Raw genomic sequence first — 72,089 nt, 5'->3', positions numbered from 1 at the left:
CTGGGAGAGGGTGGCACTGGATGATGCTGAAGGTCTCTGCCAACCTTGGTGATTCAGTGACTCTGGGACTGCCCTGACCCAGGGGCACACCTGGCACGTGGCCTTGTGGGACCTCATGAGGTTCCGGTGGTGCCACTTGTCCAGCTTGTCCAGGTGCCTCTGGATGGCCCCGTCCTTCCGTGGTGTCCCCTGCCCCGCTCAGCTGCCTGTCCCCTGCCCCCGTGCTGAGGGTGCACTGGTGCCACTTCGTGTCCCTGCCCAAGGCCCTGAGGAGCCGCGGGGCCAAGGCAGAGCCCTGAGGGACACCCCTCGTGCCCGGCCCGCCCCGGGCCATGGAGACACTGCCCACAGCTCCCTGGCACGGCCACGGGGCCAATTCCTGCTGCCCCAGCCAGCCCAGCCTGCAAAGCCCGGGCTGTGCCCTGTGGAGAGCGGGGGTCGTGTGGGACCGTGGCCAAAGACCCCCCTGGGCACAGCAGGGGCTGCAAGGCCACAAGTGCCGGGGCTGCCCCGGGCCGGGTCCAGGCGGTCCCGCTGTCCATGGGGGGCCGGGGGTGGCCCTTTGTGACACGGGGGCACCTTCCAGGGCCCTTTGTGAGGTGGGACATGGGTGTGCCCAGAGACCTTTGTGACATCCCAGACCCCGCCCTGCCCCAGGGGTATATAAGGGGTGCAGAGCTCAGCCCATCTCAGCTGCTCCCCAGCAGCGACTGCCTGGCCCTCCCTCTCCCTCCCTCACTCGCCCTCTCCCTCTCCCACTCTTTGCAGCCCAGGGCGACGCCAATGGACAGGAACAGGCCAATGGACAGGAACAGGACCATGGCCATGGATGAGGAGAAGCCCGCCCAGGCCTCCTCTGCCTCCTCCGCCCCCCGCGGATGGACCTCAGGCTTCCACAGGATGGGGAAAGAACCCCCAGGATCCTGGGCTTCCCAGCTGGATGGATCCTGGGCTTCCCAGCTGGATCCTGGGCTTCCCAGCTGGATGGACCCTGGGCTTCCCAGCTGGATGGATCCTGGGCTTCCCAGCTGGATGGACCCTGGGCTTCCCAGTTGGATGGATCCTGGGCTTCCCAGCTGGATCCTGGGCTTCCCAGCTGGATGGATCCTGGGCTTCCCAGCTGGATGGACCCTGGGCTTCCCAGCTGGATGGATCCTGGGCTTCCCAGCTGGATGGATCCTGGGCTTCCCAGCTGGATGGACCCTTGGCTTCCCAGCTGGATGGATCCTGGGCTTCCCAGCTGGATGGACCCTGGGCTTCCCAGCTGGATGGATCCTGGGCTTCCCAGCTGGATCCTGGGCTTCCCAGCTGGATCCTGGGCTTCCCAGCTGGATGGACCCTGGGCTTCCCAGCTGGATGGATCCTGGGCTTCCCAGCTGGATGGATCCTGGGCTTCCCAGCTGGATGGACCCTGGGCTTCCCAGCTGGATGGATCCTGGGCTTCCCAGCTGGATCCTGGCCAGACCAACCCAGCTGGATGGACGCTGGGACCAGGATTAACATCCCAGCATGAGGGTAGGGATTGAGGCTGGGACAAGGATTAACCATCCTTTCCTGTGCATAGATGCTGGGACAAGGATCAACCATCCCATCCTGTGGATCGACGCTGGGACCAGGATTAACATCCATCAGCTGGATCAACACCTCCTTCTGGTATCCTTTTTTCTACCTCCTTCCTTCCCTCATTTCTTCCTTCCTTTCCTTCTTCCTTTCCTTCTTTCTTTCCTTCTTTCTTTCCTTCTTTCTTTTCTTTTCTTTTTTCTTCTTTCTTTTTTCTTTTTTCTTTTTTCTTTTTTCTTTTTTCCTTTTTCTTTTTTCTTTTTTCTTTTTTTTTTTCTTTTTTCTTTTTTCATTTTCTTTTTTCTTTTTTTCTTTTTTTTTTCTTTTTTCTTTTTTTTTCTGTTTTCTTTTTTCTTTTTTCTGTTTTCTTTTTTCTGTTTTCTGTTTTCTTTTTTCTTTTTTCTTTTTTCTTTTTTCTTTTTTCTTTTTTCTGTTTTCTTTTTTCTTTTTTCTTTTTTCTTTTTTCTGTTTTCTTTTTTCCTTTCTCTCTTTCTCACTTTCTCTCTTTATTTTTTTCGCTTTTTTTTCTTTCCCCCTTTTCTGTCTTTCTCTAGTTCTTTCTTTTGAGAAATTTAATTCAATGTTATTTGTTCAATATACTAGATAAATGTAATATATAATAATACAGAATATATAACAATGAAGCATAAATATATGCAATATATTTAATAATATTATTCACAATATCTATTAATAAAAGTTTATACATGTTTAACAAACAATTCCCATGGTTTGTGGACTCTCTGACTCTCGTCGCTCCTTCCCACCACAAGCATTCACCACTCTCAGCTGCTCCCTTTCCCTTATGACTGGGTCAGCACAACCTGGTCACAAAAGATGCTGAGTTTTCCAATCCTGCTCCTCTGTTCTGGGTCCATCTCAGGAGCAAGGCGGGTGTTGGCAGCAGAAATAATCAGGGAATCACAGAATATCCTGAGTTGGGAGGGACACCCAAAGATCACCCAGTCCAAGCCCTGGCCCTGCTCAGGACACTCCAACAATCCCCCCTGTCCCTCAGAGCATTGTCCAAACCCTCCTGGAGCTCTGGCAGCCTTGGGGCCGTGCCCACTGCCCTGGGGAGCCTGGGCAGTGCCCACCACCCTCTGGGGGAAGAACCTTGTCCTGAGATCCACCCTGAGCCTGCCCTGTCCCAGCTCCAGCCCTTCCCTGGCTCCTGTCCCTGCTCACACCGAGTCGAGATCGAGGCCTGAGGGAACAGAGACTCCTCTCCAGATTTCCTGACCCCATCTCCCTCTTGGCCAGCACTTCTCAGGAATGGGACAGCACCCAGGGAAACTTCAAAACACAAAAAGGATCTGAGTAGGAAATTTGGATCCTTGTTATATCAATTTAATATTTTCTAGTCCTTCTCTTCTCTTCTGTTCTTATTTTCTGCCCTTGGATGAGACCATCCTGACTGAACTAAAAACCGCCCTGAATGGATTCTTGGATAAGGGAGAGGTCTTTAAACTGGAGACCAAGATCTGGATTTTTGGGATGTAAAGAAATTTCATCAAGTTCCTGTTAAGGGAGATCTCTGATCTTGTTAAAAAAATAAAGATTTCCTTGAATGTAGTTGCTATGTTACATAGTTTTGTACTTTCTTTTAGGTATGCTAAAGCTTTAATTCCTGAAGTCTTCCCTTTGGAATACAATGACCACAAAGTTATCTTAAAAAGGCTGTTGGAAGAGATTTTATTTTTTTTTCCAACTAGTCTAAAAGTCTGTATCTTAGGCTGACTAATTTTTGCTAATAGACCTTGGAATAAGTGGAGTCACCATCTCTGGGAGTGCTCCAGAGGTGTCTGGACGTGGCCCTTGGGGACATGGATTAGGGGTGATTGTGGTGGTGCTGGGAGAGGGTGGCACTGGATGATGCTGAAGGTCTCTGCCAACCTTGGTGATTCAGTGACTCTGGGACTGCCCTGACCCAGGGGCACACCTGGCACGTGGTCTTGTGGGACCTCATGAGGTTCCGGTGGTGCCACTTGTCCAGCTTGTCCAGGAGCCTCTGGATGGCCCCGTCCTTGCGTGGTGTCCCCTGCCCCGCTCAGCTGCCTGTCCCCTGCCCCCGTGCTGAGGGTGCACTGGTGCCACTTCGTGTCCCTGCCCAAGGCCCTGAGGAGCCTCGGGGCCAAGGCAGAGCCCTGAGGGACACCCCTCGTGCCTGGCCTGCCCCGGGCCATGGAGACACTGCCCACAAAGTCAAAGGTTGCTTGGCCAAAGGTAGTTCACTTTGCTGTTATTGTGTGGTTGTTGTTTTGTTCTGTTTTGCTCTCTGTTTTTAGTAAGCTGCTATTCCATTTTGACACCCCCCTCAAAAGTGTCAGCATTCCAAATTTGCATAGTTTTTTGGGAGGGAGGAGTTTTTCTTCCATTGGAGGTCCCGCCTCCCTGCCATACATTTATTTTAATGAAGACATGGATCTGTCAAAGCAAAACTTAGAAGCCTAAAAGTTACTGAATATCACAGAATGGTTTGGGTTGGAAGGGACCTTAAAAATCAGCAAATTCCAACTCCCTGCCATGGGCAGGGACACCTTCCACTAGCCCAGGTTGCTCCAAGCCCTGCCCAATTTGGCCTTGGACACTTCCAGGGATCCAGGGGCAGCCACAGTTTCTCTGGGCAACCTGGGACAGGGCCTCCCCACCCTCACAGGGAACAATTTATTGCAAGTGTCAAATATCCAATCTAACCCTGCTCTCTGTCAGTCTGAAGCCATTCCCCCTTGTCCTGTCACTAAAAGCCCTTGTAAAAGTTTTCTCTCCCCCTCCTGAGTATCAGGCCTGCTGCCACCTGCTGCATCATTTTCCCCAAATAAGGTCATTGCTTGAGAGCAAATCCTAAGGTAGTATCACAAAAAGTTTTACACCTTATCCCCAAAGAGTCTTCAGTTTTTCATGTCATTTATATAAATGTGCTTTCAGCCACCACGAGAACTGCAAGTCCAAAGGGCAAAAATTTCCATCCTGTTCCAGAAGATTTTAGTTTACTTAAGCACCTGCCAGCTTTATCCTGGCAGGCTGGGCTGGGATTGCTCTGGCATTTTACTCTAGCTTGGTGTTTGATGATCAATTTATTCCATAAGCCTTTTTTTTTCAGGCAATAAATACTGGCTGTATGTGGCAAAGCATCTGGAGCCATTTCTTAGTCCTTCACACGAGGGAAGCGGAGCAGTCAGCACAACCATGGTCTGGTTTTGAAGCTGGGATTTATTTATGTCAGCTGGTCAAGATACATCCTTTCACGTGACTGTAAAAGTAATTTTCATAGTCACAGTGCATGACTTTTAGATGTAGTAATGGTCCATCTAATAAGGCAAACTGCACCTCCAAAAAGGAGAAAAGGCCTTGCAGTTTCTGCAGTGAGCATGTGGATGGGTTTGCATGGCTGAGGAGAACAGCCACGAGATTTAGTACAGCTCCAGCTGAAAACATCTCCAGTTCCTTGGCATGGTAGTGAACCAGAGGGAAGAACTGCAAGGCAGCCTGCAGAGCAGTTCATCAGTATAGGTCTAGAAGATCCTGTGATAAAAACAATTCAGAAATCAGTTTTGTTGCTTAGAAATATGGGAATACAGCAAACACTATGACCATAAAAAATACAGCGTGGTGTTCTCTGTGCTTGCTCTCATCAGTAATTAGACAATGACAAAAGGTTTTCCAAGGCTTTACACACCTTAAAAATAAATACCTTGATAACAAATGCATTTCAAGCATTACCAGCAATGTCTCAGCTTCTTTCTCAGCTGAGGAAGTTCAAAGTCTCGTTGAAAAGGGTGGAGCTCGGTTTGGTCCAGTCAATGATGACTCGAGTTAAAACAATATCAAAATTTTTCTCAAGTTTTTCTCGTGGTATACAATTATTTTAAAGGGGAACAGGTTTGCATAACTGTTTTCAAGATGGAAGTGGATGGTCAGCAGTGTTTGTAAATATAAATGTTATGCCACCATTAGACTGTCTTGCTTGGACCATGTATTACGACTAAAGTTAAATTTTGGAGAGAGCACTGTGTCTGCCGATAGAAAAGGGAGTTACTGCATGTTTTTTTAGCTCATACACTGCAGAAACAGCAGCCATACTTTCTCTAAGACATCAGTTTAACTTAAAAGAATATAGGACAGGAGGTTTCTGTCACATTTTCCTCTCTGCCAGCAGATCGTTCGTGTCAGCCTTGAAAAAGGGGAAATTTTGAGGCACAAAGTACTCAGCTCTGCACAAAAGAGCATGAAGAAACTGAAAATATTCTGCAGATAAAACAAATTACTTTTTAATATTAACTTATATTTGCTAAGTTGTAACTCTTAAGCCTTTGCTGAAAATGCAGATGGGTAAATGTGGCTTTTTTAATGATAAAAACTATGATGATCTTAAAATTAGGATAATCTTATCTTGTATGTGCTGAAGTTTGACATAAAGTATTAGATGAAGGTCAAATTACAATGAAGAGGAGCTGACAGGTTCCTTGTTCATTAGAGTAAAACTTCCCTAAAAAAATACACAAAATTATTTAATTTAATGCCGGACATTTGTTCTCCAGTAGCTGAATTCACAATCTGATTTCTGGGAGGAAAATTTTTTATTCCCTGTTCAAACTACATTTCTGAAGGAACGAAAAAGGTCACTTTGAAAACTGTAGACGTTTGCAAAAAGGGGGAAACTCCTGATTGATTTATGTTTGTTTGTGCCATGTGTGATGGGAGCTGAAATATTAAGTGAAGGGTGTGGGGAGGGCGTCAGGAATCCTGCATTAGAGAAGGTCAGGTTCTATTTTCAAATGTCTTAATTTTTCAGAACCCTGGCTTTCTCTCAGACTTAATAGTTATGGCATTTGCTGTGTAAATTCCTAACTCAAATATATCAGCGGAAAGATGACCTTGCCAGATTGCAGAAATATGCTAAATATTAAATCCCTCAAGGCTCAGGCTTCGCTCACACATGCAGAGAAGTTTCAAGAAACGATTATGAAATACAAATATGCATCACAGTTACACTGAGCTTACATAATATCTTAAATGGGAAAATAAAGTTTTAAGAACTGAGTTTTAGATGTCACCACCAGAGGAGAAGGCGGGAAAAAGATAATCCCGGGATGCTGAGGGAAACATACTTCTCTGGTCCCTTGTTTTCACCCAAGAAAGGTGAAACCTCTCTTGCTAAAGATCTGTGCCACTCATTTCCCCTCAGCCAGAAGCCAAGGAAAACTGATCAGCCACCAGTTCCCCCTGCTCTTCCTCTTCAGGATTCCAATTAGAGACAACGGCTGCTTGGTGAATACACTTCCCATCAGCTTCCCCTGCACCTTGAACTGAGCTTCATTTGTAAAGCAGAAATAACCCAGTCAGGAGGGTTCTCCAAAGAGTCATTTCTTTCAAGGGTCGAAATGCAGATTTGTTTCACGCATCAGAATACCAAATCTGAATGCTTTTACCTTCCAGAATTGCTAAAATGCACGTGTTGGTACCCACATGGGCAATTTATGTTGCTGAACATGACAGCTGGGTGCACTGGCCAGAAACTCACCTCAAATCTGAATATCTCAGAGATAACATGGTCTTTAATTGATTGTTTATCAGCAGAAAAGAGCTGAAAATAATCTGTGCTCTGACTGACAGTTTAGTTAATGAACTTAACTAGATAATCCTGCAAGGTCTGAAGTTAAATACCATAGCTAAGAAAAGGCATTACTCCTGTTTTTCTCCTCACTCTGACTTTACTAAGTGTACAGTACCAAGGGCTACAACCCAGTGCTCAGAAAAAAGTCCCAACTACTTCAATTATTTCTTTGATGAAGAACAAGGACAGTCAGCTTCCATCAACTTGTCAACAAAGTTTTAAAAGGTGGCTTCTCATTCTTTCTAGGAGAAGCAGTGCTTTCTGCACGACTCTAGAAACTGCTCCAATAAATAAAAAAAAAAAAATAAAAACCCCCACAAACAATAGAAAAAAAAAGAAAAAGAACTTTTGACCCCAGACACTGAGACTTGCTTCTTATTTTAGCAATGCAGCTGTTACCAAGGCAGGCAGCAGAGGTGCAGTACACTTTTCTGAAACTTCAGCTGAATGCAGAGCCTCTCATGTTGCTCTCAGTGGGAGAATAATACAGTTATTCTGCTGAACAAGGTATTTAGGAAGAAATTTCTCTTGAATCAATCCATTTGGTTGACTGAATGTAGGTGAGAAACACATTTCTCTGAAATATTCAGTCCTGGTTAACCAGAGAAGTGTCAGGCTGTAGCAACCAGCTCTTTACCATCTTTCTTTTCAGGTTAGAGAAAGAGAAAGATTCTGTGAAAGTTATCAATTTCCCAATTATGATTTCCGACTTAGTTTTTGACTGTGGAACGAAAATCCCTAAATTGCTATGAAGACATAAATATCCTGGGTTATATAACGCAGCCTCATACCCTCATTAAAAGTGATGCCTTCAGTATCAGTTACTAATTCCTCATTTTTTCCAAGTTTGGTGAAAACTGGTTTGCCAGCAGTGCACCTCCAACCCCCGAGCCTCTGCCGTTGAGGGATTTATTGGATGCATTTCCAAGCCTCCATTAACTGTGACTTTCCAGTCTATTAACTATTTACATCTGGTATCACACAAGCATTTCTAACGTAAGCACTGCTGTGGTGAATGCAGATGCTCTATATAAATAATGAAGGAGTAATGGATTGGATCAACTCCATCTGGAAACGGGATAAACTCCTCTCTGTCCCAGGCAGGAGCTCTTTCCTTAGGACCAAACCAAGGTGAGAGAAGGAGGCTGGACACTTTCAAGGCTGTGTTGGAAGGGCAGGAATTACAGTCACCACTGCTCTGAGCTTTCTAGACACGAAGCAGGTTTGAGATTAATTCCAGAGTCTGCAGTGAGGAAAACACCTGTTCCATAATATTAGTTCTTTCTCAAAACTCTCTTTACAGGCAATTCCTGCCCAGCAGATAATAGATGCAGATATATAACAAGACAGAATTTGTTTGGCTTCATATCTGATGCAACAGACATATCAAAAAACAGTCAGATGCCACTGCAGCTGTATTTGCAAATGGATGGCTAATAACCGGGAGCTGGTGCAAATTAAGTCAGATTTATTTTGCCTTAGGTGAGAGCTTGTTAATAACAGTGAAATGCACTATGAAGAGAGACGCTGCTAAACCTCCCTGATTGGCAGAAGCCTCATCCATCACGGAATTGCTGCAGCTGAATGTGGCACATTCACAGAGTCTGCGAAAGATTTGCAAAAGCACCCAGGGGATTAAAGTGCATGAGTGCCAGTGACTTTAAATGGTACTTGCTTTTGCAAATTTTATCCCCTGAGACTCCAGTAAACTTAATAACCCACAAAAATACAGTCTGAAGTGTGATCCAGCTTTACATAAGCTTGGCAAGTCTCGCTTTTGTTTTAATTTGACTGATGTTCTAAGGACAAAACAGCAACGACTGCTTTTGGTTTTTGGAAATTATCAGACTGGAAAGTAGCCTTTATAATGATCGTTAGGCTCACTAGTCCAAGAGGTCTTGCCAGCCAACAGATCAGATGTTTTCCAGTGGAAATCAACAGGTTTATGTCAGAGAAGAGACAGGCAAAGGGAATTAACTGGCCTTCACTAATCATCTCACCTAAAGAATACCACTGCTGACAGAGCACAGGAAAACAGAGTCACAGGAGGGAACAGCACAGCCTGAAGCACACAAACAAAAGTAACCTTTTAAAGCTGATTTGCATCAGAGCCTTCGGACTATCGTCTAAAAATAATAATGTTGACTCCAGCAACCCAATCAAGCCTCATGTAGTGTATCAACAGCAAAGCTGTTCGTCCGGGAGTGTTTCAGCAAGAAGCAGCAGGGAAATTGAGAGTGAAATTTGGTTGCTAGGACAAAGAAGAAGCAACCCAAGTGCGTGCCTGTTCATGCCACAGTAACTGAGGCATGCCCTGAAAGACTGGCAGCAGCTGAGAAACCAGTTTTCTGTGGGCTTGTGTCTCCCTTGGCCGTTTGGTTTTATATTCCCGAGATGCAAAACATTTCTCAGTGTTGTTTTGCAGGTCCCTGATCCATCACCTGCACATTGTCAGCTGTTTCCAAGGTAGAGAGAAAGGAGGACACTGCAGAAGCTGGGCAGCCATGTGGATTTCAGTGGGCACTGGAGGGTGCCTTCCAGGTTTTCTGATGAATTATCCTTTGGAATGAGGCAGCTGCTTACACACACAGAGAGGTGGTGACCTGTTTTATTATCACACAGGTCTGGCTGGGTGGGAACACAACACACCTCACCAAGGGATGCCCACCTGTGCCCGCAGGCACAGAATCATGGAATCACAGGAACGTTTAGGTTGGAAAAGATCTCTGATATTATCAAGTCCCCCCTGTGCCCGATGCCCACCTTGTCCCCCAGCCCAGAGCACTGAGTGCCACGGCCAGTCCTTCCTTGGACACCTCCAGGGGTGGGGACTCCATCACCTCCCTGGGCAGCCCCTTCCAATGCCTGACCACCCTTTCCAGGGAGAAATTCCTCCTGGTGTCCAACCTGGACCTCTCCTGGCTCTGCCTGAACCACACTGCCCCCCCGGCAAGATCAGGCTCTGGGGAGGCTGAGCTTCAGCAGAGTCTCAGACAGACACAGAGTGATAAATTCTGAGGTGATAACTTCCAGTACCTGCAGAGGGGAAGCAGATCCAAGAGTTTTATCTCACCTTTCTGAAGCACATCACGAGTTGTGCTGCAGTCCTGCAGCCCTGCAGCCCAGCCCCCTGCTCCTCACTGCGGGGCTGCTTGTGCAGGGAGGTGGCACGTGATGAAAATCAAATTCAAGGGCAGAAACAAAGTGTGAGATGTGCTGGTGCACCCAGCGTGTTCTCCAGCTCCTGCTTCCCTGGGAAGCAGCTGCACATCTCTGGCATGTGCCTGAGCCAGAGCTCTGACTGTGCATTGGCACTCAAGGAATGCTGTGCAGATGAAAAAGGGATATTTATCATTTTGTGTTTGTTTCCTCAAAGGAGAATTATCTGCTTCTGTGCAGGCAAAAAAATGTCACAAAGAGAATTCCCCATTCTGACTGGATACTTTCAGGATTTCCTTTATTCTTTTTACTCTTACTTTTTCTTTGTTGCCAGTCCTTGAAGCTTTGGCAGCTCTAAACTATAAATACTATTGAAAATTAGCACTATTGACTACAAAGCTTGCAGGATTACAATTTCAATGTGCAGCACAGAATCAAGATAATGGACTTTTCATTCAGATGACAGGCACTAACTCATGTACATGTGTGAGAACAGAGCAAAAGTAGGTAGCTCCCTGATGCCAAGAAAACTTTTATTAATGGAAAGTGCTCCTATGAAAGGACCACTTACTTCTTCTGCATGAAAGTATGAAGAATATGATGCATAATGCATGCTTTCCCCTTGTGTGCATCCACATAGAAGAAATGAGAAAGAGCAGAAATAGAGGAGCTAATCATCCATCTTTTTGCTATGCAGCAGATGCCAATAAACTGGAGTTTGTGTTCCATTCCACCAAAATCCCAATGTCCCAAGCAATAACCCATCTTTCATTAAACTCAGGTCTAATGTCCATTGAGATGTGAGCTAATGCTGAGTGGAAAATGACTTCTCTGTTTACCTACTTCCAAATTGTATTTCATTCATTTTCGTTTACCAGATAAAAACAATTGATTGCCCCGACTTATTCTTTGTGAAGAAAATCCTCTATGATCAAGGGAATATTGATGGCACAAGAATTCTAGTGGAATAAAATTGCTCTCCCTGCGAACAATGATTTTAATTTCTCCAAATATGATTCACTTCTTAAAGCCCTGGATGCAAGAGGTGTTTCTGGTGTTCTCCAGAGTCTGTAGGTACCATATGTCAGGGGAAAGTCTAGAGGGCAAACTGCAGGATGACTGATCAAATCCTGAGACTTTTATTTTTAACTCTAAGACAGAATTTACACTGCACAGCTGTGATCCTCACACTCCTGCCAACTGCCTTGCATAACTTGAGCACATTGCAATGCCTCAGTGCTCTCAGTGTTGCCCAGGTATCCCTAAAGACAACACTGGGCTGTTGGGTTTTACATAACTGAGCGGGAAATCTCTGAGTAATTCATTCTATCAGCAAGAGAGTGAGTGGGAAATGAAACGCTCCAGCTCTTCAACATCAGGTAATCACCTCCCCTCCCTGCCACTGCTCCCCCTCCACCCACCCTTTCTTCCATGATTCTCTACCCACGCCTTATGACTCTTCCTTAATGCAGTTATTACATATGTCCCCTTCACCTCTTCCATAAGCCTTCCTTTTCCACTCCAGAAATCACCCTGTCTCACCCCTGCTCCCAAACTTTGCTGTCATCTCCCTCTTTGTCCTCTTCCCCAGCTGCTGGGGCCTGACAAGTGGTACCTGATGCTGGGACTGCTCTGGGCTTCAGGGGAATGTGTTGACTCCACAGCCCTGTGGCTGATCAGCTCAAAGCTCTGATGCTGATGCTTATTTTTGGCCTTCCTGGTGTTTTGGCAATGAGAGCTGGCTATTCAGATCAGCCAGACAGGTGTGTGTCCTCACCACCTCAAGGCTGTGCAGGACCAGGCTGAGTTTTGTCTAAATAACTGATAATTAGAGATTTAATGCAGTCTTACAAAAGGCACCTCTATGTAATATTAAAGTGGGGACCAGACACTGTGCTGAGGTAGAGAAAGTGGGACAGCACCAGTCCTGGGCATGAACAGGGCAAGAAATGCTCCCTGCTGCTGAGAAGAGATGATTTGCTGCCACCACAACTGAGTGTGGTCCCACCAGGAGAAAGGTGACAGGTATTCCTGTGAGACACGAGGAAATGTGTCACCTGTGTGTCTGATCTGAACTATTTCAATGTGCTTGGGAGACATCATAGAATCACAGAATGGTTTGGGTTGGAAGGGACCTTAAAAATCATCCAGTGCCACCCCCTGCCATGGGCAGGGACACCTTCCACTAGCCCAGGTTGCTCAGAGCCCCCTCCAACTTGGCCTTGGACACTTCCAGGGATCCAGGAGCAGCCATAGCTTCTCTGGGCAACCTAGGCCAGGGCCTCACCATCCCCAGAGTAAAGATTTTTTTCTAATATCTAATCTAACCCTACTCTCACTTTGAGGCCATTCCCCCTTGTCCTGTCACTGCCTGCTCTTGTGGTGCCAGTCTTCTGCACACCTGTCAATTTTCCCCTTGCTGTAATTATTATTATTGTTGTTATTAATCACTGCCATCCCCTTGTGTTTAATTTTTTTAATAATTCACTATGTTAAATGCAGACTTGGCTCCCAAGAAAAAAAATTACAATGCTGCAAGAAACATAGTGATATAATTTTGCCAAAAATCTGCAAACTAAGCACAGAAATTCACTGTACTTTTTGCACTTGATGAGGCCAACAGATCATCCACTGATGCACCCTCCCTCTGTCACATTAGTCCTGAAGACATCAGCAGGAATATTTATGGTGGAAACTACTACTGAATGTGAGTAATAGTATCAGTTTGGCCTTTTTGAAAGACCATTAAATCACAACACACTGAGAAGGGGTGAGAGTCCTCAGGCTTTATTTCAAGAGCTAATTTTAGCTATGAATATGAAGACTTCTTATCAAATAATTAGTCATCACAAGTAAAGGCAAGTTAACTTTTGAGAATAAAATAGGAAGTCATTGAAACCTTTTCTGAGCTTCCAAAAAAGGTTGATTTAGAGATCATTGAAGCCTCTGCACCTGACTGTAATTATTTAGTGATAGAAAATGGGAAAGCACAAAAAAAAAAAATCGAACCAATTACAATTCTTGACTGATTTGAAGGACAAAGAGCTACAGAAAAAGACATTTTCCTGGATTTCTGTATCTTCCCAGTGTTGCAGAGGTGCAGGAGGGGTATAAAATTAAGAAGGGTGGTTCTACGTCCACTGAAATGTCTCACAGAAAAAAAAAGGGGGGAAATCCTGACTAGCCAGAGAGAGACCTCAGAGAGGCTCCATATTCATGGGAAATGATGTTCTGACTATGAGCCAACAAAATAATGCCATCACAAAATGCCAAAAGCCATGTAAATTTGTGGTAAGGGGATCATCACTCGTAAAATAGTGGAGATAATTATTCTGCTGTGCTTGGCACTGGTTCCATTTCATTTGGATGGCTGCATTTCATCTCAGGCACACAGATAAATTGGCAGAGTTCAAAGGAGAATAACAAAAAATAATGAAAAGGGTTGAAAAGGAGACCTACAAGATAAGATTAGGGAAACTGGGTATAGCTGGACTGGAACAAATTAATCTAAATGGCACGAGGGAGGATTTAGGTTTTAAGTACAAACCAACCTTTATAGCTTTAAGAAAAGTTCAGCCATGGAACAAGCTGCTAAGGAAGGTTTTAGCCTCACCATCACTAGAGATACTAAAAGGCAGGAGACCATCTGTCAGGGAGAGTTTAGGGATTAAAAAAACAGGGGAAAAAAAACCACTGCCACAATTTAAGAGTTGAGCTAAATAACCCATTCGTGACTAGGCTTTGCTGGATTAGGAATGGCATGGCTTCTCTTTTTAGGGTGTGTTCCTCGATCTTTTCACTGTGAAGATTGTCTTGATCACATAAACCAACACAAGTGAATTCTGCTCATTTCAGACTGAGAAGGATATTTGCATTTAAATACTTCCAGGAGGGAGATGTCTAAATATTAACTTAATCATATTGATAGTACACTCTCCTCTTTTTCCCATCAAGCTTTGAAGATGTGTATGAAAAAAGAATCATAAAGTCATAAAATATCCTGAGTTGGGAGGGACCCACAAGGATCATACAAGTGCAACCCTTGGCCCTGTCCAGGACACCCCAGCAATCCCCCTCTGTCCCTCAGAGCATTGTCCAAATGCTCCTGGAGCTCTGGCAGCCTTGGGGCCGTGCCCACTGCCCTGGGGAGCCTGGGCAGTGCCCACCACTGGATGAGGAATCCAGAATATTTAATTTAGACTAAAACATAATGAAAATCTGGGGTTTGCCATATCCCTCAGCATTGCAAGTAAACCACAGACCAGCCCAGGCCTGTCCAGTGACCTGGGGCTTGTGGTACCACGTTCAGAAAGATTTCAGGCCAGATCAAAAATAGAGTGGTAAAATCATGGCACTGAGACGTTGCCAGAGACAGAGCATCTCTTGTAGCCTCACAGCAAACTGCTGACTGTCAGGAGACACCTCAGGAAGCTTCTGCTGCTGCAAGGCTTCTGCCAGACTGTGGGTCTTCAGGAAATGTGGGCCATGGGCAGGGCAGAGAAACCCCAGCTGTGGGCAGGGGCAGTCAGGGCTGTCAGTGCCCTCATGGCCCTGAGATGACCTTCCTCTCCTCGTGGGTGTCAGGGAGCCTTCTGTAAGGAGCAAAGAACGGGGCTTTTCATGTAGAAAGCAAATTGTCACCTCACTTTCCAACATCCCTCTCTTCAGGTGATTTTTAAGGACGTTGCACAGCTCAGATGCTGTTGGAATCCCACTGGTGACATCCAAGTGCTTGTGAGAACTGGACACGCCATCCCACATCCTTGTCCCTTAACCACCTGTTTTTCTGCCACAGGACCTGACCCTTTGTTCCCACAGCTCTCAGCTTCTCCAAGGGGCTGAGTCCCGTTAAAACTTCCTGAAAATCCAGGTGTCCCTGGGTTACCATGACCCACCTGTTTATTCCAGCAGCAACCACCAGCAGATTTGTGAATCCCAGCTGCTCTCAGGCTGGCCTTGGTGTATTACAGCTGTGTTACATCACATCACAGTTTCTCTCAAGCCTCCTAATGAAGCTGCTTTGTGTAAATCTCTAAATACTGCTAGAGTCCTTTCTAAATAATGTTTCTAAAATATGTTATTAATTTCCCATGGAATTAGGGCCACTGTGAGCAACGGGTTGAACGAGGGCAGCTGCTGTGGATCTGACATCATTCACCAGACACGGGTGAACCTCATGCAGTCCTGCTGATCTGTTATTACTAAGATTGGATATTAGGAAGAAATTCTTGGCTGTGCAGGCAGTGAGGCCCTGGCCCAGGTTGCCCAGAGAAGCTGTGGCTGCCCCTGGATCCCTGGAAGTGTCCAAGGCCAAGTTGGGCAGGGCTTGGAGCAACCTGGTCAAGTGGAAGATGTCCCTGCCCATGGCAGAGGTTGGAACTGGATGAATTTTAATGTCCCTTCCAACACAAACTATTCTATGGCTTGATTCTATGACTTTGATTTTGTCAGGTTGCTCCAAACTTTGTTTGACTGACACTTCAGCTCACCAACAAATTCCTCAGGTTGATGCACTGCAAAAAAAAGGCCCCTCTTGTGGGAACCTCTGCTCTGAGCATTAATCCAAGACTCATTTCTACTTTCTGTAAGACCTCCACTTCCCCCCATCCCCCACAGGTTATCTGTGGCTTGCTTTTCTGTGTTTAGCTTGATAGACTTCCCATTCTTTGCTGTTTTCCTCGTGTGGGCATTCCTGTGCTTTTTGATGGCTTTTCTTTACTTCTAATAGTCTCCTCTGTGTTTACTTCTCCAGGTTATTTTACAGTCCAGGCAACGATGTGAACTAAAGATTTGAAAGGCTCAGGCAATTGTTCTGATCACTCAACTGTAGGTTATTCTCTTTTGGGATAATCTGACAGTAATTTGGAGCAGCAGCAGCATGGATGTGTCTGGGGAGGCTGTGGGTGTCTGTGGTGGGAGCCATAACCCTGTTTCCTGCAAAATCTACTGCTCTGAATAATATTTTGTGCTACCACAGGAACTTTTGGGTTATCAGCACAGATATCCACTTAATTTAAATCCTCCTTTCCATGACTTGGTTACTCAGGTAGTAGCAGTGAATTGCAGAGCTCAGTGAGTGTCTGGTAGTTGAAAGACCCTGGAAGGTATAAGTGTCCCCCTTTACCCCTCCTGGTTGAATCAAACTCCTTTTCTTACCTCAGCAAAACCCAGACAGGTCTTTGAAAAGCATGAGTGAGTGGTAAGAAAGGAAATTAACAGCAATTAATATGGACAAAGGATCAATGAAAAGCAAGTCTCGGGAGTGAGAAAACTCTCCTGGGAATTAGGAACTGAATCTGTGGTGTAAACACATTTACATCAAAAGGAAATTGTCTGACAGGGGCAACCACAATGAGTCCAAGTTTCATGTGCCAGTTCACCATTTCCTCATTATGTTTCTCTGTGTATTAAGGCTGTATCTGAAAGATGCACTCTGAACTTCACAATGAAGGACAGCCCTGCTGCTGAGCGAGCCATAATTCATTTACTCACAGCCCCTGTTGCTGTGCCTCAATAATGCAATCATTTTCTTTGTGTCCCAACCATATGATTATTCCTGTTGTGTAGGAAATTTAAGTCCAAGGAGTGTCAGATCAAATATAAAAGCCTAGTGCTTACCCATAGTTTTTATTCAATTAAGTAGCCATTACAGAGCTCATGCTGTTTCAAATGACATAATGCAGAACACAAATGCAGTTTTTTTATCACAAATATATGTTCATCTAAACAAAATGGCACCAACACAATCCAAACCCATTACAATTTTTAAATTATTATGCTAAGGCAGTTATTATATGGTGAGCAGTCGCTGCGAAAGACAAGAGGGTGTAACTGGGGCCTCCACAAACCACACTTTGAGCACAGCAGCAGTGTTATTGGAGCTTTATTTGGGAAGTTCTTAGAGGCAGAGAGACAGTGCTGCTAAGAAAAATATGCTCCTAGAATGAAAACACTGAGCTACAGCTTGGAGAACTCTGATTTTGCAGGGGATGAGTGGGTAGGTTGTGTGGGGCCAGGACCTGGCACAGACAGAGGTGCCACAGGCAGGGTCTAGGCAGCATTTAGCTATTTAAGCCCAAACTAGATTCTAAAAAGCCCCTTCCATTCTCACCCAGGCTTAAGCTGTGCTTATTAAGCACCTCACATGTCATCTCTGCATGTGCCTGCTGCATCACCCACAGGACCCATGAGGCTTCCTCTGCTCAGCATCCCTGGGGGCTCCTCACAGCCAGCAAAGGGCCAGAGCTCTTGGCACCCACCACCAGCTCTGGGCTCCTCACTAAACTCTTGCCCAGCACCACAAGTGCCTTAACCTGCATAAGGCTGAGGGCCTTCCCTCTGCATCCCTCAAGCATTCCCATGGGAAGCCAATGCCACTGCCATGAGATCCTTCCTTTCCCTCTATTCCTACCCCTGGGTTGTAGTTCTCTGTTTGAATGAGGGGACTAATGAGGCACTTGTCCCTTGCCCTGGTGATCAGAACCCTCTGGTAGGAGATGGGAGAGGATGAAAAGAATCCCTCTGGGCAAAGCTGGGAGTGACACCTGAAGGAGTCCCAGCTCCAGGCTGTTCCCTGAGAGGCTGGCAGGCTGTCACCACCCAGCACTCCTGCCTCTGCCAGCCTGGAGGTGAAGCTCACTCTGCCTCCTTGGAACCACTGCAAACATCAACCCTTCAAAAAAATGCTTCTCGTTTCCCTAGGGACGAAGGTGCCTCCTGGAACCCCTAAATCTGCTGATGAAGCCAAGTAGAGGATGAGATTTTTAATCTTTTTTTTTTAACCATCTCTGTGCAGTGCATGTCCCACTTTAATCTAAGTAGCTCATTTTTCTGAGTACAAGGTACTTGATTAAATCTTTTCCAAACCTTCCATATGGGCAGCCAATTCCTAATCAGGTCTGAAGGCAAACAAGATCCTTACTTGATCTGAAACTGGTCTGTTGCTGTTTTACAACAGGGAGAAAACAGAAGCATTTCCCAATTTAAGACACATTGTTGTGGCTGCTTCTTGTTAATCACAAGCTGGGCTAACACAGGGATAAATTAAGGGGTTCATAGTTACAGAATAGTGCAAATGGAGACAGGTAATTTGTTATGATTTACTCCTCAAGGACTGAAAATAATATGAAAAGAGCGAGATGGCATAGAAACAGTTACTGATTATTTCAAGACTGAAAAGCTGCATCAAAACCAGAGTTCAGAGAGTCAGTTTCTATTTTTACCAAAAAAAAAAATCAAACCCCAAACTTCCAAAGGTGTTTTGTGTCCGGTTTATTAATTTTTTTTCCGTAACAGTCAACGTGGTCCAAGCTGGGTAACTCTGAATGTCATCATGCAAAGAGGAAGGACAGGGACAATCTCCCCACTTAAAACCCCTTTTATTGACACAACTGCAAGACAACAATAAAGTGCTCACTGCTTCCTACGCCTCCTCCCCTCGCCCCAGCTTCTGCCTGCAACTTTTTGCTTCCAGCTCATTAGGAGAAAGTAATTTTATTGTCACATTTGGCTGGCAGCTGGAGTTCTCCAAATGAGGTAAGCAGCGCTCTCATCCCTCAGCACAAACCCTGCAACATACGGCGCTCTCACGTCTCCGAGCTTTACGTGAGGAGGGAAAGAGGCATCTGGGCCGGGCTCATTTGTAACGCTGCACTTGCTGGATTAATATGAAAAGACAGATGAAGGCAGACGCTTTAATTACTTCACCCTAACTTTTTTTTTATTACAACATCAAGTAAAATGGTGAGTTACAGAGGGTAAAATGGGCGTGAAACACCTGGGATGAAGTCACACACAAGCTCACGGGTCGTTATCTGCCGACGGGGGGTTTTTTAAATATCGATCATTTTCTGTACATGCATCTTTGTGTTATTTCTGGTTTTCTTGATAAATCATTTCGGGGTTGCTTTGTTTTCACGCTGTGAGGTAGCTACTAGGACTGGGACCCCGCTTTTTTCTTCTGGAATTTTCTGAACTGGGACTGTATCGCCACGGCCGCCCGCTCTGTCTCTGGAGCATCCATGTCTATGTCAAATTCCTCTTGGACCTTCTTTTGCCCATCTGCTCAGGGAAAACAGAAGAAAACGTCAACAGTTTTTTTCAAAAGAGTGATGATGCCCTTTTGTCCTTCACAGACACAGCCACGACGATGAGGAGCACATTCAGGCTGAAAAATGGAACCAGTTTTGTCAGACACAGCTGATCAAATCCCCCACCCCTGCCAACGTGACAGCCTGTGGGTGGTTGGGCACTGAGGAGTGGCATCCAAATGGTGCTCAGCACTCACTCAGCATCACCTCTGAGCACAGAATCACAGGATCTGCTGAGTTGGAAGGGACTCACAAGGATCAACGAGTCCAACCCTCAGCCCTGCACAGGACCATTCCCAATGGTCACACCAGCAAGTCCCACTTCTGCCTGGGGAGCTAAAAGTGAGGGGAAGAGAGAAGGTAGAACTTAAAGGTCTTTTCCAACCTAAATGATTCTTTGATTCTATGTTTACTCTAAAAAAAAGGCAGCTTAAAATATTTTAATGTAGGGATTAAGGCTGCGTTTCTACCGCACCTCCCACATCAGAGGAAGAGATAATATTTCCTAAGGCTAATTTCCAACCTTTTCACTTGTTTCCTGCCTCATCCCTTTCAACACTTACCGCTCTTCCCCTTTGAATCATTTATGTCCAATCTCTCCACCACTGTGCTGCTTCCCTCACTTCTCTCCAGGCTCTGTTGTTGCCTTTCATCCTCAAACCTTGGCTCTTTGCCTTCCTTTATTCCCAGTCCTCAGCTTTTCCTTCAGCTGCATTCGGCCTCCACGTGGACAACCCAGCTGACTCTGCTAAACTTTTTGCCTCACCCACCTACATGTTAAAAGTGCAGCCCTGGGAAAATTCCTGCCCTCATTGGGAAGATAACCCTAAACTGCCTGGACTCAGGAAGTGAGAACACATGTTCGCTCCACTAACCTCGTCACACCACCGAGTTTCTCTTCTCCATAAACTTGTTTGTTAAACTCACTTATGTAACTGTTGTATCCCCAATCCTGCAGTGAACGCCATTCCAGGAGTCTGCAGACAGCTCTTCCTGGAGCAATTGGGGGAAATCACCCATTTTGAACCACTTTGCCTTTTATTCTTGACATTAGCACCCTCAGGATGCTCATCCCCAGGTGTTGGTAATGCAAACGAAAGGAAACACTTTCAATGTACTATCAAAATGAAAAAAAACTTATTCCCATTGTCTCTCTCCTTCACACTAAAAACCAAGGACACCATTCCATGATTCTAGCATGAGGTCTTGCAGTATTTTGTGACTTCTTGTTCTTCCTCAGAACTCAATTTTTGTGCCTATTTTCTATGACCACCCTAAGCTGAGCAAATATTTAAAGGGAATGTTCTGCAATATTCCAGACTGATTTTATTTTAACTGCAACAGCCAAACAAATGCAGCTATGTTGCCATCAGAGAAATATTGGCTTAATATTTTGTTTTACTTAGAACATTTGAGAAGAAAGCTGAAAATGTAAGAAGAAAGGGAAAGTCTGGATGAGGAGAACAGCTTGAGAGCTCACAAAAACTTTGATTATACAGTAAAATAAAAAGCTAAGTTACCAAAACAAAGATTTTTATGGAAGAAAATCAATGCCACTAACATTACATCACACTTCCACAGCCATTTAATCCAAGAATCTGCATGATTTGTGCAACTATTCAAGCAACACAAACACCTTAAGCACAGAAATACAATTATTGGGGTTTTTTTCATGGGGAAAGGGATGTGAAGGTCAGAAGTGATACAGTCAAGGAGAAATCTGAACTGATTTTGGTTTGGTATTTATGAGTTAAAAGCAATTTAACAGCAGAAAATAAAAGCTGAGTTTGTGCATCGATTTTTAGTCTTTCATTATATAAATTCCTGTCCTTTGGAAATGTCAATAGGGAAAACCAGACGGGTGGATGAGCAGACACAATTGGTTTCGTACCTCTTGATGAAATCTGGCTTGTACAACTCATTCCCTATTACAGCCAAGTCTCAGCACTATGTTAACTTGCAACAGTGACTCAGCAATCTCATGTTAAGATCTTAAGGAAATCTAGCACTTAGGATACTTTTTTTTTTCTCTAAAATTTTCAGGCCAGTTAACTCTCTTGCTTGGTGTGAATCACCATCACTGCCTTAAAATCAGTTGTACTACAATAATTTACAGTACCTGAAGATAACAATAATAATTTACGACGTCTTAAGACCTGACTTCCTTTTTTATTTTTTTTTTGACCCACTTCTGTTGAAATCAAAGCCAAAATTCCCTATGAACTCCTTCTGGATTTCTCTTTTTCCCATCCCTACGGAGAAATGGTAGGATGAGAAGTTTTCTGCTGTGACTTAGACTTGTGATTAAGAAATTAGAAGTGTTCAAAAGGGCCAAGACATTTCTATGAGTAATGAAAAATTCATTATTAGCAGACGGTATAGAAATATATAAATAATGATTACACATATATGCCTAATTTACATTATAAAATGACATGTATATAACCTGTATATAATGTATGATGACACACCTGTATTTTCTTTCTCCCCATGCCCACCTTTCCCTTTTTCTTATACATGTATAAATGTATAATATATATATGCATAAACAGTACATCCACATTTGAGTATATAGAGAAAATATAGGAATGTCTATATGTAATTACACAGATAAATTTGCTTAAAGAGTTTTAAGTCCTGCGTTAAAACTGAAAACAGCTGGATGGAGTATTTCCTAAATTTTGGGAGTGGATTTTCTTGGAGTTCTCCCCAAAATATTTCCTATTGATGGCTGTCACAACACAGATACTTTAACAGATGGATTGTCAGTCTGGAGAGAAAAAATTCAGGGATGTGCCAACTTGGGCTTTGTCTAAAGGAAAAAGATCTCAGTTTTTACCTTGAGCTGCTTTACTAAAAGCAGCCCAGTGATTTAAAATATATCACAGCCTGCTAATTACACTGTGTTTTACTGGCTAGTTATGGTTAGTCACTGTCTCCCTCCCTCAGCTCTCCCTTCACAAGCTTGGAAGTGATCTAAAGACACAGGGAATTCTCACTCTCAGCAGCCCAGAGCACAAGTAAACCCTGGCACACCCTTGACCCCCAGATGTGCTTTTTTCATTCCTACTGGTGGGGCCAAAAATTCTATCTGATAACAAACAACCTTTTTCTAAGCTACCTTTATGTAGCAATAAAGGTAAATCTGGATCTCCTCCCCATCCACACACATTTCTGTTGATATCCACACTTCCTGGACTATGTGCAGATTCCTTCCACACGGATTTATGAGGATCCCTGGACTACCACAGACCTACATGAGGAAACTATGAGGACTAAGAGTGTTGTCAGTAGACTCAAACTCACAACCTGCTTGTGGTTTGTGGGATTTAGAAATAAAACAGGGTTGATAAGCACTGATTTGCACTTCCTGCTTTCTGAGGGGATCTGGTTTCATTAGCACCATAATAAATGAACCCCTCTAACCTTTCCCACCACACTCAGCTATTCCAAGGTTTTCCCTGAAAGATTTCTTCATACTTAGTCCAAATTCCCTCTCTTAGACTCCCACTCTTCTGAACATGCCATGACAAACCAGGGGAGTCATTCTGTGTCCCTGCTGGGTTCTGGTCACTGCCAACAGGGATGGTGAACAGAACAGTCATGGCTTGGTCATAACAAAAGTCTGGTATCCAACGAGTTTTCCAAAATTATGTGTTTAATATGGACTGACTCTGTCCATGTGTAAATTTAGGCAAAACTGTTCAGTGGTGGAACAAACCCCCCGGAGCACAACATCAACTGCTTGATGAGTCCCACCATGACAAGGAACCCCCCAGTCTGGTGCTGCAGGACTAAAATCTGAGACAACCTGCAGGGTGAAGGTTTTACTTCACCACATACCACAGTCATCCCAGCAGGAGAGCCTGAAAAAAAAAACCTAATTAGCTGTTTTCCAAGTCTACCATCATTTCACATCATTGCAACTGAAAAAAGATCTATGTGTTCCATTTCCAGATGAAACATTAGAATTCTGTCCCTGTAGTCTGCAACAGCACCTCATAATCCATTGCAAGCACTGGATGGATAATGAAGTTGAAGGAAAACAATAAAATCTTGCACACAAATCTACCCATCAAACTCTGAAGAAATGTGGTGCAAGTATAATTATTCACAAATATGCCTTCAGCTATTTCTTTCATTTACTTTTCAACTAGAAAGTAAAATGAATTGTGACAACACAGGGAGAAGAAAAGATTGCTTATTCCATATGTGGCAAAAGTCTAAAGCAAAAAAGTCTTTTTTGTGACTGCTAAACTCAGCCTGAACAGACCAGTTCATGGAAGGGCAGAAGCTGGTGAGGTGGACTGGGCAGAAAAGGGGATTCCAACTTTATCCTAAGAATTTCTCCATCCTCCAGATGAAGAGATTCTCAGGATAAAGAATTTTATCCTAAGAAGATAAAGGAGATATTTTTTTTGTCACGTTCTGGAAAACCATTCAGCACGAAAAATTGCACGGGCTGGAGCCTCTAACTGGCATTTCATGTGTTAAATGCCAACCTCCACCCCTGCTCACATCCAACAGGAATTACAGGATCAAGATGGAATATACTCATAAAACTACTGCATTTTTCAGGGGCCAAACTGCAGCTCTTGGAAAAAAAGATTAAATGAAGTGTGGGACAGAATCACAGCGCCCCATAACATGCCAGAAGCGGTATTTTGCCTCAGGCAGGATCATTACCTCCCACTGCTCCAAAAATTTCTCAAGCTGTGACAATCTTTATGCTGCTCTGATCCCAAGCTATTACACCAGCCCGTCCAATGAGGCAGAACAGTCCCTAATTAAAGAGGACCAAAATGGGCAGAAATCTCACGGATGTCGACATTTCGTGTGGAGCATTATCTTTATCTTTATGTGATGGGAAGAGTCATTTTGTCTGACTTGACTCCACAAAGCGACCAGCCAGCTAGAGAAAACATATGGGTGCTTGGATGCGTGGAGGCCACACTTAACTCCTTAAAAGTAACAGTTTTAAAAGCCATGAGTTCGTGTGACCGCTCTTCCCCCTGTGTATTTAACTGAGGATGAGGAAGGAAAAAGAGGGGCTCATCTTCTAGGGGAGTTATAGAGTCACAGAATGGCCTGTGTTGGAAAGGACCTTAAAGATCACCCAGTCCCATCCCCCTGCCAAAGGCAGGGACACCTTCCACTAGACCAGGTTGCTCCAAGCCCTGTCCAGCCTGGCCTTGGTCACTTCCAGGGATGGGGCAACCACAGCTTCTCTGGACAACCCGTGCCAGGGCCTCACCACCCTCACAGACAAGAATTTATTCCTATTATCTAATCTAACCCTACTCTCTGTCAGTTGGAAGCCATTCCCCTTTGTCCTGTCACTCCAGGCCCTTGGAAATAGTCTCTCTCCATCTTTCTTGGAGCTCCTTCAGGCCCTGCAAGGCCACAATCAGGTCACCCCAAAGCTTCTCTTCTCCAGGCTGAACAATCCCAGCTCTCCCAGCCTTTCCTCCCAGCAGAGCTGCTCCAGCCCTCTGATCCTCTTGGTTCCTGCTCTGGCCTCTCTCCAGCAGCTCCATGTCCTTGCTGTGCTGTTCCCCAGGGCTGGAGCAGCTCTGCAGGGGGGTCTCACCCGAGGGGGTAGAGGGGCAGAATCCTCTCCCTTGCCCTGCTGCCCACGCTGCTTTTAATGCAGCCCAGGACCAATCCAACCCTTTCCATCTGCAAGATGACGTAAAATAACACCATAACAGACCTTATGGCTGAAGAAAGGAGACAGTCAACCTCTCAATAAAACTCTCCAGTCTCTGAGAACAAGAAGGTCCCCCCTGAGCCTCCTTTTCTCCAGGCTGAGCCCCTCCAGCTCCCTCAGCCCCTCCTGCTGCTCCAGCCCCTTCCCCAGCTCTGTTCCCTTCCCTGCACACTCTCCAGCCCCTCCAAGTCTCTCTTCCATGAGGGCCCAGAACTGGACACAGCACTCAAGGAGCCTCATCAGTGCCCAGAGGGACAATCACTGCCCTGGTCCTGCTGCCCACACAATTTTTGATGCAGGCCAGGATGCCATCAGCCTTTTTGGCCACAAATGTTCATCCACTTCATTATTAAGGACAGAATTTTTCTCTAATTAGCTTAGGAATAACAATAATTTTCCTTCCTGCTCACAAAAAGTGCTGCAGGGTGAGATACTCCTTTTGTGACCAGGATGACCCTTGTGGGTTCCTTCCAACTCAGAATATTCTGTGACTACATCACTACAGGTTTTCATGTTTCTTCACCCCACAACAAACTCAGATATTCAAGAGCCACCTTCCAAAGTCAAAAGCTGCCAGTTCTGTTGGAGTCTCAGGAGGTTGGCACTTGATGGTGGGGAGTTGAGGGTTTATAGATGGGTTTTTGTTTTTCATGATAGGTTATTGGAAGGTGCTGTCTGCTGGGGAAGTGTAATGTGCAAATGGGAACCATCTCTGAAGCTGAAGAACAACCCCTGGAGCTCAGCAGTCTCCTGTGACTTCAAAAGCTTCGTGTGAAAGGAAATAAAGGTTATCATTAATTATCAGATTAAATGTAACAGCTATTTTTATCTGAACTACACCAACTGGCCCCGTAACATCACTCAAAGCAAGGCAGAAATAATTAATGTTTTTTGATTCAACTGTAAATTACAATTTGGGATAAAGAAGATGACCTTATTAGGCAACCAGAACTCTTTATTTTTCGAACTGACCTTTACTTTCAGAATACAGTGTTGTTATCTCGAATTTGAAAAATCAGTCTTGCTGTAAAAAATACTGGTCGTTCTTTTATGATTTTAAAAATGTTACTTTAGTATGAGGCTTTTGAAGTGTCTGATTAATCCTTTTTTTTTTTCCTAGTTGTAATAATGTTCTGTAGTTGCTGTTCAAGAGCAGCAATATTATTTCTGACATAAGATAAACAAAGTAGCACGGAATTAAGTACATGGGGGTAACATAATGGAACAGAAAGGAATAGCAATAAAATTCAGTTTACAAAAATTGCATTTTCAACTAATTCGTAGCCAACTACAGATGAATTGATTTTGCTCAACAATTAATGCAGAGACAAATATTGTTTTTCTTTGAAGGCTAATACTATTAAGTAATCATTCCTCATCTTCAAAATAATTAATGTGTCACTGATAGCCTTTTAAAATGGCTTGCAAATGCGTAACTGATGCTTGTATAGGTATGTATTTGTTCATGGAGATCTACGAGGTGTTCTGGGAATGAAACTAGAGAGGCCATAATTCACATCCTCACACGGAGCCCAAATTTCGTGGAAGTTTAACTAGGAATAAATAAAAAATATAAATAATGAAATGGCCATCTCAGCTGTACAATCTCATCTCTTAGTGTTGGACTGACTGGTAAATTCCACGGAAGCCTCTCGGATCTAAAAGGAAGCGGAGCTGGGGACCAAGTCAGGTCCCTCTGTCCCTGCAGAACCATGCCCCACCAGCAGGGATAACACCCTTAGCCCTGACTCCTCTCCTCCAGCACAGAATGCCAAGATCCTCCTCACAAATCCAGCCCAGAGCTGTTGGAGCTGCACCCATCCTGCACCCACACCTGATCCCCAACATGCCGGCCGAGTTTTAACTGGGAATTACAGTGATGTGGTTTTAATTTCCTCCACAGTTTCCAGTTTCCTCACTTCCCAGTAAACACTGTGCCTTTAAAGAGCTTTGCTGTGGAGGGAGCTGCATTTCAGCAGTGCATGAAGCAACCACCCTCTCGACTAGCTCGTCAGCTGCTTGATTAATATATGATCACTTATTTCCCTATTATGGAAGCATTCAGGCACTTGGAGCTGTAGCTGGGAGCCCTAGTGTGGTTACAAATGCACAACAATAAATTCTTTCCCCTCCACCACCCCTCAGTGCCGTGACCTTTGCAAAAGTGTCTTCAGCAGGAGCGTTTAAAATAAAAACAGGAGGACTTCCTCAAGGCTGCCCCTGCAGCAGCACATCATGCGAGGCCACGGCTCAGGCACCATCCACAGCTTCCCTAAGCATGGGATACTCACTGGTATGGTTGGGACTGTTCCAGACACCCTCTGCCAGGCTACTGTGCTCACACAGCATGGCCAGGACCCCACCTGGCAGGTAGGGTGGATGAGAACACCTTGGGGTCTTGAGGGAAAGAGAGTTTAGCCCTTCTGATGCTGCACCACTTTGCATTGAAGCCAGAGAAAAGGTTCTAAGTTCATTGTTGTTTTTTTTATTCTAAGAGAGACGTTGCCTCCAGCACTTCAAAACACTTTGTGGCTCTAGACTGCAAGAAAACTGGCGCAAAATGAGTTGGCACTCGCTATTAATTGTGGGATGACCAACAGGGAAATGCAAAAGAGAGGTGTTCATCCTCCAGCATCTTGTCTTGCATAACAGCTTTGCTTTCCAGGAATGCTCCCTCACCCCACCACCCCCCTGCAGTTGGTAAGAGCAGTCAGGGAATCAGCTCAGAGAAATGACAGCAATCAAAATATGCCACACAGAAGTGGCAGAAAAGGGGGCTCAAAGCCCAAAGTGACACGAGCTGGGGAAGAAGGCACAGGTTAGAGAGGAAAACCTGTCAGTCACAAAAAGGAGAGGAGTCAATCAGAAGGACGTTTAGCAAGAGCATGTGGAGACAGCACAGGGGGGAATGGTTTCAAACCAAAAGAAAGTAGGTTTAGATCAGATATTAGGAAAAAATCCTTCCCTGTGAGGGTGGGGAGGCCCTGGCACAGGTTGCCCAGAGAAGTTGTGGATGCCCCATCCCTGAAGTGTTCAAAGCCAGGCTGGATGGAGCTCTGTGCAACCTGGTCTAGTGGAAGGTGTCCCTGCCCATGGCAGGGGGTTGGAATGAGATGATCTTTAAGGTCCCTTCCAACCCAGGTCATTCTGTGATTCTACGAAGAGCAGTACGGTATGGAGTCAGAAGATGTTTCTCTCCACACACAAAATAAAGACAGTGATGAGCAAGATTTTGCTCTGCTCACCTTCAAAGTGGAAGATAAGGGCAGTTCCAGGAGTGACTGTACACCAACAGATCTCTGTTAGCAACTAATGAAAGGCTATTTGAAGTTTCCACGGTAACTTTAATAAAAACTGTTACATGAGCACTTGGAAAGTCACAGTGAGAAAAATACCCTCCTCTTGTGAAATCCATCACCAGGTTTTAATTACCAATTTTTTAATTATACATTTGGAGGTGGACAGCATAAGATACAGAAACTGAGCTTTGCCATTCAATACCACATTCTTAAGCAAAGGAGTTGTAACAGAGAAATTCTTCCCTGTGAGGGTGGTGAGAAACTGTAACAGGTTGCCCAGAGAAGGTGTAGATTCCCCACCCCTGGAAGTGTCCAAGGCCAGGTTGGGACGGGGCTTGGAGGAACCTGGGCTAGTGGAAGATGTCCCTGCCCATGGCAGGGAGTTGGAACTGGATCATCTTTAAAGCCTCTTCCAACCCAAACCATTCTATGATTTTATGATTCTATTTCAGTATCTTCTGTGCCTTGTAAATAAGATTATCAGCAAGAAGCATTCACTTTATGGCATAGATTAAATGCAAGAAACAAACAAATAATGGCCAAACAGCACAACTTCTATTTGCAAAAAGGGGGGCACTGCTCCAAGCTGGTAATGGGCTAATTAATTTGGCAGAATCCCACCATGAAAAATCCACCTTTTTAATACAGCTATTTACCACGTTTTTAACATCCTGCACTACCTGCCAGCTCCAAGATGTTTGTGGAGGCAGTTGGGCAATTATCAAAGATAGAAGTGGGGCTTGTAGGATTAAAAAATGCCCAAGGGAGTATTTGGAATCCATTAGGGACAGAGCAGAATTGCCACAGGGCACAACACAGGCTGAGCTGAACAATCGTGCTCCGAGAGATTCTTTTAGGAGTGCACTTGGCAAAGGAAATTTTGTCACCCCTCCGTAAAACCAAACCAAACACGAGAGACGTGATGGATATAAACCCGAGACTTCTGCAGCAGATCCAAGATAGTCCAGTCACAGTCTGAGCAAAACCCAGGATACTCTGACAGACATGGATTTACCATGAAACCTGGCCTGCCAGAGGGTCTCACATGCTCCTGCCTCAACGGGCTTTGTAACTTCTGCTCCTGCATCCACGAGTTCAACCAGAGGGAGTGCTGGATCCAGGGCTCTGCCCAGAAGTCTTACTGGATGTTCTGTAGAGTGACGTTTCCCCACCAAAGGGACAGAATTTTAACATCTGGCTCTTGAAAGCAGTCACCCAGCTGTAGCTTTCCACCGTAGAGCAAAGGAATCCTGTGGCAGGAGGGATCTAGGAAATTTCCACTGTTTCCCTTTTGCTTGGGCTGTTACCCAAACAGAATCATTAATTTGAGTTTACCCTGTCTCCACTGAGCGCAAAAAAAGCTACATTCTATGTTTATTTCCCCTGCAGGCTGGTTTGCTTAACTTTCTTAGGAGGAGGGGAGGGGCTCCTCCGGAGAAAAGAAGGATAGCACTGAAACAGCAGTTCGGGGGAGATAAATTAAGATCCTGTGGCAACACAGCTCTGAAAGAGGATGAGAAGAAATTATATGCTGGAGGGTGTTGTCAGTATATTCCAGGCTTGTGCAAGAGCCACTTGGAAAACCACATTACATGTTGTGCAGAAGCTCATTAGGCTGGATATGTCAAAAACCAGATTCCAGATAAAAATCTCTGGCCAATTCCTAAGAAAAAATTGCTTAATCTAATTTAGAATCATTTAAGTTAGAAAAGATCCTTAGGACCATGAAGTCCAACTGCAAAAAAAAAAAAAAAAAAAACCAAAAACAAACTTGCAGGTTTGGAAATACTGGAGCTCAGCAGCAGCAAACTTGAGAAAGAATCCAATGGAGAAAAGCAGACACTGAGAGGGTGCAATTCATCTGACCTATTTTAGGCAGACTTTTTAGGACAGCATAGATCTCACCCTTCAATCCCCCTCCTATACTGGCTAGTTCTCAGGAGGACTAGTTCAGATGTAGATAATGATCCTTAACCAAATAAATGACATTTCATGAGCCTGAGTGGTGCCTGAGCTACACATTGCAGAATTTGGGATAAACACACTTATCTGCTGTTTCATGTGAAATTCCTCCTCACCTAATAAATTATTTAGCCCTTGTGAAAGGTACCACACTGAAACTGTAGCAGCTAAGAAGTCTTACTTTTGTTCAGGGAGGAAGAAAATAAAACAAAGGCAGGCATACCTTCTCACCCCACTCCATCCACGTGCTCCCATCCCATGGGATGGAGAAGGAGAGAACAGCTCACCTGCAGTAGAGGGTCAAAATGAACATTTGTTCCCTCTGCTGAGATGGCCAGGGAAGCTGCCAGTTGTGCAGCTGATCTGGACCCTCTCATGTTCCCTCAGGAGCTGATGGAACATTCTGCATAGATTTCTCTTTTTATAGATGTACAGTTGAACCGGCAAAAAACCCCACATCAGCACCTCTTGCCCTCCTTTCAACTCATCCCAAAGATAGTGAATTTTTGTGTATGTGTGTGTGCCTGAATGCCTTCAAATGTACATCAATAAGACTCCTTCTCTATCCCTAATAAGGGATTAGAGTTAACACCACGACAAGCTGTATCAAATGCTTCACACGAACACGCAGCCAAATGACAGTTTCTGTGAGAACTGTAATTGAATTCACAAGCTGCTGCAAACACCAAACCTCAGCTCTGCTCTTTAGCTCACAGTGAGCCAGGGGATGGCTGCTGCCATCCTGAAGGGCTGGAGGTTCTCAAGGGAACCTCGTTGCACCCAGGAGGTGTCAAAGGCAGCCAGTACAGGTCTGCAGGACTGAGAATGAAGGAAAAAGAAAGAGGATGGGTGAGGCAGATGTGCTGGATGTAGGTCTGTAGAAGACAAGAATCCTTTGAAAGGTATTCCTGGCCATGCTCCTCTTTGCTACCCAAGCCAAGGAAGGCCCACACTGACATGAGGCTGCACAGAAAGCCACAGTGAGCACCTCCTAACAGAGTTCTCCAACGTGTGCCCCCTATCCTTCCTCCCTGGGTCCTGGTGCAGCACCTCTGGGTAAGGAGGACAGGAGGCTTCTGCACTGGAATGGGAGATGATGTGCCCTCAAACAGAGAGCTCTGATTTCACAGGACAAGTAAATTCACATGTTCTTAAAATGCCAAAGCACCCAAGTCACTGCTCCATCATTCTGCAATGGAAGAGATACAATTCCACCCCACATCCCTGCCACCTTTTTTTCTTTCCCCTCCCCTACTGAAGGAACTGGTGCTGAGGTGAAGGCGACTCTTGGCTCTGAGACAGAACACGAGCACAGCTCTGCTCTTCCTCTAATTTCATCTCACAGAGTAATAGAAAAGACCTTACTGGCACACAGGACAATTCACAGTTTAGCATAAGGGAGTAAAAAGTGGCCATGAATAGATCCCATAAAAGAGGGGGGAATGAATCCAGAAGGGCAAGGTGTCCTTCTCAGCAGCTTGTTCATTACTTATAGGCAGTTACTGTATTGGAAGCCTGGAATTCTAACAAGTCAATACCAGAGCTCTGTGGGATTTCTTGTCCCTGACTTTAGTGTCTGTATTTATTGAGTGAGGACTGATGGTGTAGGGTAATGTAATTTTCCAAGCCTTTTCAAAGGAGCAGAGATTAATGAGCAAGGTCAGGCACCAAAGGCACTACACAGTACTTCAAATCCCCATTTTTTTTTTGCCTTTTCCCCATCTCATAAAAAAACCAAAATTCCAAACTTTCTAGGTCCCAGGCACTGACTCAGCGACATCCTTTTGAACTTGCTGCTATTTCAGATGAAGGGTGGAGGGGCTGTTCTCCCCTAAGAGAGCAGTTACATGTTCTGACAAGCATCTGACAGGCATCTGACTAAAGTGTAGTTCATTAAGCCTGGCTTGCAGTGGGTTTATTCTCAGGTGTGTAGCAAGGAGAAGGAGTACCCACCTTTTTATAGACTGTGTATTGATTAATCACACCCACACACCTTCTTATTTTTTTTAATGTGGGTAAAAGCAAGCATGTTTTTCCAATAAAGTCCCTGTGAAAGGAGAAAGCAGATCCATATTCCAAGCTCTTCATCTACATCAGGAGGTTATGGAGCAGGGAAGTGAAAATGGTCTCATTATCCTGACAGATGGTGCACTTAACAAACCCACACAGTACAGTGAGGACACAAAGGAAGGTTGAACGTGCTCGAAGTGCAGCACATTTCTGAGCTGTCAGCGAAGTGGTGGCTGTGGGACCACACTGGCCCACCACCCAAGCTGCTTTCCAGTCCTCAGAGCTGTAACAAATCCTTTTTGGGGCATTATTCCTTCTCCAGAAGGGACTGTTCTCCCTTTTCTCCCTCTCATCCACAACATCTCAGAAAGGAAACTCAGAAAGTGTTGGAATGGTTTGATTCTATAAATATATATTTATTTATTTTTTTTAATGCAAACCCATGTTAAAACAAAACAAGAAACAAGCTTTATTAATGAGAGTTGTCTGGAAGAAAAGAGGGGTTCCTATTAATCTTATCTTGCTTTTCACCTGGTGCCTTTTAACAACTGCTATTTAAAATCAATTTTATCAGGAAGGGTGGGCATTGATCTAGCTAAGTGCTGCAATGGCAATTAGAAAGTTATTAAACCCAGTGCCAGATAGTCTAATTGACATGAAAATCTAACTGAGGCCAGGGGATAAAAGCTTCCCTCCTACTTCAGTTGCATGTTCATTGCACACATAAAGCTATCTTAAAAGAATATTAAGGTTGCAAAGTTGAACATGAAGAAGTTAATAAACGACAAACTAAAGTGACACTGCTGTGCAGAATTAACTGAATTCATTGCACAGATGACTTTAATTCCTGACATTGCAACTTTCATGGCGTTAGGAGCACGTTGTCTCCTGGATTTAAAGCAAAAAAATACGCCCTGTTGCAACATATGGGCACCCACATGGCTCCTCAGCACGACTGCTTGGATCTGTTGGACCCACCACCTCTCTTTTTAATGAAGCAGCTGACAGTGGTGGGAGCTGTTGTCCTCTCCTTGACTCAGCAGGAAAGGGAACCAGCTGAACGTTTTGTTGGGGGGTTCCTACAGCACAGGAACAACGAAGGTTTGGGCAGCAGGCTCAGGGGCTTCTTTGCCCACTGATGCCTCCAGATGTGGTGGGTGTTTCTGTTCCACCTCCCCTGTGTCAGCTCGGGTCCAGCCCCATCCCTTCCCCAGCCCGGATCGTCACCACGGTTCCCAGCAGACCTCAGCAGTGCTGTTTCTTTATTTGGCTAGTCCTAGTCCCCAGAACTGCACCAGGGCATTCCCTAACCTCAGAATTCCAGCCCAGCCCGTTCCCACACTAGCTGACTCCTGGTCTCCTCTGGTTCTCACATCCCAGCTCATATTCCTCCCTCCCAGTCCCAGTTTCCAACCAAAAGTGTCAAACCCTGCCCAATACTCCATGGTTCCAGTTTCCTGATGAGACCTTCTGAACTCCTTTGTGATTCCATCCTTTGACCTCCCTGCTCCAGCTTCTGTGACCTTCTGGTTCCAAGCAAGGAGGTGCATTTCCTCCTAAGCAATTGTGGTCTCTTGGGAACACAGAAGGGGCACCACAATTCCCTCAGCTTCAGTTCCTGACCAAAGCATCGCTTACAGAAGCATGAAGCAGCAATTCAGGGAAACCACGATTTCTTTAAGCCTTGCAAAGACAGTGTTGGTTTAATTTCCTTAGTGTTTACTATTTGGCTCAGTGATGTTAAGTTTTCATGGAAAAAAACAAAATAAACTGCTTCCCTGAACTCACACAAACGTAAGACTTTGTCTTTCTAAACATTTATAACTTGGTCAGTTTTGCAACACAGAAAAGTCACATCCCAGATGGTAAATATAACATTTCTGTTCAAAATGACAAAGGCTCAAAGCAGTCAGAAGAAAAAAAGGCCACCAGAAATTGTTTTTAATTGCTAGATGTGTTAACATTTTGTGGGAGCCTCGTTTTTGGAAACTACTGGAATGACTTTGCTGAACCCTTCCAAAATAGTTCTGCTTGAGGCAAGCAATCAAAATGACAAATTTCAGCCTGAGCAATTGGATTTTGGCAAGGTTGTATACAACTGAAAAGGGAGCTTTTAACCAGCAGAGTTCAGCAGCTGTTAATTGGCCTTGCCACCAATCCAGATTGCAATAAACAAAATAAATGTATGTAATACGAGTAGAAGAGTGTAAACTAAATGAAATAAAAGTTATGGATAGCTGGAAAATCTTTAAACAGGATCAAAACCAGAGGGTGAACGTTACTCTGCTGGTGTTTTGAGAGCTGCCAACGATTTCTTGAACATTTAAACCACGGGGAAAAAATAAAATTGAAAACAGCTGAGTCATTTAAAATGATTACTTGGAAGAACAAAAACTAATCAGAGCTCTCTCCTTATACATTCCGTGTTTGAGGACTTCTGCCTGGATTTCCAGATGGGTCAGGTTGTCAATAGAGCTGCTCAGAAGCGGCGTCTCGGCCGACACCCGCGGCTGAGCCACCCCAGGTCGTTCCTCCAGCCCCTTCTCTAATAATCTCTACAGATTCATTTTGCCTTCCCCCGTTTCTGAGGATTACGAGCCCCACGAGCTCACAAGGCGTGTCCAGAAGAAGGACAAAACAGTTTCATGTGTTTTCTCTGCACCAGGAAACACGAGCTGGGTTGGTGCAAGGAAGGGCTTAAGCTGGGACTTAAATCCCTCGCCGCCACCTCGAGTGTGGGCACAGGCAGAGTGCAGAGGGTACAGCACACCCCACAACTGGTCCCTGTGGCATTAAAAAACCCACCTAATTGTCTTTATTGTTCAAATTTTAGATCTGAATGCAAACAGAATGAATTAAATATCCTTTTCTTCTCTTTTGCTCACCAACCCCAATGTTTACTCCTTCCTTCCAAGCTAATAGGACAGAGAGAGAACAACCAAAATCCTCCTTTTTTCCAACCCCATTACAATAAAAACTGCTTTTTCTCTCTCTTAAATGTGTTTCTCTTCTTCCAGGTGTTTCTTTGCTGCTTACTCAGCTGTCTCTTGGTTAAATCTAATTTGGGAAATAGTAAATGTTTCGTGAGACTGGAGAGAAATGAGAGACTTTGGGTGAGGGTCAACGATGACTCCAAATTAGAGCCTTAGTCAGGAACCTTCTTTGGGTGAATAAATATAAATATATAAATAAAGTATACTCTTTATTAAAGTCCCAGATCAAACTCTGCCTGGGAAAATAAGAAGAGGGAAAAGTAGGCAGATATAGGGAAAAGGAACACTTGACCTGGCTGGGCTGAAGCAACACAGGATTCTCTGGGGAGGGAGAAAGAAAGAGGAGTGAGGTGGAAACACAGCATGTGGGAGACAGTGAGAAAGCAACACAGAGAAGAACTTCCTCGCGGAAAAGATGAAAGGAAAACCTCTTTTCATGAAGATAGGGAAGAAAGTAAGGAATCACTGCCAGAATAGCTGCGGTGATGTGTTTTCTGCTGCTTACCTCAATCTGTGCAACCTCTTCTGACCAGCAAAAAACAGAACATTTGGGGTTTTTTTAACCAAAAAAAAAAAAAAACAAAACAGGCTTTCTCCTGAAACAAGTCACTTGGGGGAGCAGAACACCCTGGAGTTTTTTTGAACTGCCTGAATTGAAAGTCTACATAGAGTTTTGGTTTTTCCTGGCACGCTTGGTCGAGCTTATCAAGTGTTTTGTCACATCCAGACAGCAGCACTTCCAACAACAAAAGGTATCCCTGACACTAGCAAAGGTTTCTGGCAGCTCTGGGCTGGATCACTCCCTATCTCAACAATTATTATAAATCTGTAAAAAAATATAAATATTATAATTTTATAAAACAATTATAAAGTCAACTGAAATTTTAAGTTCTGATAAACCAAAGTCAAGGCTTTACTCAGCCTTTTTTGCTGCTTGGCCAGAGACCTCACAAAACAGCAGAATAAAAACAGCTGCTCTCTATCTCAGCTCAGGGTTAATGAGATGTTGGTTCCTATTCTGCAAGTTCAATCAAGAAATTTGCCCCAAATATGTTTCATATACTACATAATCCTGCAGAAAACTACTTACAGCCACAGAAAATTACTGTAATGTCCAAAGAGTTGTGGGAAGCCTGAAACAAGGGCCAGATTTATGGGAGTTATAAAACCTTTCCATCCAAGTTTCAAGTAAATTTGAATCTATTTATATTTTTGGAGAGGAAAACAATAACTTCTTAGTGATCTTGCATAGTACCCACTCCAAAAATAATGGCAGTTGTGGATGTGCTCACATTTAGGTTCATTAAAACCTGAAATTTAGAGCTGGAATTACAAGCTCACACAAACAGGTATATGGAGAGAAACTACAAAGAAGCACCAGTATCCCTTGATGCAGCTTTCTTCACTGGCTTTTTTTTGCATGCATCAATCCTCTACTGCAAAAAGATAAGGAATTAACAGAAGGAAAAAAATAAGTATTCTAATTCCAACTCACTCTGGACCTCAGCCAGTCCACCATGTAATAGCAAAATGCTAATGTTGGCTGCAGTAATCTTCTTAAGATGATGAAGAGAGACCCAAAAACCTACACTAATTCTGCTGTGTCTGAGAGCAGCCTCTAGACTGTGTTGTTCACAAAGTTTGCCTGTGGCATGGGAGGAATGGGGGGAAATTGCCAAAAAATTACATTTTCTTTTTGATGTTCTTCCATAATGGAATGGGTTCTTTTAGCTGAGAGACCTCCAGAGGACTCCCATCTCATGACTTAGCCTTTTGATTTGTATTTCTGTGGTCCCTCGTTTAAAACCCATAAATACTTGAACAACAGTTGTGCCACTTTCCTCTGGCACGGGGAATGGTTCCAAAGAGGTGCAACAGCCACTGCAAAGCCCACCAAAGCCTCCAAAACCTGGGCAGAACAGCTCCAAGTCCTGCACCTGGTCCCACTGGGCACAGGCCACAGGATTGTTTATGGATCATTACTCTCCACGTCTTCTTTCCACTGGAGTCTGGCAAAGCCATTTCTTTCTCTTTAGTTTGACAGAGAAAGGAATTTATAAGGCAAAGGCTGGAGTTTGTCTGAGGAGAGACAAAGTGACTCATGATTGACTGGCAAAGCCCTCTGTGCCCTCTGCTGACAGCATCCATCACCCTGTGACAAAAAGGTCCAAACCCACACATCTTCCATTTGTCTTCTTACTTTCTTGGCTTAAAAAAAAAGCCAGGAATGATTTTTTTTTTCCCCCCAGCTTCTCCTAGGCAAGCACACATCATTGCCTCCCAGAGGCAGAGTTCACAGGAGAGACATGGAGTTTAGTTATGAGGATTCATTGGAAAGGTCACCGAGAAATTTCTGCTGGTGAAAAAGTCCAGCTGTCTGCTTTCTGGACACCATTAGGTGAGATCACAACACACACTGTCTGCTGGGAATTAGTTTGTTGCTGCCAGACCAAGAGGTGGCTGCTGCTTCAGGACACCAAACAGCCTTGGGTCCAGCTGCCTCAGCCCTGTCTAGACATCCTGCCCTAGGTGGGTTCTGCCCCCTGGTTATCTGAGGTGCAAAGGAGGTTATTTGATCCTCATCTCTGCTGTATGAACACGTATAAGCCAGGATAGGAATATATAGGTTGGATATTAGGAAGAAATTCTTTACAGAGAGAGTGATCAGCCATTGGAATGGGCTGCCCAGGGAGGGGGTGGATTCTCCATCCCTGGAGGTGTTTAAGGACAGACTGGATGTGGCATCAGTGCCATGGGCTGGGAACCACAGTGGGGTTGGATCAAGGGTTGGACTTGATGGTCTCAGAGGTCTTTTCCAACTTGTTTGATTCTATGATTCTATGATATGTGCTCCACCATTCCCCAGGATGGGGCCCAAATATAACTGGAGGTCTGGAATTACATGTGTTTTCCTCAAAGGTACCACACCTGATAACCTGCATTCAAGTCTGAAATCAGTCTGAGGCCAGGGGGGTAAATTTATCTTCACACTTAATTAATCTCTCCACTCCTACCCCTCTGTTCAGCTGTAACACACAACAGAGAACCCAGCCCAGAATTTTCTCCATAGCTAATTCTTGCTGCCTGACAGAAACCCGGGTCAGAAACTCTCTGCAGTGTCCACAGGGATCATAAGCCAACTTTTAGGTGTCTATCAGCAGATCTGTAACTTAGATTAGAAACTGCAGAGCCACTGTTGGATTAGCACAGACACATAATGAATTCCAAAATCCCACAGTAATGTACCGTGATTCTGGCAATTAGCCTGGATTTTAATTAGTTTGTGCTAATGAATATATTTGTACATGTCCATTTTTTTTTTATTGGCAGCTTTTAGAGGAGTAATAAATTGGTCACTGTGGAGTGCCAGTGTTTCACTAAAACCTAAGAAATAATTAATGCTTTCTCCACCTAGAGTCAACCAGCAGTCTCAGGGGTGTTTAGGTATAAATTAGAATGAAAGATGAGATACTCAAAATACAGTCAGAGCACTCATTCATCAACTGTGATTAAATATTGTTACTGGGAGACCCTGGAGAAGTGCTGAGAGCTGAGTTCCAGTCTCTGGACTTCCCACATCATCTCCCAGGAGCTCCCAGAGCACCCTGCCCTGTTTTCCACTGTGACTCCTGAAATGCCTTTTCCATATCTAGTGCTATCCCTCATTCTTCTTTTCTTCAGAATTCTTCCTTGGAAAATATTTTTCTCAGTCTTTCCTATTCGTAACTCACTGTGGGCTGGGGGAAAACTGAACCAACACCAAATGTGCTTGGCTAAAGCAAATGTTTCCATCACATCCAGCATCCCAGCTAACAAAGACCTCAAGCCAGAAAATATTTGGATGGTTTCAAATCCATACTTTTACAGAGAAAATGGCTGTGAGAGCTGGCACGAGGTAGGAGGATCAGCCAAATCTAAATAAGGATAGAGTTGTTTAAGATAGATTTAAGGAGAAATTAAATGACCAGGTCCAAAACTGACATTCTGAAAAACCCTGCTGAGCATCCACTTAACTCTAGAGATAGTGCTCTAGATAGAAGTATTTTTATTTGTACTGTTCTTTTTATTATATTTTATTTTTATTATTTATTATTAATTTTAGTATTACCCACAAATTCCTCAGCCTTGACAGAGCTGAGCAAATTAGAAGCCTAAATCAGATTAAGATCTACAAACACCAGGCTCTCCAGAGAAGCTCATTCTGACAAGCATCATGTCACAAAAGACCACATTTTTCTGTTGACAACAAACAGATCTTTATGTCTCTCACACAAGTGCTCGCCCACAGAGCCAGACAAGAAGAATTTCAGTCCTAACCTGTAGAGAGGGACAGAGTTTAATATTATTATTATTATTATTAATATTATTAGGAGCTCTCTCTCAGCATAGGAACCCAAGACACACGTGGGCTGACTTCGAGACACCCTTCTCTTCCCTTGCACAAACTACCAAAGCATTTTAAGATCCTGGAATCCACTCTAAGCACCAGGACTGAAGGTGAAGTGCTGCACTGGTTCCTGCTGCACCATCTAATTCCTTCCTCCAGCCTTAACTGCCTTTTGTTCTGGTCACTTGTTCAGCGAGGGACCACATTTCCATCATGTCTGTAACACTCCTGCTGCTCTAAATTCTGGTGCCTGCTCACACAAGGGAGCTTGATAACACCAAATTACAAGCTAATTTTGGAGCACGGAGCTAAGTGCATGAAGACAGCTGTGTGCTGCAAATTAAAGTCTTAAAAACCTTCAGAAAAAAAATGATTAATCATTTAGCAAATCACCAACAAATGAGGAACTCTTAAGTAGAGAAGTATTTTCATTCCATTTACAGATCCAGGCTTTCTGGAAAACTAAACCAACAGAACAAAGCAAAAGCCTGTGAAGTAAAGCAGATCGTGTGTGCAGTCAAAAGAAAAGTGATGTTTCCACAACAGTAAATCCTGGTAACCACTGTTGTGCATTGATTGTGTTCCTCTTTCATTTTTCACTTCCAGTAAATTAACAAAAAACATGCTGCTCAGCCATATCCACCTCTTGTAGCCTTTTAATCATTTGTTGTGAATGTCTGGGAACACGTATAAATTGATCTCCAACTTGTTGAAATCAGTCCAGCTCCGTGAAATTCCAACATTAAATACTCCAGCTTATATATATGCCATTGACTCAACGGCCCCAAACCATCCTTGATGACATGGGGGCAGATTAACTTCAGAGGTAACTTTATAGGGTTTTTTTCCAGGGTTATCTAAGGACTGGCTTGACCCTGTGTCCTTCCTTTGGGCTGCTACCAGCACCAAAGCAGAGCTGAATTGCTCCTCCCAGGAGTATTGATGGCAGCAGGTTTTCCAATCCCTGCACATTTGTGGAAGGCAGCCAGCTCGTGTCAGCTCCGTGCCAGCCATGGAAATAGGGCTCCCTCTCCCCTGGTGCACAGTCAGGCAGCACACTGATAATTACAGACTGATTTCCAAAAGAAATATGGCACTTGTCAAAGGCATAATTTCAGTGCTGTCTTTCCTCATTAACACTTGACGGGAACTCCAGCGTGTTTATGAGTCACACAAAAGACAAAAAGCCACCAGCATCACCAAAGCTTTATTTGCTCTTTCTTAATTTAATTTTTTCTTGATTTCTAATAGCTGAATTGGGTTATTTTTTTTTCTGATGACCTAGGCTAACTTTTACAGTTGGTTTGTCAGAAAGGAACAGGGCTATTACCACCTTTCAGGTGCTCAAATGCCCACTGAATTAGGCAGCTCCCAAGTGCCAGGAGTGCAGTGCAGCAGGAACTGCAGGGACCTGGATCCAAGTCACTCTGCTGCTGTTTGAAAGGACAAAACTGAGACAAAATCTTACCCAACAGGGAAGTAGGGAGTGGCTGCCAGCTAAGGGTGGAAACCAAGAGTCAGAAAGGCCAAATGAAGAGAGTAACAGGCCACTGAGTTTTGGAAAAGACCTCTGAGATCATCGAGCCCACCCTGTGCCTGATGCCCACCTTGTCCCCCAGCCCAGAGCACTGAGTGCCATGGCCAGGCCCTCCTGGGACACCCCCAGGGCTGGGCACTCCAAACCTCTCTGGCCAGCCCCTTCCAATGCCTGACCACCCTTTCCAGCAACAAATTCCTCCTGATGTCCAACCTGCCCCTCCCCTGCTACATCTTGAGGCTGTTTCCCCTTGTCCCCTTGTTGCTGGTTGCCTGGGAGAAGAGTGACCCCCACCTTCAGTCAGTGCAAATATGGAAAAAAACAAGGACAAAGGAGAACACTGACACCCTTTTTTTCAGGCAATTCCACTGCTCCTCCATCTCCTTCCTGAACCAGGTTTTCCTGACAGTATGGAAAGGTTCCAGATGTGCTTGTGGGGGTTATTAGCACCCCCCAAAATGACAGAGCTGGGATTCTCTATTAACCACTGAAACTAAGTCACAAATTAGAATCATTCATGATGATTTCCCTGGGCTGCTTCTAATCTCAACACTGCAGGAATGCTGCAGTTCTACTGATTTCTGCCTCCTGCAAAGGAGCAGACAGTGAGTGACCACATATAAGGATATAATATAATTTTATACACGTGTTCATGTCTCACATTCTAGAAATGCAGCCGAATTTCTGGGTGCCCCCAGTTTGAGCCCATCCCCTGTAAACAGGCACACAAGGTTCCCAAGAGGTATTGCAGGCACTGTGTCCAAAACAAAGATCCCATAAATTAATCAAGTTATTCCTGTAGCAAGCTGGAAAGAAGGAGATGAACCAGGGGCAAGAATTGTTATTGTTATCTCTATTTTTAAATACTTGGAAGACACTCAGTTACTATGGTGGTGAGGACCATATAAGTACCTAGATAGTGTAGGAGGAGTTTTAAGTGTGAGGATTTTCCATCTCAAAAGTGCCAGCTAGATAGGACCTTTTCCTCTATAGGGAAAAAAAAAGGGGGGGACAAATATATTTTGAAAGCATTTCCTATTTTTAAGTCCTTAAAAAGTAAGTTTAAAAAGCTGAAATTGTTCTGCTATGGTTGTGCTGTTGTGCTATGGTTTGGGTTTTTTTTCCCTGTGGGACTTCTGCATTTAATTTTCTCTCCTGGTACTTTCTTGAGATAGGAAACCATTCTTTTCCTCTCCAGTGCAGTCCCAGGAAAAAAAAAAAAAAAACAAACAAAACAAAACATGCAAGAAAAAAGCTGCATAATTAACATTCTATACCAACATACAGACAGACACCCTTCATGTGCATAGTGCTGTAGTCTTTGTGTGGGAAGATGGACTTATTTGGGAGTCAGGAGAGTAGCTATAAATGATACACAAAATGAAAACTTCTGGGGAATTCCAAAGACAGGGCACAGGCCAGACTACATGAGCGCTGCTATTAATTGATGAAGCTTTTAATATAATGCTTTTATTTTTTTTAAATATTCTTCTGCCTAAACATTTAAGCATGAAAGCTTCTCATCAGCAGACGAAGTGCAGCTGTAATGCACAGTATCAAAGCCAACTTGTGAGATAACAGAAAGAATAAGAGCAATATCTGCTCTCTTAGAAATATTACTTTAGTTTAGATCAGTTACACTGATTAAACCCCACCACAGGGGTGTGAACAGACAGGTGAAGGGTGTGAAGGTGACAGGTGAAGTCCCAGTGAAGAAGGTGTCTATGTTATCTCCTGCTTATCCCTGCCCTCCAGAAATGGAAATTCACCTCGGAGAGGAAATGAAGTTCATGGATAATTCCCCTCTCTTCCTCTCAGCATCCTCCCTAGGGAAGATCTGTGAACAATCCAAGAGCCTTGTTATTAAAGACTCGGTCTGCCTTCAGCTGAGACGTGCTGGCTGCCCGGAGGGATGGATGGGCAGCTCCTGGATAAACACACCAGCCTGGGAAAGGGGAGAGACACACACTAGGAGAGGACCTGAGACATATTTAGTTTGGTTCTGGGTAAACTTTCTGTGTAGCTGTGCCCAGGCAAGTGCCTAAAATAAAAGCAGATAAGTTTTCCTGCAGTGTTTTTGCCATGCCTTGAGATGAGATCTGTCTAGAACTGATCACTTGGTGAATTCTTCTCCTGACTCTCATCTCCACTCTCAGCTACACATCATGGTGTTGAGTTCTCACAGGGTTTTTACACCTCTCCCTGAGCCTGAGTGATCTGTACATGACCCAATACAACTTATGTAACTCTGCTGAGGGTTCAAACACTTTTGCACTGAGGCTTTGTGAAGGTGGTCTGTTCTTTGGTGGTTGCACACACACGTTGCTGAGATGCAGACTTTCTATTTTAAGAGTTGGGGGGGTGAGGTACAACAAACCATTCTCATCTCACTTCCCAAATTCCCACTGGTGCCAGCTAGATTTGTGTGAGATAGGATAGGGTTTGGCTCTGGATAGAGACTGAGAGAAGGAGAAGAGAGGCTGCATTACTGGTAGAGATCGTATTCCATGAAGCATCACTTTTAAGGGATGAGGGAATTTTAGAACATCCCAGTGAAAAGAGGCGATGCAAGGTAATTTTCCTCCCAACACTCAACCTAACACCCAGGAAAACTCAGTATTAATTAATTATCTTCATACAATACTCCTCATTGTAACTTCTGATTAGTGCTGTGGGGACGAAATATTAGAGAGGAGCAGTCTGAAAATGTTGGGGTTTTTTTTTACATTGATTCAGCAGCTGCTTGCAAAACCCAGTTCATCTTTTGCCACCCAAGCAGTGTTTTGTGGGAAAGACAAAATGCATGGCCATTGCAACGCTGCAGCTCAGGCACTGTCCCCTCCTGTGACTAAGGAATGTGACCTCTAGACCCTGGAAGACACAGCAAAAACCATGTTCCATGAGGTCCTCTGAATATTTATACAAATTTCCCTCATGTGTTCCCTCCCTCTTTTTTCCACAAGTAAGTTTATTTGTAGGGCTGTTCCCAAAAACAGCACATTTTTTATGCAGTCATTGGAGAATATTAGTGGAAAATTAATTTTGAGTTCCTAAACAGATATTTATATTAGGCCATCCTACAATAATGATCCTGGCCTCTAGCCAGGAATTGAAGCTCTATTAAGCAAAGCACTCTACATAAATAACTAGGAAGATGATTATTTACTCTGTCGGACCTGGAAAGGGTTTTTTATTCCTGAGTGCACTTTGAACAAAGAGCAGAATTTCCTGAATTTCTTGAGTAGAGGAAACAGGTGAATGGAATGCTGATAATATTGAAAGATGCATTTCCCTCTACCAAGAAAGATTACTAGAGAGATCTCTTTATTCCCCCACTGTTTTACAATTCTTTACCTTGTTTTCTAGAAGCATTTGGGTTGGAGTTTAGATGACTCCATTTTAGCTGCAGCATATAAGAATTTACTTTATTAACTTCACTGTATCTTTATCCTTATGTAGAGGCATCCTCATGGAGAGGATAAAACGCAGAGTATTTATTCATTTGTAGTTTTCTAGGTGGCCCAAAGCAGAGCTCATACACTGACAAGTGCTTGGGAATAAGGAGAAACTGAAAAGAAGGGATTCACCTTTCCAGTATAACTGAAATCATGCCATGATTGGCCTGATCCACCATGACATCTATAATTTTCATTTCACTCAGAGCCAGGAAGTTACAGAATTCATCCCATGAAAACCCACATTTGTTATTATAAATACCCACGTTACTGAATGATAAATCTGATATTCCAAGAAAATTATTAACAGATGCCAATTAATAACCACATGCCCCGTGTGCTTGCAGGAGAAAGAGCGAGATCTATTAATAGGAGAAAGAGCGATTCTAAATCCGAAGATGGAAATAATTGGTTCTGATGCAATTGTTTCCCTGGCAGTTGTGCTGGGCTATTAAAGAGTAGATTTTATGATAGCAGCTTGCAAATTACATTGCAAAAAAAAAAAAAAACCAACAAAACAAAACAAAAAAACCACAGGGCAATGTGAAACAGAACAAGAAGTGACAAGTGTTAACCTACAAAGGAACTCGGTGACATTGCCGAGGTAGTAAGAATAGTAAGGGAGGAACATTCTGTTTTCATTTAGGATGCATCTGCAAACATGATTGTCCCAGCTAATCAAACCAGGTGAGCAAAACAGGAAATTACAGCTTCTTGTCCCACACTGAGGTGCATGGGGATAGTTCTGCTCTTTTCCCCTTGGATTTTCTACCACAGAGAACAGCTTTGTATCGTAGAGCTTAGAAGTTAAGTTTGCAGTGGTATTCACAAATAAATAGCTCCTGGGTTTCAGGCAGACTGAGGTCCTTCAAGATCCAAAGGGGTTATGGCAGCTAGAGTTATATGGCTCCTGTGTACAAGTTGTTTTTATTGCAGGTGCTTCTGTACACAGAGTATTGCTGTGTGTAATAATTACATTATTAGGGGAGTGTTGCTTTAAAAATAGTCCTTTGACCAGTTTTCACCCAGGAAAACTAGTTTATGTGATTTACTCCCAATAATACCTTTGTTCTTCCCACTCTAACAACAAAATTAAATTACATACACTTTCCTGACAGAAGTGGAGGATGTTTTGGATGGAAATGCTACTCAGCATTACACAGTGCCCACTGATGCACCAGAAACTCTTCCATGCACTTCACCAGCCAGGTGAGCACCAATGAGAGCACATTGTAAGGCAACATGAATCACCATCTGACTTTGATCATACCCCGTAAAAAGAAAAACTACAACTTGTTTAAAAGATCAAGATTGACAAATGTCATCTAGGACTTGACCAGCATCCAGTAAGGCCATTAAAGATTGCGAAACCCTCATTAAACAGCAAAACCGTTAATGTGAGTAGAAGTTACTCCAACACGAGTGATTTTGCAGTATTTATAATACTGACACACTTTCAAGAACTACCAGGCTTGTTGCTGCATAAAACCCAAGAAGATATGCTGGTGTATTTTATAGGAATATATCTCACATGGATGACAAGATGGGGATCAGGACTCCCTAAAAGTAAATGCTCAGCCAACTTGATTCCTTTGATGAAACAACTCCTGGGTGGATGAGGGGAGAGCAGTGGACATTGTCTATCCCAGCTTCAGCAAGGCTTTCAACACTCTCTCTCACGACATCCTTGCAGGCTAACTCGGGAAGTGAGGGCTGGATGAGTGGGCAGTGAGGTGGACTGAGAACTGGTTGAAGAGCAGATCCCAGAGGGTCAGAACCAGTGGCACCAGGTCAGGTTGGAGGCCTGTCACTAGTGGTGTCCCCAAGGTTCAATACCGGGCCCAGAATTGTTTAACTTGTTCGCCAATGGCCTGGATGAAGGGGCAGGTGCCTCCTCAGCAAGTTCACTGGTGACACGAAGGTGGAGGGGTGGCCAATACCCCAGGGGACTGTGCAGCCCTTCAGGAGGACCTTGTCAGGCTGGAGAGATGGGCAGGGAAGAACTCTCTGAAATTCAAACAACAGCAAATGCAGGGTCCTGCACCTGGGGAAAAACCACCCCAGGCACCAGCACAGGCTGGGGATTACCTGCTGGGGAGCAGCTCTGTGGAGAAGGACTTGGTGGACAAAAAGCTGTCCCTGAGGCAGCAGTGTGTCCTGGGGGCCAGCAGGATTCTGGGATGCATCAGGAAGAACATTGCCAGCAGGTCAGGGAGGGGATCCTGCCCCTCTGCCCAGCCCTGGGAGGCACATCTGCAGGGCTGTGTCCAATTCTGGGCTCCTCAGGACAGGAGGGACATGGAGCTGCTGGAGCGGGTCCAGCAGAGGTTGCTGGAGATGCTGAAGGGATGGAGCATCTCTGGGAGCAGGAAAGGCTGAGGGAGCTGGGGCTGTTCAGCCTCCAGAGCAGACACTGAGAGGGGACCTCCCCCAGGTCTGTAGGGGCTGCAGGGAGGGGGCAGAGGATGGACCAGGCTCTGCTCGGGGGGGCCCAGCAATGGCACAAGAGGAACGGGCAGGAACTGATGCCCAGGAAGTTCCACCTGGACAGGAGGAAGAACTTCTTTGCTGGGCAGTGACCCAGCACTGAACAGAGACCAGAGAGGGTGTGGAGTCTCCCTCACTGGGGATATTCCAGAACTATCTGGACACAATCCTGTGCCATGTGCTCTGGGATGACCCTGCTGGTGGACAGGGAGGTGGGACCAGATGACCCACTGTGGTCCCTTCCATCCTGACCCATCCTGTTGGATGCAGCAGAGCAGCTCCTTCTGCTGGAAGGAAGGTTTGCTGAGAGCAACCACTGCTGCTTGTGGGGGGAGGAACTAAACACAATTAAGGATATCTTGGTGCTGCCTAACGAAGGTCAAACAAGAACATGCATTCCTGTCCATCAAAACTATCACTGCTATAAAAGGAACCTTCAGAGACTGAATTTCCCTGGATGCTGCACAGTGACAGCAGGGCCAGACACGTCTTCAAAGAGGGACAATGCTGATTGCCATGGTCATTAGTTTTATTTTCTTCAGTTTCAACCTAGCCCAGAGGCAGACCCAAAATTCATTTTCTGCTGCAATGCACGAACAAAGCTTGACCCACAGCAGTGTCTCACTGTGTGAATCAAACTCTGAGAACAGCCAAGCATTTTTATTTGTTGTTTGGGCCAGTTTTCAGCAGTTTTCGTGATCTGTAAACAAGAGCAAGAACAGCAACCAGACTAATTTGCCTTTGCAAACATTGTCGTAGCATGACTTTTTTTCCTTTTTCTTTCTTTTCAATAAGATGAAAGGGTTTTTTGCCTCTCCACCCTCCCCCCTTGTCAACAAGAGGGAAACAAGAGGGAAAGTTTCCTTCTGGCAGGGAAAGAAATACTCAAAGATGCTAATAACATCTAAGATGTGGACATATTGCAGACTTCTGGCCAAAAAACATGTAAAAAAAAAGGATTTATATTGTGTATGAAGGTTTATAGCACACCCCAATTTTCAGAGCAATAAATCATGTCTGCTTGAGTTCTAACTACACAGAGCTAATAAGGACAAAGAGTTATACATTTCTGCTTCTTTGATTTAGAATTCAATCTCAGGTTCAAAGTTCTGATTCTGCTTTATTTTTATGCAAGCATGTGGGTTGAGGAGATCAGAGGAATCTATTCCATCTCCCCTGCTGCTCCTGTATTTCATGTAGGTGACAGCTTTTCTGTTATAATTTCATTACAAAAAATAATTGGTATCTATTTGCCCAAGATTAACTGTGCATCTGGTTCTATATTATACAAAAAATTATGCTACAACCAGAATCATATATATTTGTGAATTAATGACACAGTCCCTGCTCACTCAAAATCCCCGTTGAGGAAAAAAGAATTTGCTTTTAAAGAGGCTGCAGGATCAGTAAATCTAAGCTAAACCTGACAACAGGACCATTTTATATGTGAAGAAATTTTCTATTTGGGAAGAAACTCAAGGCAAATGAGCCCAGTTCATAATGTGCTCAAACAGTAAAGAGAAAAACAAGCTTCCAAAGCTGCCCCAATGGCTGACATAATTTTGCTTGCTTTCCTTTCCTGTTAACTTAGGAATGCAAATTACTTTGCTGTCAGGGTACATTTGTTCCCACTAATTCAAGACACTATAACAAGCCAAAATATATATATATATATATATATATTTATTTTTTTCTTCCACTCCAAATTTTGTTTTATCATACTGGGAACATCATCCACGGATTTCATTTGCTGTAACATTATGCAAACAGCCCTAACAGGAAAGTCACCTCCCTGCAATAGGAAAACTATCCATAAAGGAGGCTCTTAATGCTTTAGGATGTGTTGTCTCAAAGGGCCAAAAAATTCTGGTTAGATCAACACTTAAAGGCCAAAATACATATCCCAAATAACTGCTCAAATAACCCATTTGGAAAACCCTGGGCTTTTCAGAGGATTCTTCCTGCTTTTCAGTAGATGGGACACCAGAAGACATCCTGCTAATTAGAACTGGCTGAGCAAACAGAAGCAGAGAGAATATTTGTACAGTTCAATCCTCATCCTGTTCGTGAATATCTTCCAACTGATGCTGCCTCATTTTCAGCTGGGTATATAATAAAACTGATCAAACTGCTTTCCTTCGAGAAATGATAACTGGATTTTGATAATTTCGTCATTTGTATGTAAAGTACTTCTGCTCCTATAGGAAAGAAAATGAGATTTCAGCTAAAAAAAAAACCAACAAAACCAATTACTGTTTTCCCTGAAAATTCAGGTTTGCATTTTTCATGGTGTGGAGGGGAAAAAAATCAACATTTCCCAATTAGAATTGTTTGTGCCACTTAAAGGGCTGAGATTGGTTTCTTCCAGCTCCTTTGTTAAAGTCTGAAAAAACCCAATGAGTCACCCCCTTAGAGCAGTGGGTACAAGTCCAGATTCACTCCTGACAAGTGCTGAAGTTTGGAGCCTGTTTGTCATCTGCTCCTTCCATGTGAGCCACTCCAGGCACAGCCTCTCTGTAGCAACACTCTACACAAGTGGCTTCTAACTTTGCTATCTTAGTTATGGGCCTAAAATCAGGGGGGGGATGAATCAGACCACAGAAATTATGTCCATGAGCAAGTCCCTTGTAACCAGATTATTTCTCTTCACCTTCTCCATTCACAGAGAAGCTGCTCATAATGCTTAACCTCATCTCCTTGTGTCCTTTTCCCACCTTGGTGTCCTTTTCCCACGTACCCTCTCTTGTTTTAGCCTCATTTCTATCTGTTCTGACTTTATGGAGTCCTTTGGTTTACCACAGTACGTGCTCAGAATCAGGTCTCTGCTTCAGCAAAGGATTCAAACATACAAACAGAAAGAAAACTAACCCACTGAAGCCCTTCCAGTTTTTAAAACACGGCCAAAGGTAAAGATATGAAACCAAAGCCTTTTGCTACCAGACACCTATCAGATATTTTGGTTCATTTTTACTCGATATTCTCCATCAAGAAATAAAGTCTCCCCTTACCATTCTCCCCAGATGTCTTGTCTTTTCCATTTGTAGCTCCGGTTCCTTGTCTCTGTCAGGGGGGGAAAAAGGAAACAACAAAACAAGTGGTTAGAACACACTTTGAACGTGCATTTTCCCCTTGGAATTACTGGAAGTTACACCTGGATTTCTTCCATTTATGTTGGATTGTCATTCACTCTCACGAAATGTTGCTTTAAACACGACCAATCAGAACAGGAATGTTAAATACTATTTAAAGGTTGGACTTGATGATCTTGGAGGTCTTTTCCAACCTAACAGAGGATTTATATTCTCTGATTTAGGTACAGCTGCATCACTGTGTGCCCCTGGATATAATTATCCCACGTTAACGATGGGATATGTGTAATGAAGCTCCCAGCAGTGCAAGGGTTTGAGCTACAGCCCATCATCTCATCTCCTCAGCTCTCTGCTGTGCCTCCCTGTCCATGACTCAGGAGGATTACAGGGATGCTGTGAGGTTTTTCAGGGAGAAAATTCTAAAGGCCAAAGCCCAGCTAGAAGTTAATTTGGCCAGTGCCATAAAAAAAATAAGAATGTTCCTGTAAATACATCAGCAACAAAGGAGAATCTCCTTCCTTGAGAGATTCATTTTCTGCTTTGGCCACAGGAGAAGATGGAACTTCCCACTTCAGCTCACTCTGTCCAAGGAATAGCCTCCTGACTTTCCATGAAACCAACTGATTTAAGTCACCAACACCACTGCAGTCCAAATATTTACAGTGGCAGGGCTGGACTAGTGTGGTTACACTGCCAGGGAACTTCCCAGCTTAGGAATGGTCACTCTGTGAAAATTATTCTGCGTCCCCTAGAAAATATCTCGCAGGCACTTTAGCACCTTAAGGTACTTTGGCAAATATGGCAAAACTTACATTTCTTATGCAAAATTATTCCTATTTGTTTAAAGAACTCATCCTCTGGGGCTGTACATGTAAAAATCCAGGAGTATTAAACTCAGTGAGTAAATCCAGCTGCATTCAGCCATCAGAGGCAGAGCACCCTCCTGCATGAGGGAAGTTAAACAGCTACAGCAGCACTGCAAACCAAATGCTTTGTACCAAAATATGGACAGGGTCGATTCTCAAATGAAAATTCATACAGACAGATTTATCTGAAGTGTATATATATATATTTATCTGGTTAAAACCTTCTCTGCTGCTCTGGTTTCTGCCATTCATCTTCCAAAGCAGTGGTATTTTCAAGGTCCTTTTTGTGTATGGAGCTGATCACGATGTACACACAAAACCCTCATGTGTCCTTAGCTCTGACACAGAAGGGGGAAAGTAAGTTCTTCCACCCCCTCAGGAGAGTACAAGAGCTGCACGTGGCTTCCAGTGGTGTCCCATCTCCCTCTCCATGACAGACTTCAGTGCGTCTGTCTCGTCTCTGCTGGCTCTGCCTCATCTCTCACCGTGTGCAACGAGACACAGCAGCCCCAGAGAAAACACCTCTGAGCCTCAACCACAGCTACAGCCTCCCCCCAAAATGGAAATACATTATTTGTTCCTCCCTGGAGCCTCAGAGCCAAGGCAGGAAAGAAAACTTCACCAATAACATCGAAGAAAGGGATTCTGAAGGGATAAACATCTTTGACAAAGGCATAAGTTACCAACGGCCAGGAATCAATAAATCCAACCCAACAATCAGTTTGGCTAAGGATGTTAACCTTTATGACTCTGTTTGGTTAATATTTCAATTCCAATCAACATTCTAAACTAGATTTTAGTGTTAATTTATTAGGACCACCCAAAAAAACCCCAACAAAAATGCTGGATTTTCCTTTCAATAAAAAGGTAACTATATTGCTTTTTCCTCCCCTGTATATTTTTAAATGCTTTTCCAAGTTGTCTTATTTCCTGAGCATTTGAGGCTGTGCTACTTAAGCTTTATGAAAGCTTCTCTTTCCTCCCCTGGCTATACCTGTCAGGTTCAGTCTGCTATTGATGGAGTGCTGGAATATGGATTCACACATTTATTGCACATCTCCAGACTTCCCCTCAGGGAGAGGGGAATATTGTCAAAGAAAATGAATAAAAACTTGGGTTTGGTAAACGAAGGTTTTTTCTATTCATGAGGTCACGGTGCTTTTTCTTTAAGTCTGAAATCAGCTGAAGTATTTTAAAGCCATTTGTTTGATTGGTGACCACTGGACTTCTACAGAAGGAAGCCTGAAAGTCTGCCAAACCAACTTCTGAGAGCTTTTCCCTTAGTTATACATGTATTTTGATCCATAAGCCCTGTGCTGTCTTCCAAGTGACTGCAATGGATTTGAAAGTAAGAATCAGTTTCTCATTAACAGGGCACTGAAACTTAGGGAAAAGCCACATACAATGGGATCATACTCCTGCAAAGCCTTTAGCCTTTCATTTCAATACATTCAGTGGACCCACTTTTCAAAACATTTTCGAGATGTTGGTATTATTGGCAGCTGGAGCTTCTTTCTTCTTTCATCACCTTTCATGACGCTACTGCAGGCTCAGAACAAAGCTGAGTTTTTCAATGTGCTTCAGAGCACAAGGGGACTAAACATGAGGGGGAGTTACTGCAGGTATTTTCAAGAGGCAATGGATGAAAGCCCTCCAAGAGCTGGTATAAATGATATTGTCCTCAGATGCAAGAGATCAAATTTAAACCACAGAAATACAAGAAAAACTACATTAATTTCTGGCGTCTGATGCTTTCACAGGATGGGTCAGGTTGGAAGGGACCACAGTGGGGTCATCTGGTCCCACCTCCCTGTCCAGCAGGGTCATCCCAGAGCACATGGAACAGGATTGTGCCCAGATGGGTCTGGAATATCCCCAGTGAGGAGACTCCACACCCTCTCTGGTCTCTGTTCAGTGCTGGGTCACTGCCCAGCAAAGAAGTTCTTCCTCCTGTCCAGGTGGAACTTCCTGAGCATCAGTTCCTGCCCGTTCCTCTTGTGCCATTGCTGGGCCCCCCCGAGCAGAGCCTGGTCCATCCTCTGCCCCCTCCCTGCAGCCCCTACAGACCTGGGGGAGGTCCCCTCTCAGTGTCTGCTCTGGAGGCTGAACAGCCCCAGCTCCCTCAGCCTTTCCTCCTAAGAGAGGATTTCCACTCCCTACAACTTACAGCAGCTCCCTTCGTTCAGAGCTTGCTTCTAAAACTCCCCAGCATTTCCTAAGGCAAGCACCAGGACAGAAACATTGAATAAACTTTCCACCAGGCATCAAAGAAACATCAGAGCTGAAGTGAACATGAGTGCAAATCCGTAACGATTATCCAGTAAAACGGGATAAACAGTTTTGTTGCTGTGTCGCGTAGGAGGAAACACAGTTTATGACTGCTTGGGGCTATATTAATTTTTAACTCAGTGGTTTTACAGAACACCAAAGACACATAATTAAAAATGTCTCCAAAAATCAAAGTTAGTCCCAATTTGTCAGCAGAGGAAGTAAAAAAGACTACTGCCATATGCTCAAAATCCCAGTAAGAAAGGAACAGGTTCACTTTCCCGTTAAATTCTCAGTGCTCTACACAGCACTAGTTAATGTGGGATGAAAAACTGTACTAAATTAGTCCCCCAGGCATACAAACTGAGGTCAAAAGTGAATTTGCAGCCAGGAGGACATTTCAAGAAGAATGTTAAATTACTGCAGCAGCTTCTCCACTCATCTTCCAGCCCCTCCTGCACCCTCGAGCCTAATTTTTGCCTTTAATCTTACATTCTGTTCTTGTCTTGAAATAGCCTGACCTTTTCATTTATGCTTTTAATTATCACCTCAGTATCAGGGATCGTAGCCAGGTGTTGATTACAGAATTTCTGGGGGGCAGAAGGGTTGTTTGCTTTATGATGAAGCCACACAAAGTCCACGATCGGGGACACGAAGCTGCCAGAAAGTTCTGACAAACGGGCAACAACAGCAATACCATCATCCTGCTGCTTCATCTCAGGGCAGGGTCAACGAGGCACAGGGAGCTGTATCCCAGGAAAGCAGTGAAAAAGCATCCAAGAGTGGGATTAAGAGAATAAAAACAGTGGAAATTTTTTGCAAAGTGGGCAGCAGAAGGAGCCAGCGGAGACATGACTCAGGACATGGACACATGAGAAGTTATGAGGATGCCCTGTGCTCCCTGGCAGTGAAGTCTGTGCATATCCTAAGCTTTTCTTAAGCTTTGTTTTCCTACCAAGTCCATCCCCAATGTGTGACAGAAGGAAATACATGTTGGTTCTGTGCAGCACAAAAATGGCTGTGGCTCAGCCCACTGCGTGCCAAGAAATCTTCCCTCTGAGCTACCATCCCTTTTTCCATACAAAGCTTTCTCTGTAAGAGACATAAATCCAACTGAACTATTTCATAAGCACCTTCTTTTTTTTTTTCATAGCCTTCTGCTTTAATTAACAAATTCAGCTGTTTCAGCCTCCAAGTGAAAAAAAAGTACTGAAAAACACATTTAAAGATTTATGAAGTTTATGACCTTTCTGCAAATAAAAATGTCACTGTAAATATCTGCTGAGGGACTTTCCATGTTTTCCAACTAAGGAAAGCTTCCTAATCACGGCAGAACGATCAGGACAAACAAGAATTTCTACCTGCTGTTTTTCAGGACTAAATGCTTAGAATCACAGAATGGTTTGGGTTGGAAGAGACCTTAAAATCATCTTGTTCCGACCCCCCTGCCATGGGCAGGGACACCTTCCACTAGACCAGGTCGCTCCAAGCCCCATCCAACTTCTTGCATAATTCCTTGAATTCAGTTAGGGCTGACTACCCAGAAACAAAGTAAGAAGCAAAAGTTCTTACAAACTGATTTTACGACTGATCTTGACTTGTTGATCTTTGAAGGTACTGAGAGTTTTCGGGCACTGAAGGAAGCCCCAGCTGAGGTCCATTAAACTACAGGCAGAGGCAGATCCCAAAGCACATCTATTATCCAACCATTACAGCCTGAAGGGTCATGGTGCATTTATTAGCTTCCCCAAGGTGAAACCCTGAGGACATTCCACCAGCGTGGAACACTTCTTACAACTAAAGAAAGAATTGGAGGAATCTGGTTTAAAAACACATAAATTTGGGACCTGAGCCTCCTTTTCTCCAGGCTGAGCCCCCCCAGCTCCCTCAGCCCCTCCTCACAAGATTTACTCCCTAGACCCTTCACCAACTTTATTGTCCATGGTTTTTGACACCATGGTATAAATTTGCTACTGAAGAAACCCAGAGAGACAACATATTCACTTAAAAAACACGTGGTGGGCACTGAGGGAAACACCAGCTTTGCTGGTAGATCAACACACTGTCCATACATGCTCCTGGAAAATAATTATGTGATGAGGTGACATCCTGAGTGGGAATTTTGCAATTGCTTTTCTTTTGTGCTCTAGCAAAGAACACAAGCTGCACATCAGAAACTAAATGAAGATCCAAAATTTAAGCAGAGGAAGAACCAAGCAGCTATAACCTGGGATGAGTGGGTACACTCAGCAGAATTTGGGATTTCAAAATTATTATTTAAGTTAAACTCTTCTTTATTGAAGATTTCTGTTTTCACTGTATTTAACAACCTCTTTCTAATGCCATGCCTTGAAACTACAGCACTCAGCATTTCACACCTTAAAGTGTGAAAACCATTACTCTTAACCACAACACAGCAAATAATTTGGTTACCAAAAAAAAAAAAAAAGGGCAAAATATATTACAAAGTTTAAGAAAATGTTAAGAGCAGGAAAAACGATGTTGCTGTGACAGAAGGATTTTCCATTTGCTGAAGCTGCAAAGGATTCATGGTCTCTAAATAATGGGACTGGAATTTTAGCACCACTGTATTTTATTTTTTTTTTTTTGAATTATAGATCAGAAAGCATGAAAATGAACAGCTGGTAGAGATAAAGTGCACTGCTGGAGAGGCAGGCACAAATTCTGCCATTTCACTCATTCTCTCCTCATTATGTCTTCTCAAAACTGGTCTGCAGACAGATGGCAAATCCCAAACCAACTCTGTGACGTACAGGTTCATGCACATCAGTCGCAGCCAGGCACCTAAAGAACATCTGCAGACAGAAGTGAAGAATCCCAGGGAGAAGGTCAGATATAGCAATGAAAACTGCAGAAGAAGCCATAGAAATAAACCTTCCTCGCTGCTCTTGTGCCTCCAAGTTCCTCCACTCTTCTGCCACGTTTTTATGGATGTGGTGCTGAATATTTATGAGATGAGAGCGTCCTTCAAAGCCCACATTTAAGGTAATTGCAGCAGGTACAGAACATCCAGCCAAGATTTCCTCTGAGTGATGGGTAAATCTGATAACGTGCCTGTTACTTCTGTCTCACACATCAGTGTAAGGAACCACAGAGCACATTTTCTGGGCACCTCAGAGGAAGGAGAAAAATACAGATCAACTTCTACTTCAGTGCTTCCTCTCACCTTCTCCCTGCACCCTCCCTTACAGCGAGGGAGTTTTCCACAGCCAGTTTTCTGTCTGTCTCCTGTTGCCAGGGCAGCAGGATATTGCCAGAGCAAGAACACCAGAATCCATCTTCCCATCCTGGCTGTCAAAGCTAAATGATCCCTGGCACTCTGACAATTCCTGTAATTATCCTCACGGGTCAAGCAGTGTTCTACTTGACTGGCTCTTGATTGTCCCTAATTTTATTAAGGCTCTCCTATAGCTATTTTAATAAATTAAAACTACACAGGTGGGCTGAGATGAACTGATGGGATTCAAACTGCACTGGCTGAAAGCTGGCACAGTGACAGGGGTTTTCTGGGACTTCTTTAGTCACATGGTCATGCACAGGGTCATCCTAGAAACCACAGTAATATTTGTCAGAAATTAATAGGTCTATGACAATTACACATGATTTTGTTTGCAGTGTGGTCATTGCCCATGTAAAACACACATTTTTATTTACACATCTATGCAAAAGGCACACAGAATGACTTAATCTCAGAGCTGCTCACGGACTTAAGAAATTTGCCTCAGTTTAAGAGGTGTGATTTGCTTACTTTTGTCCACACAGAGATTTTGGCTTGAGGTGAGTCCTCAGAACAGGCATTTCTGAGTGTACAAAGGCAGCAGGGCTTCAGCACCCAGCACACTTAGAATCATAGCATGGCTTGGGGCGTAAAGGACTTTAAACATCATCCAGTCCCACCCCCTGCCATGGGCAGGGACACCTTCCACCAGACCAGGTTGCTCCAAGCTCTGTCCAACCTGGCCTTGGACACTTCCAGGGATCCAGGGGCAGCCACAGCTTCTCTGGGAAACCTGTGCCAGGGCCTCACCACCCTCACAGCAAAGAATTTCTTCCCAATATCCCATCTAACCCTACTCTCTGTCAGTGTGAAGCCATTCCCCCTTGTCCTGTCACTCCAGGCCCTTGCAAATAGTCTCTCTCCATCTTTCTTGGAGCTCCTTCAGGTCCTGGAAGGCCACAATCAGGTCACCAAAAAGCTTCTCTTCTCCAGGCTGAACAATCCCAGCTCTCCCAGCCTTTCCTCCCAGTAGAGCTGCTCCAGCCCTGGGATCCTCTTGGTGCCTCCTCTGGACTCTCTCCAGCAGCTCCATGTCCTTGCTGGGCGGGGAATCCCAGGGCTGGAGGCAGCTTCCAAGATAAAAGAGAAGGCATCTGACAAAAACAGGCAGAGAGACTCTCTGTCTGGGATAAGGAACCTACTTACAGTGCTTGGGTGTGAATATTCTAATAGCACAGAAAAGAACTTTCCCTGTGCCCCACTTTTGCCGATGCTGGGCTGTAATTTATAAATCAGCACAGTGAGAACCTGCTGATTTTGTATTCAGATTCCATATTATGCTCTAAACAGAATATTTACACCAACACCAAGTGTAATCAACGTAATTAGCACAAACAGTGGCTTGCTTAATATTTAGTTTATTAGCATATTTTGAATTAAAACATTATTTCTCCGAAGACATTGTAATCACATTTATTTTTTTTCTGAGGCAGGGATTAATGGAATCTTTGAAGTTAATTTTGAAAGCAGCTGCAAGAATGTATTTCCCAAATCCTGTTAATTACCATGCCAGCCATGAGAAGTAATCCCTTTTTTTTTTTTTTTTTCCTTGCAGGAAATGGAGGATTTGATCCAGCATGGCTTATTTACAGAGCTAACTCAAATGTGGACAAGGAGTTGTCTTGAATTCAGCAGAATTACTTGCATGAGTGCAGCTGGAACCTCAGTGTGGGACTGTGGAATTTCTCTAAACTGAGTGTTAGGTTTTTCTTTAGCAAAGGGCAAAAAGGGGAAAATCAACTCCAGAATAAGCCTTCTCACACCACTTGCCAAAAAATTACCTCAGTTCTCATTTGGACATGGGTGATACAGCCTAGATCCTAATTACACTGTTTTCTCTTTATCCATTTCCAAGGTGACCCCTGAGGAGTATTTCAATTACATAATAATTGATTAAGCTCAATGGCATAAATAAAAAGGGACTGAGGTTCTTAAGGTGGTCTCTTCCTTCTTTTCTCTTATGACCCCTTATCTGTTGGCAGCATCAGACCTGGAATTACAGTTCCAGAAAGGGCATTATTGGGCAGGAAACCTGCCTTAAGAACTCCTACTTCCCATTCCAGCCCGATCCAGCCACACCTTCCCGTGCCCAAGGCCTCATTTCTTTGGAAACAATTGTTTGCAAGGTCACCCAGAAAACAGGAGCACTGAAATTATTCAAGTTAAAAATAACCCTTCGGCAGAGCTGTGTTGAAAACAATCATTGAAATGATCCAGCTAAAAAAAGAAATCCATGTTTCAACTGTTCCTGTTGATCATTTCAGTGATGAGTTGATGTCTCTGATCCACAAACAGTTGTACCAGGGCAACCTAAATTATAAGCCTTGACACCTGTGCAGGCAATACAGGCAGTTCATAGCAAATGATTAGGAGTAAGACAACCCTGGAAAGCCTGGAAAAAGCATTTGGATACAGACAGTGTCTTGGTTATCCTTTAATATCAGCATCTTCAGATGGGAAGAGTGTCCTAAGCCAATTAAGAGGTCAGGGATCTCCCCTAAGCATAATATAACTGATTGTGGATGGTGGTTTGGTAGCAAAAAATTTACTTTAGATTTTATTCTTCCGAGCCCTTCTGAAGTTTGGGGTAATTTAATTTGCTGAGCTGTAAACTCAGCTGTAATTGAGTTCCAGGCTGTCTTCAAGGGACAGCTTGGATTATTCATGGCAAAAAATCTGCACTGACAAATTGCTTCATATCTGATCATATTGCCTATCATTATTAAAACAGGCTGCTTCTTCCCAGACTGCAAAAATCCTGGTGGGTTTGGTTTTTTTTTTTTTCCCCCTGTTGGCGTGTTTTTATTTCTAGTTGTACAATTTAAAAAAATTAAAATAAATCTGTTCTTATTTTCTTGCTGTTTCCCTACACATTTCGGAGGCAAACAGATGCTATTACAGTCTGTTAGGCTGCACTAGGAACAGGCCAGGGAGGTATTTTTTTTTTTCCAAAGGTATTAATTATGGCAGCTTTGAGCCACCACGAAAAAAAAAAGGAACTTTCTGCCTTCGCCTCGGGGCAAAACATTTGATTTTTTCAAGACGAGACCTCCGATTTTCAAGGCAGGAGCAAGAGCGAGTGCTGAGGATGTTTATGCATCACTTAACTCCGTCTGGTCACAGGGAGCGACTGCCAGCAGCCCCCCAGCCACGAGCAGGGATGACAGGGACGACAGGGACTTCTCCAGGGTTATTCCAGCGGCAGGGAATCACTGGACTTCGAGGGCAGCACAGTCGGATGACGCAAACCCGTTATCCCTGGCTTTGTGCCACGGGCACATCCCTGCCCGGGGAGCCCGGGATCGGCGGCTGGAGCTGCCCTCGGAACGGGGCAGCGCTTGACACAGAGGATTTGTCCCTCGTTTTTACAATCTAGAGACTTCAGGGGAGCTGCTTCGTCGGGGGGGTGATGCGGATCGGAGCAAGGCTCCCGGCATCAGGAGCTGAAAGTGCAGCCAAGGGATTAGGAACAGCCCCGACATAATAAAAGGGAAAGGGACAGGGTGATGCACAAGGTCACCTTCATCTCCAGGAGTCGGGGGCAGCAAATAAAAAAAGCTCACACGCAGCAAGCAGAAGAAAAGTCTAGCTCTGTCCAAAAGAGAAAAAGTAAAAAAAATCAGGATTTCCACAAATGAGGAACTCGCAGGACGCTGCAGCTGCTCGGTGGAAGGGATGCTGCTCCTCGTTTCATTGCCAGCAGCGGCTGAGAAGTTAAGGAAGAGATTTTCACTGAGCAGCTGCAGGTTGCTCGCAGGGTCCCCGGCCCCAGGACAGACACACCAGGTTACCTGGCCTGAGACCAAATGTTCCACAGTTCCTGAAGTGCCACAGCCATGGAACAAGTGCAGGTAAAATGTGCTCAGGCAGATTCAGCAAAAGCTCCCCTGCATTGTTTCAAACACTCTCCCTCCACAGACCTGGAGGGAGCAACAAGAAAGATGAAGAGAGACTATTTACAAGGACAAGGGGGAATGGCTTCACACTGACAAAGAGCAGGGTTAGATGGGATATTAGCAAGAAATTCTTTACTGTGAGTGTGGTGAGGTTCTGGAACAGGTTTCCCAGAGAAGTTATGGATGCCTTATCCCTGGAAGTGTTCAAAGACAGGTTGGATGGAGCTCTGAGCAACCTGGTCTAGTGGAAGGTTCTCTGTCCATGGCAGAGGGTTGGAACTGAAGGATCTCTAAGGTCCCTTCCAACCCAAACTATTCTGTGATTCTACGAACTGTGTTTTCCAATTCAAGTTCAATGAAACCTTCTCCAATCCAAGTAATCCTTAGTCATTCCCTGTTTTCAGTTTCCCATTATGTACCAGTCTCCATTCTGCACTTTGTGCCTTCCATACGAAGCAGAAGAAAAATGTTACCCATCTAAACATTTGCACCTCTTCAAACACAAACACAGCAAACCATCCAGCAATGCCATTAAAAAGGGGATCCTAATGTGCTCCTCCAGAAAATCCATAGTCTCACATACTATGACTAGACAAAAAAAATAAGTTCCTCGGAAGTTTCATGCAGGAAGCAGATGTAGATCCAGCCGTGTTGCAGCCAGACACATTGCAGCCAGACAAAAACAGCTATTAAAGGCTTACATGGCATGACTGCAAAAGCCACTGCTCAAATTCAGGTAATTTGCAGCTTGGGTTCTTTGCAATTCACGATATTAATGCCAGATCCTTTGCTACCCATATTTATATCACCTGCTAATCCGTCCCACAAGTCCAGTTCCAGGATGGAAGTGCACCAAGCTTTTGATCCACACAAGGAATACAAAGCAGTGCTGAGAATCAAAGCCCTGTGGAACAGAGAGGATCTGCTGTGATCTGAGTGGAGAGGTTCACTCAGCTTGGCCTGGGTGTTGATGCTCTCCAGCAGCTCACAGAACATGCTGAAGGAAAGGAGTGATAACTAGCCAAGTCTGACTGGCAAATTAAAATTGGCATCAATCTGGCCTGCCTTAGGCATTTGGCTGCCCTGCTTAAACTGCAGCACATGTGTGCTGGCACATGTATTTTAAAGTGTGCCAAGCCAACAATATGTTTGCTCTCTTCCAGGGGTGTGTATCTGTCAGATCTGACTGCAGCAGTGATATGTGTGAAGCAGCTATGAAGCCACATGCCTTGTCTCTCTCCCATGTCATCTGCAGAAAGCTGCCTGCCTTCCCCCATCCTCTCTTCCTCCTCCTCCCTTCCCATCAAATTAATGCTTCTAATTTGCAGCAGTTTATCTCCTGCCTCCCTTCACCTCCCTTTTTAAAGATACATGGTTGGAATTCAAGGAAACTCATTTCTGTGTCATTCAGGTTTCCTTCCAGAACTGTCCCTAAATTCAAACAAAAGTCGTTCTTCAGAGCACTTCCATTAGTGTTAAAATTATGTGCTGAGGAGTCAACATCCAGAGTATTCAGTGTTTAAAAAAAGAATAATTTAATACTGTGTATTTGAAAGGGAAGCATATTTCCTACAGGAGAAAAGGAGGACAGAACCCCATTACTTGCAACATTAAAGCTGGAGAATGAAAATGCCTAAAATTCAAGTGAATCACAGAATCAATTAGGTTGGAAAAAACCTCTGAGATTATTGAGTCCAAAAAAATCACACTTGTGATTTTTATGAGGATTATTTTCCTGCTTCTGATAATGCTTTCACATTTATCTGGGCATCAAACTCTGGTTCATCTCATGGAGGCTTCTCTCCTTCACCAGATTATGTTGCATCTGCCTGATGGAATCAGCACTCACCTTGTTTGGTCCCTTTTAAAACAAATCCACATCGGACATCCAAAGCCCAACTCCCTCATTCCCTGGTAGAAAAGGGCACTCATTTAACCAACCCAACTGCCTGTTGAGGCTTTGCTGAAGTTTCTGATAGAGATGCAAAGGTCCAGCAGTACTTGGATAGTGGCTCCCATCAGGGATGGGATCAGTTGAAAAAACCTGGATCAGGAACACCAATTCACTACAAGCAAACATTTTGTGGGGAAGTGCCATGATAAAAACATTCTCACAGGTCACTGGTCTTCCTTCACATCCTGAGTGCCACTAGGAAAAGGTCTCATATCATCAAAATCCTCAAGAAATCAAGCATGTCCTCAGATCTACTAATTTTTGCTTCATCTGCTTAACTACACACTTGCACCAATTCAGGAGGTACCATGATCTCAACAGCCCTTTCCCCAAAAATGCATCTTCTGCAGTCAGAATGCTGCCAACTACCACTTCAATCCCTGGCTATCCCTCTGGATTCAAAGAGAACAAAGTGTCCCCAGGGCAGGGGGACAGCCAGGTGCCCAGGAGGGCGGTACCTGCTGGCTTATTTTGTGGGTCATAGTGGACACGAGGAGATGCAAATCATCCCCAGGCATTAGCAATGGGTGCTGTCTGCTTTCCAACACTCTGCCCAGGGATTTTTAAGCCATGCAGGTTCCTGTTTTTCTTCTAAGGTCTCCTCCACCCTCTACAAAGCCAAGGGATTTTCTGTGAAAAACTGCTTTTCACGTGCAATCCTCCTCTCAGTTGCTGCGAGAGACGCTGATTTAGAACCACAGAATGGTTTGGGTTGGAAGGGACCTTAAAAATCATCCAGTCCAATGCCCTGCCAGGGGCAGGGACACCTTCCACTAGAGCAGGTTGCTCAGAGCCCCATCCAACCTGGCCTTGACAGGACTTTTCCAGCTGCTTCACTCCAGAAGAACCCGTAACTCCTGACAAGCTGAACAAGCTTTAGCATAACATGGATTTCTCTGTTTCCAGGGATAGCCCTAGTCCGTGCTAGCTTGGGCATTTCTGAACTGTGCTCCATCCTTCCCAGAAAAGATGCAACCAAAACCCCTGAAAATGCATCCACAGCAGGGTGTACAGCCAGCCAGGATCCCTACAGGAATCCCTTCTCCTTCACTTTTAGGAGACTCACGTGCAGCAATCCAACACGACCTTCCACAGCATTTCCAAGTTTAAACCATTATAACCTGAACATGTTTCAGGTTTCCCTGGTTCTGCTGTTGCAGTTTTCCAGTTCTGCTGGCACCATCCAGCAGCTGTGGCTCCAGAGCCCAGCCTGAATCAAACCTGCCAGCCAAGGAACACCTCATAAGGCTGGTGACAAAACAGCTCAGACCTTTCTCTCAGGCATTTGGACATTAAAACTCAATGTTAAAGACACTAAATATGCATTTGTACATATTTTGGCATAGTTAGAGCTCTGTGTTTCCATACATTGGAACATATGATGTCCTCATACCCGGTGCCACCTTCCCCACCATCTCTGAGGTCTCCAAAGTCAGACAGAAGGACACCACCTTCTGCAGTTTTTTCCTTTTCCTTTTGTTTCTTACTTTCAGCTCTCACAAAAGAGCTCTCTAACATCATTCCATCTACTGTTACAGCACTCACAGTGCCAGCTACACCCCTGGTTAGGGTCATATTTCATGCACTATATACCAAGGTGATAATACAAGAACACTCGGTGTCTGTAAAATAATACTTTTCTCCTTAAGAGGAAAGACTGTTCAGCTGTAACTAATATTCAAGGCATGTAGGCAACCAATTTTCATTTCTTCTCTGACTAAACTTGTGCTTCATCCTCCAAATTCCATGTTAGTGCATAAATAAGGCCATGTCCCACTTGGTAAGAACTGATGAGTTCAGACACCACCAGCCAAAAACCTGGTCTATGTGACACTTGCCCAATTTAAGCAGACAAGTCTGGTCTCCAAGGGAGCAGACACAGAGAGTGGGCACGAGTTGTGCCCTCAAATCCTGCCATTGTTAATGTTTCACAATTGCAGCTCTTCTGCAGTTTCTTGTCACTTGTTTTCCTAATAAGAGAAATGTAGTTTATACAGTCTGTCTCTATCTTTCCATAAGAGAAATAAAGGCTGGTTTTCTTAAGAAAAATTAGAGGATAATGGGGAGGGGAAATGATTGTGATTTGACCCAGTTTCTAGTTATCTACCAACATCCAAACAACTGAGGCAACAGAACACCTTTTCTTAGAAAGAGGTTGAATGTATGTTATTCATCTTCATTAGAATTTCCTGTGCCTTGCAGAGAGAAAAGTGGTTCCTGGCTCAGAGAATTTAAGTCTCTGGTGCAACCTGAGAGGCTGAAGGAAGGCATTGCTTTCCCCTGATTCCTCCAGCCTTCTTCTCCCATCCTCCTCAGTGGGTGTCAGGATTTACACATCCAGTGGCAAAGCCACTCTATCACATAGCAAAGGTAAAGAGGCAAAACCTGCAAACCCGTTTTCCAAGCCATCCCTAAAAAAAAACTGACAGACAACAGCACACTGGAAATCAAACATTTTATTCAAGTAAAAAAAAAAAAACATTCAGAAACCTTTGATGAAAATGCCACAGCTGTTCCTGCTGCAGTTAACTGCCACTATACATCACATTTCATCATTAGCCTGATCCAGTTAATGTAGAAACTGTTGGATGACGACTCTTACAAACTTGCCAACTCATTACAAATTTGAGGATATTGGACTAGAAACTAACATGCTTTACAACCTGAAATTATATTATCACTTACTGCAATGTGATGGTTGGAGTTTTCCTGTTGTACAAATGCAGGAGTTCTTGCTTTAAGTTATTCTTTGACAACAAAATATGATATCTGAAGCGTACTATTAAGGCTAAATGTCCTTTTTTTAAAGTGTTTTTTGTTTGAATCTGTTGGCACTCCATACATTGCAAGAAAACCCGTGTGCTTCTGCCAGTTCCATTAAATTAAGAACAATTTCCAACACCACTTCTAAGAGCTATTTTAGAAGATGCTTGATCCCACTGAAACCACACTGATGGAAGGAGTAGGCAAAGTGACAGATGTAAAACTTATTGTTCTCCCTTCTTCCTCCTCTTTTGAGCTGCAATTTACCACTCAGCTAATAAATAGACATGAGTTAAAATTAAAAACTGATGTTCATGTGCTTATCTATCCCACCCCCATCCTGTAACAGCTGCAGAGTTTCCTCCTCCACCCTGCCACGTTCTTGCTGTGGTTTTTAGAGCTACACACTTTTCATACCTATTGTGGGTATAACCTCGGTGAGGCAAATAATTAACACTTGGGGGTCATGGCAGTATCTGAAAAATGCATCCAGAAGGCCCCCCCTGAAATGAGTGGCTGGTTGAGACACCCCCCAGCACTGGAAGCACCCAGAGAACAGGAGCTCCTCTAAACAAATGTGGTGTGTTTTCCCCCCACAAACCAGTTCTTTGACTCTCTGCCATCAGATTGTCATTGTACAACCCTCACTTGTGTTTATCCGGTTCCAAAATGCTAAGTATTATTTCAGTGAAATGGTTTCAACTGAATTTATCAGAAGGACCTAAGAAAGAACTCCAGTGTTGCCATTTAACCACCTGAAGCAGCCACAGTTTCAGACAAAAGCCTCCACCTACCCATAATGTTTCACACTCAAGAGTGTCCCTCTCCTTCTCCAAGAGCCTCCTGCTGGACACATCTGTCCAGAGGGACAGAGGCATGCTCCAGGTTCTCCCCTCAACCTGGAGGGAAGGGTCATGCCCAATCCACCAAGCCATGGGGTATTACTGGTTTGGAAAACAGACTGCCCTGGTGATTGGTGTCTTACAGACACACCTCAAGGACTGGTGAAGCTCCATTTCCACAAAAATGTCTCTTATCCCAGTGTGAGCCCACATCAGCCTCCACCTTTGCTGAGCTGGCTGCCTGGGTACCTCCCCCCCAAGTCATCTGAGCTTCAAAACAAAGATTCAGTGCTCCAGACTCCTCATCTGCCCTTGAACTCCCTGCACACCCCTATTACAGGGCACACAAACACCCTTCAGGATCCTTTGGAAGGTGGACACAGCACAGTAGTGGCTGCAGGATTCAAAACCCAGAGGCAATATAAGGCAAAGAGCTTGGTGCAGCTCAAAGAAACAAGACCTGGTGTTCTCTGTATCCAAACCCCCTGTCTATATGCAGAGGTGAAGTCCCCAGCTCTTCACCTCCCCAACTAAGAGACTCTGTGGAGTCAGAACCCCACCATCTCTGAATTTCATGTGCCTGGTTGCTTGACACCTGTTTCCAAAGGCAAGCCAGAATATTGAATATTCTTGCTGCTGTCTGGCAGCTGGGCCAGTGCTCAGATATATCAAGCTGCTGGCTCAAACCAGCACAGCAGTTGTGGTGCCCAGCAGCACCCTGGCAATCAGCACTGCACTCCTCTCACACTGTGGGAGGCTCTTCCACTGCAAGTTTTTCCTCTTAAATCACAGGTGCCTCAGGCAATCAAAAAGGATTTCCCAAATGGCCCTCCCAAAATGGGACACCTGAAGAACGTGTGTTAAAGCTCAGCTCCTCCCCAGCACCAACACTACTACTACCTCCCCTACAGCAATACTGCTCTGACCTTTAATATCCAAATAAAATCAGTGCATCCAACAAGACAAATCTCTGCTAAGGCTGTTTTAAGTTCTCATGACAGGTGTGCTTCAGCCCTGAACCACTGGAACAGCATCCAGGGCTCCAGGACCAGAGTGTTTAAGTGCACTTCTTCCCAAGTCCTTGTTTCTGATGACAACCAGAAACGTTCCACACAGGAGGCAAGAGGGGATGTTGTAAAAATGTCTGTGTGATTAAATGCCTCTTGTGCACCTTTGTGGCAGGAGAATACCACGACCCAACACCATCTGCAACATGTCAGAGAGTGAAATGACTGATAAGATGACAGGAATCCCTGTGGTGAATCAAGTTCATGCCAGGAGCGAGTTTAGAGGCTCACTGGTAAAACAACTGGCTGTGAAGAGCAATTTGGCATTGGGCTGTGAGCCCATCACCCAAAACCACTTTCCCCAGTTCATCCTGTGTGATTAGAGAGGTTTAATGGAAGACAGGCTGCCTCTCATGGCTGCTCATTGACAGTAGCTGATGTTTCCCAGCACGGCTCTTCTCTCTAGGCTCATAAAAAAAATAACAGAAAACAGCTACAGATCTAAAGAAAAGGCTCCTCAGTTATTTGATGGCAGATTTTCAGAGCTAAAAATGCATGTCAGTCTACAGTGACATTCCCAAGAAGTTCCCTGTGCAGCTAAAGGATCTGTCTGCCACCAAAAGCCAGGCAGCAGGAAGCACTAACCATGATCTGCAACGCCACAAGATCCAACTTTTACACTTCACATGCCCACTACTTATGGGGCCAGATTTCTGCCAAAGCTTATTAAACACATTTTCAGACAAATATCCCTGAGGAAGAAGTGTAGTGTTTTTCTGTGGAAAAGTTCATTTTCCCTTCTGAAAAAAAAAAAAATTTAGCTGCTAAAAAATAGAAAAATACTACAGCCAGATGAATTACTGCTTCCTGCTCAGCTTTCTCCACAAGGAGACTGGTAATCATGGAATGGGTTGGGTTGGAAAGGGCCTTAAAGACCATCCAGTCCCACCTCCTGCCATGGGCAGGGACACCTTTCACTAGACCAGGTTGCTCCAAGCCCCATCCAACCTAACCTTGGACGCTTCCAGGGATTCAGGGGCAGCCACAGCTTCTCTGACAAACCTGTTCCATCAGTCTCATATCATAAATCATCATAATCACTGCCCATAAGTTAATTTTGCATGAAGCAGTACAATGAGAACCCGTGCAAAGTCTCAGCAAGATCTCCCTCAACTCTGAGGGAGATCAAAGCTCCTGCAACCACCTTTCAAGTGCTGCTCAAATCCTGACAATCATTACCATAAAGTAAAAAAAAACCCCTTCCCACCCTCCCAGCACCCTTGTGTTTGGGATAATCTTTAGATGGCTCTAAATGAGCCTCTTTCCAATCACCCTGTCCACAGATTATTTTAGCAGATTAAGCCAAAGAAAATAAAAGTATCTTTCAGTTAGAGCATTAGAAGCTAAATCCACTAAGACCCCCATGGCAGCAAACAGTTGTCTAAGGAGCTTTCTGCTCAAGGTGGGGGGTTTTGCTTCATTTTCTAAACAACAGTCTTTTGCAGAGAGGTTTGGGGTGGTCTAGTTGCTTCCATCTGCTTTTTAGCAGATCTTGCTGTCAGCTGTTACTCCAAAGGGCAGTAACAGCAGGGAGGCTTTTCTTCACTGGGTGATAAACTCCCCAATATTGGCAGCTGAATGACAGTGGCACCCAAGACACCGAGCACAGTGCTGAGTGTCACAGCTCTGCACCAAAGAAACATCTCCCAGCTCCAAGGGTTTGCTAGGAATAGTACTCTGGGAGGCACAAGGAGATGCACTATGAATAGAGAACTCCTATGCTGAATGGAGGATCTTTATGTTCACTGAGTCTTTTAAAATCCAAAGGGCAAGGAATCTGATTCAAATTATGAAAGAGAATTAGTAGGCAAATACAACCCAGCACAAAAGCTGCAACAAGACTGCCTTGGATAGTTATAAGTACAGCAGCACCACCCAAATATTACTCCTCACTTTAAGATTTTTTGCCAAATTATATATTTAATTAGAACAGTGTTGCTGCATCTTACAGCATCCTTCAGCTGGACTGGGGAGTCAAAGTAACAGTGACTGAAACAAAAAAGGCAACAAAATCCCCCAAACCCACACTGCCTGAACTCCATCCAGCTGATAAAACTACAGGCAGCAGCAGAGGAGAGGTCACGGAGAGCCTGGTGCACCACACCTGGGCTGCCTGATCCCTGCAAAGCACCCTGAGGATTTCCTCTGCTCTCCCCTCTTGGCATGACCTGGAAGCCAAGATTTAAGCTGCTCCTCATAAACCCCTGCACCAGGAACACGCTGCTCCACTCCTTTTCATCTTGGGTTTGCACCTCGTGTATAAAACCACAGCTGAGTGTAACACCTGCACAGCAACGAGGCACAACCGATTTGGTGTCACTCTTAATTTTGCTGCTGAGAAAGGAAAATCCCATTTAATAGATTAGCAGGTCTTTTATAACAGCAAAGAGCCTCCAAAACCAAGTGCTGGGCAAGGCACAGTTACTAGTACATCTGCTGATTCCCAAAGAACGAGCTGCACTAAGGAAAGAAGGATCTGCCAGCTGAACATGCCTGGCACTTCACTGATTACACCATCCAGGAGTCCTCCTGCCTGGTAACACTGCCCACTAAGAAAATTCTATTTTGAACTTTTCCAATGAGAGAGAAAAACCAAAAACAAACAAACAAACAAAAATAATCCAAGGAAAACCACAAGTGCAAATTCTCAGCTTATTTATTTACAAGTGGACAAGTGATCCTTACATGTTTGGCACTATTTACATTTTTTCCCCCCTCAATTGCAATCCTTCCCAGGACACCACTTGTAAAGTTTATATCATCATTCCAACTACAAATAGGGCGGGTTTTTTTTTTTTCCATGAGCTCCAGCAGGCAACTTTCCCACAACTTACTAAATCCTTTTTTTTTTTTTTCCCCCAAGGGAAAGCATTAGATAGACAGACAGATAGATAAATAGATAGATGGGCAAACAGATAGACAGGAAAGCATTAGATAGACAGATAGGAAAGCATTAGATAGATAGACAGATAGACAGGAAAGCATTAGATAGATAGGAAAGCATTAAATAGATAGATAAATAAATAGATAGATAGACAGATATGTCGATCTAGTGTTCCAGGAGAACAGTCCATTCCATCATTTTTCTGAATGGTTAATTAAAGCTAAACTTTGGGAAGTGTGCTGTTGTGCTCTGGATGGAGCACTACTGCTCTATTTGGCAATACACACACACACACACACATATATATATATATGAAATTATTAGTGGGTTTTAACTAAACGACTCTCCACTGCGTGCCTGATCCTTCAAACGGCAAAACATCTCCTTGCTTCATACTCTGCAGGCACACGCACACCTGTGGAGACCTATTTATTAGGGTTTAAAAGGATCCGGCTATTACAGATCCGCACCAAGCGCAGCGGTAGCATCCCGCGGGAAGCGCAGCGGAGCCTCGGGATCGCACCGCTCGCTCCCCGGCCGGCCGGAGAGAAGCGAAGGTGACATTCACCTCTCCGAGGAGCTACGGCAGACCGCAAACCCCACGCCCCGCGTCCCCCCCGGCCGTGCCGGCGGCGCTCACCTCGCTCATGTCGCGACAGTCGCGGTGCCCCCGGCGCTCGCCGCTCCCGCCGCCCCGCCACGCGCGTTAAGAAGCGGCGCCGCGCGCCCGGCCCGGCCCGCGCCGGCCAATCAGCGGCGAGCCCGCGAGCGCCCCACCCAATCCCGAGCCCCTGCATCCCGAGGGCGCGCGGCGCCCCCTGGCGGCCGCGGAGGGGGCTCGGTCTCCCCTCCCGATCCCGCCGCCTCATCCTCGGCTTCTCCCTTCCCTTCCCTTCCTCCTTCTCCCTTCCCTTCCTCCTTCTCCTTTCCCTTCCTCCTTCTCCCCCGGCCCGCGGGTCCTGCGGCAGGAGCCGCGGGGGGGGGCTCATGCAGTTTAAGAAGGGCGGGTGCACGCAGTGCTGTGGAAAGGGGCAGTGTTTGGGGCCAATGGGAGGCAACACTACAGGAGGTTTTGGGAGGGGATTCTGCCCCTCTGCTCGCCTCAGGTGAGATCTCACCTGCAGAGCTGCCTCCAGCCCTGGGGAACCAGCACAGGAAGGACATGGAGCTGCTGGAGAGAGTCCAGAGGAGGCACCAAGAGGATCCCAGGGCTGGAGCAGCTCTGCTGGGAGGAAAGGCTGGGAGAGCTGGGATTGTTCAGCCTGGAGAAGAGAAGCTTTGGGGTGACTTGATTGTGGCCTTTCACTACCTGAAGGGAACTTACAGGAAAGATGGGGCAAGACTATTTCCATGAGCCTGGAGTGACAGGACAAGAAGGAATAGGTTCAAACTGACAGAGACTAGAGTTGGATTAGATATTAGGAAGAAATTCTTCCCTGTGAGGGTGGTGGAGCATTGGCACAGGTTGCCCAGAGAAGCTGTGGCTGCCCCTGGATCCCTGAAAGTGTCCAAGGGCAGATTGGACAGGGCTTGGAGCAAGCTGGGCTAGTGGAAGGTGTCCTGGCCCATGGCAGGGGAGTTGGAACAAGAAGACCTTCAAAGTCCCTTCCAACCCAAATCATTCTGTGATTCTATGACCCCCCCCCCATCATCACACACCCCTGAGTACAGGCAGAGGGGCTGCTGCCTTTCCCAAATGCCCAGCACAGGGTGCACCCCTTTGGGGTGGTGTTGGGGCATCCTTGCAGGGGAGAGACACGGTGGGGAGAAAGGGGGAGCAGCCCTTTGCACAGCTGTGCTGGAGGGGACCTGGAAATGGGAATTATTGCTGCAGATTGGACAAACAAATGATATTGGGAAGAAATTTTTTACTGTAGGGGTGGTGAAACACTGACAC

General features: G+C 44.5%; 1 protein-coding gene across 1 annotated transcript; it reads right to left on the bottom strand.

Moving 5' to 3' along the window:
* Positions 1-18,590: 18,590 nt before the first annotated feature.
* On the bottom strand, positions 18,591-70,931 carry PCP4 (Purkinje cell protein 4). The gene is made up of 3 exons (XM_051768019.1): positions 70,833-70,931; positions 50,274-50,325; positions 18,591-19,396 (listed from the first exon to the last, which is right to left on the bottom strand). Exons 1-3 carry the CDS (start codon positions 70,839-70,841, stop codon positions 19,269-19,271), a joined length of 189 nt encoding a protein of 62 aa, XP_051623979.1. The 5' UTR covers positions 70,842-70,931; the 3' UTR covers positions 18,591-19,268.
* Between the last annotated feature and the right edge of the window lie 1,158 nt (positions 70,932-72,089).

This window comes from Manacus candei, unplaced genomic scaffold (genome assembly GCF_025592945.1).
Source record: "Manacus candei isolate 608988 ecotype Guabito, Panama unplaced genomic scaffold, ASM2559294v1 h1tg000091l, whole genome shotgun sequence".
Taxonomy (NCBI): domain Eukaryota; kingdom Metazoa; phylum Chordata; class Aves; order Passeriformes; family Pipridae; genus Manacus; species Manacus candei.
This window is presented reverse-complemented; position numbering and strand designations above follow the sequence as displayed.

What these genes read in the sequence shown, in the direction of transcription:
- PCP4 (XM_051768019.1), bottom strand. An exon ending in CAAGACATCTGGGGAGAATG is followed by an intron (nt 19,397 to 50,273) that starts GTAAGGGGAGAC and finishes TTCCCTGAGCAG; the next exon opens with ATGGGCAAAAGAAGGTCCAA.